This window comes from Hemicordylus capensis, chromosome 5 (assembly GCF_027244095.1).
Source record: "Hemicordylus capensis ecotype Gifberg chromosome 5, rHemCap1.1.pri, whole genome shotgun sequence".
Taxonomy (NCBI): domain Eukaryota; kingdom Metazoa; phylum Chordata; class Lepidosauria; order Squamata; family Cordylidae; genus Hemicordylus; species Hemicordylus capensis.
The window spans coordinates 43,310,343-43,371,290 of record NC_069661.1 but is presented as its reverse complement, the minus strand read 5'-3'; the positions used below and the strand labels follow the sequence as shown (position 1 = coordinate 43,371,290).

Here is a 60,948-nt window from a genome sequence, read left to right as displayed (position 1 = left end):
TGAGACTGAAAATCCTATCATTCTTCAGGACAATTTTAAAGAAAAAGTAACTTAACAGAAAGAAAGAAGAGTTCTTTGTTGCCCCCGCCCTTTCCCATTATATTGGGTTTCTCGGTTTCAAGGGGTTTCGTGAGTTAATACATATTCAACATGTGGTGGTAGAAATGCAGAATGTATTAATTTTAGTTAGCTGTTTTGAATATATGTCAATGTGATTGAAAGGTCCTTGGCAATATTGAAATTGGTTGGAGGAATATGTCGTGTGACAGGGAGAGAGGATTAAAGAGAAATGGAAACGCCACGCTTTCAGTCAACAGACGAAAGCGGCTTTGTTATGCTTAAGGAGATGGGATTTAATTAGAAATTCTATCATTTCTTCTTCTTTCTTAAGTGTAAAGGAATGTAAAAATATTTGCAATGAATGGAAATGAAGGGTGTGGGGGTTTTTTCCTCCCCTTAACTTATAAAAAACTTCCTAGCAAGCAATTGTTTGCGAAGTTCTCCTTCTTGTTGCCACTCATTCTACACACTTGGCAAACTTTGAGTTGCTCTCCAAGACCATTTTCATAAGCAGGAACTGCTTTTTGTTTCCTCCGTAGGCTATTCCTTTTAACAACATGAATATGATTAGTATATAACCTGTTATATTTTAAATTTAATTCATAGCCCTTAAAGGTAAAGGTAAAGTGTGCCATCGAGTCGGTGTCAACTCCTGGCCACCACAGAGCCCTATGGTTGTCTTTGGTAGACTACAGGAAGGGTTTTCCATTGCCATCTCCCATGCAGTATGAGATGATGCCTTTCAGCATCTTCCTATATTGCTGCTGCCTGATATACAGTAGGTGTTTCCCATAGTCTGGAAACATACCAGCAAGGATTCGAACCGGCAACCTCTGGCTTGCTAGTCAAGTCATTTCCCCGCTGAGCCTTAGAACTGTTCAAAGGAACTTGCAGATATATACTTTCCTGTTCCTGTGAAGAGCAGTAATCTGACGGCTGCTCTATATTGTGACATGCTCCCCAGTGTCCTGAGCAGTGACAAGTCCAGGCGTGGTGCTCCTAGGTTTACAGTTTATCCTCAGTTTCACAGATCGTGGTTTCATGTATCCGTGGATGGATCTTAGAGACTCAGTTTCTTTATCCATAGCATGAAATATAGTGGTCGTAAATGACTTCTGATGTCCTTTCCAGCCACCATTTTGAAGTGCAGACCAGTTTTGTGCCTCTTTATTGTTAAAAAAAGATTAAAACAAAAATTAAGAGGATTGGGGAGGGGGGTATTCCTGGAGACTTTTCAACTCTTATTTCTGCTCCTCCCTGATTTTTTTTAGCATTTTTAAAAGCCCAAGGAACCTATTCCACAATCCCTATAGGGTTAAAGTCCTTATTCATGGTTTCATTATCCGTGGAAATGGGAGGGAACGGAATCCCTGTGAATAATGAGGGCTGCTTGTAGTTTCCTTTGGATAAGAGAGAGAACTCTGGAGACTGATGGTGGCTTTGCAATAACAGTTTATTTACAATATGCAAGTGGAGCATATTGCCTGCAAACAGACTCCTAAAGCAGGCATCAGGACTGTTAATCCTGTGCTGGATTCCCAAAGCAACTGTATAAACTCCTGCAGTCCCTCACATTACATCGCTTTTCAGTCCAGTTAATTTCATTCACACACACACATCTCTCTCCAACCCACCCCATTATCTTTACCCAAATAGAAAGTGAATCTGAATGTAAGACAGCTGGGTTAAAAGGTAGAGGCTACATATAGATAATACCTGTTAACAGTCAACTTCAGGGGGCATTGTGGTGGTGAAGGGAGGCTTTTGTCTCCATTGTAGTAGGGATTGAGCTGGTCTTGTGGAAGCAAGCATGAATTGCCCCCTTTGCTAAATGGAGTTTGCCTTGTTTTGCATTTGGATTGGTGACTGCATGCAAGTGCTGTTTGCAGTAGGATATTCCCCTTAGGGAATTGGGCTGTAAGTCAGTGGTAGAGCATCTGCTCTCCATGCAGAAGGTATGTAGAAGGTACCAGATTCAGTCCCTGGGCTGGCATCTCTGTGATAGGGCTGTGAGAGACTCCTGCCTGCAACTTTGTGGAAGCCGCTGCCAGTCTGTATAGGCAATGCCTTGCTAGATGGACCAGTGGTCTGACTTGTATAAGGCAGCTTCCTATACTCCTATGGTTCTGATCTGGATCACACAAACACCCAAGTTGCTGTTTCCCCTGGAAAGAAAGCCTTTATTCCTGCCAATGAAAGCTTGCCTTCCTCAGAAACCATGGTGAGGAGCATCAGGACCACTGTTGATCCTCCATGGTTCAGTTTACATGGTGGGAAGCCTTCTCACCATTCGACCAAACACCCGGGTGAGTGTATATGTTGGTGGAATGGGAGGGGGGCAGGCAAGCAGTTGGTACATGGCAGATTTTATTTATTTATTACTTATCTTGAAAAAGAAATCAGCTATCACCAACTACAACTTTAAAAATAATAATAAAAGGGAACAACAAAATAATCCATCAGAAAAAAGCCCTTCACAATTCCGTAACAAGAAGAAAAAGTGAACCACACCCTCTCAACAACAGCAAAAGACTAATACACCAATATTCAGCCAGCTCCAAAAGTCTCCTAGAAAAATAAGCCCGTGTAGGACATTAGAAGGTGAGGTGGCCTGGTGGTCCTCCCTGGGGAGGGCATTCCATAGATTTGCCGCCACAACTGAAAAGGCTCTGTTCCTTATAGATGCTCACTGCACTTCAGTCATCAGGGGGAGACAGAGCAGGGCCTCAGGTGTTGGAGAGAATGCCCGGGGAGGTGAGGTGACCATTCATGCTTGATATGAGAGAATGCCTCCTTGTTTGTTTGTTTGTTTGTTTGTTTGTTCTCTCCCTCCCCCCCCCAGTACTTATTCAGAGACCCTCATAAGGTAGGCTAGCTTCTTCCATACAAACATTTTGTGAAGTTCTTGAAGTTGTTTGGTATAGACCAGCATTCTTGATATTTGGCTCTTAGTATTCATGGCTTATAAGCATGCTATTGTTCTTTGTTAGAATTACTTTCAATCTTTACATTCCAATTTACAAAAACATAAATCCAGCTCCTGCTACACCCTGTTAAAGGATCTGGGTCATCTAACTAGAAAACTTGCCACTTCGGGATGTTATCTGTGAGATTGCATTTTGATGAATCTGAATGTGTTAAGCTTCTATTTTTCCTTAAAACACCTCAGCAGTTCTTAGCTGTCATAAATCAGATACCTGCAATCTCCTTAAATAGCACAGATATATTAATATCTTTCCACCAACTAGTTGTTCTATAGAAACATACATAAGTAATCATTATTTTAAAATAAACTGTTTCTCCAATCCTAAACAATCAAAAAAGGAAATAAAATATACTGTATGAAAACATGACTTAAGGATAGCAATTCATATTTGGTTTTACCAGTGGGACATCCTGGAGAGACCCCCGACCCCGGGAGGCTGTTTGCAGCCTCCTGGTCAGGGGTCTACTCATGTGTCGTGTGCCACAGCTCATGTGGTGCACTCGTTCCATTAACCTCATTTAAGGGGAGGGTGTTTTAGGTGTGCTAGCTGCCTTGGGAGCACCGGCCTCGACCACGAGCCCAGTGGTTCCCACGATCAACAGAAAGGAGGCTAAGCTCCCTTAGCCCACTTTCCATTGATCGTGGGAATAGCCTCTAAGCCTATTCTCACGCATGGTGGAAACCGGGCTAAGGGAGCCCAGCCCGACTTCCACTGTGCATGTGAACCGCCAGGCGCATGCTCTGCTAACCCTGTTTGTTTGATCGTGTGTTGTGCTGCAGCGACTCATGAGTAGCCCCCTGACTGGGAGCTCCCAAGAATTCCCCACAAACTCGCACGGGGCATGCAGGGACTTCCGAGGGCTGGGAGGCCCCCAATACCCACTGCCCCAACAGGGTCCATGACGGAGCCAGTAATCGTGTGGGCGCTGATCCAGCTGCCCAGGGTGAGCTGCTTGCTGGTATGTGGGGAGAGCGGGTCAAGCCCACTCTCCCCGCAAAACCCTCTTAGGCTCTCCACACTTACTGTTCTAATCAGTTTTGGGGCATAGAATTAGTAACTGAGTAGCTTTCATGAATTAGTGAGTACAAAACAAAAAATATTTTTTTTTACCTCTAGCATATACAGAAGAAACACTTCTCATTGTTTAGTCACAGGAAAGTATAACACATATTTGAGGTGACATGGTTGTTTTCTCATTTATATAATGTTTCTAGTGTCAAGGGGCCTCAGAATGGATGAAAATATATTCATGCCTATTTTTCATACAAGAATTCTGTTAAGTATGTCAATGATTTTATGTGCACCATTATGAGAATGCAATTCTTTTGTAACCAAAGAAACACTTGTTTCAAAATTCAGAATGCTTTAGAAGCTGCTATTTATCTGTTCATATAAACTGACATGTAAATCCTGGGTGTAGAAAGCTCAGATATGAACATATATGGAGCTGCCATGTACTGAGTCAGAACATTGCACCATTTGTCTCAGTATTGTCTAGAATTCTTTAGACCAGGCGTTCCTAGTCCTGGGTTCCAAGATGATGAGAAGCTGAACTACAACTTCTGTAATTCCTACTTGCCTTCAGCTGTTGTGGCTGGGACGATGGATGTTGTAGTCATCCAACTTCTTTGGCACCTCTGCTTTAGATAACACAGTATTAACATAGGAAGCTGTCTTATATCGAGTCAGACCATTGGTCCATCTAGCTTAGTATTGTCTACACTGATTGGCAGCAATCTTTCCCAGCTGTAACTGGAGATGCCAGGGACTGAACCTGGGAGGCTCTGCATGCTGTTGCTCTGCTACTCATCTATGGCCCCAGTCCCCAGTGTGGTCTTGTATAAAGTGCAAGGCAGTAGATCACCAGGGTTTCACTGAAACAGTGCTCGAACCAATTGTTTTGATGGAACAAAACCCAAAACATTTTGAGTGTTCCGGCTATAGTGAACAAGAGGGAAATGCAAAACACCCAATTATTCCCAATGGGTAGCTCCTACAGACACCAAAGTGGGTTGGGTGGTAAGGCATGATGGGTGCTACCTACCACTCAACCCACAAAAGAAATAGGCAGGCAGGTCATTTTAAACAAAATTCTTAACCTTTTCCCCAAATCTCCATAGGATAAAAAGCAGGCAATGTTTAACAAATGTTTAACCTGTCCCCAAACCTAGAATTCCCTGCCAGCCACAATGCTGGATTCTGGGTCAGTGATTCTTTTTTGGTGAGTCTCAAGGCCAGACATGAAGCTCATCACAGCAATCACCAAGAAAAATTACACACACAGAGAGAGCACTGCCACTGTCCATTTCCTGCAACAACACTATCTTACAAACAAGCCAAACCACAATTTCAGTGGGGGCCAGTTGCCCATTACAATGCTTGATTTACATGATAAGTCAACCAAGAAGCAGGGATATAAGACAATCAGGAGCCAGGGCCAGAAAACCAGTCAGCAAGGGGAAAAACAGCCCTCCAAAATGACACTCAAAACATTGAAACACTTCAACTTGAAATGGGGTTGTTTTGAGCTGAGCTCCAAACAGGCCATTTATTTAAAGGACATTTTGTTTTGAGCTCAAAACACTCACAGCACCCCATTTTGACATTTTGTTTTGGGAAATTGGAGGAGCTTCCTCCCTCAACTCCGGCATGATTGGGTGTGAGGGCTGCCCTTCAGTAAAGAAGGAAGCCCGCACAGCCAGCTCTCCCTCCTCTCTGCAGTCTCAGTGACTGCAGAGAGATCACTCTCCAGTACATCCAAATTCGGACCGGAGAGCAGGGGGAGGGGGGCATGGAACCGCAGGTGCATTGGAACCGCTGTTCCACGTTACATGTGAATGTGGCCTCTGTGTGTCTTAACAGTACACACTTCAGGTACAAACATCATATTCATGAATCTTGGATTCATAACAGGTTCAAGTTCATTAACTGTTCCTCTTTAAACTTATTTTACTCAGAACCCACTTTGGTTCTCATTCCTTCCATCCCTCTTACTAAACTATCTGACAGCTTCACTTTATGAAGCTGCAGCTCCAGCCAACATCCTCTAACTGAATTCCAACTGTTGTAACTGCTCTCCCCACTGGGGGTTTCCCAGACTCGGCTGCAGGGCTTGTCTCTGCCAACTACACATGTGACCTATCCCCTTCATATCTAGATATCTCTAAACAGTTTATACTAAAACCTCAAGGCATTACACTGACATTTAACAGAGATCCTCCACCCGAGATCAAATCACCATAAAATGCTGTGTTAGCACAGTGCCAATAAAACCCAATGAAATCTGGGTTCTTACAATTGGAGCGTGCACACCACAGGAATCTCCCAATTTCCCTTCTGCTGGGTTTGCTGTGATCATAAAAACGTGCCCCATGCCAGAAAACACAACCAATTTGTTATCAGTTGCAACAGCAGTAATATAAAGGCCAGAAGGCGATGTGAAGCGCATAAGAGCTAACCATTGGGAAAGCTGTTCCTAGCTTCATACAACATTTATTTGTTCATTAAAATGATTGTATTACTATTTGATTTATTCTAATTTTGTGCATACTTCTTTAAAATAGTTCTTATAACATTTACCCAGTGTTTGCCATGGCATTGTTGCCATATGTGGCACCTTATTGCTCCTGTGTCTTTAGCCCCAGGCAACTTATGAAAGGGTAGTGTGAGAATAGGTGATTTGCACAGGAACTGTGTTTGATGGCTAGTTCGTTTCACAAATGGGATGACATTAATGTTAATGTGCCTAATGCAATTTTTTTTAACAGATTCACAACAGAAAGTGTGAGCAAATAAAGAACTCTTACATCTACTAACAATCTGTTAAATCAAAGCTGTTTACTGAGTTATAGCATGATTACAAAAAGACCTAGAATTAATGAAATGGGTATTTAAAAGAGTTCTCTCTTTGTTTTCAGCAAAGAATGATATACAGTTGCTTTCAGTAAAGGTTTCTTGAACCAGGTTTGAGTTCCAACAAATGTTTAGAGCCACAGTGTGAAGCCGTAAAGGAAGGTGCTTTATAATGGTGGTAATGGAGTTGCTGCTACAATCTAACTGCAGTCCTGCCAAAAGGAAACCTGTAATAACCCCAAATCTCAGCTAGTTCTTGATACTAGAAGGGCATGATTCTAAAGACAGAAGGTTGGCTGCAAAGAACTGTGAGTGGAAGAGAAACAGCTACTAGTGCTGCTCTTCCATTGACATGCCAAGCACGTGCAGAAGAGATTGTGCAGTGCTAAAATAGGTAGTTACAACAGTAGGTTTCATACTTCTGCTTGCAGAAGAGCTTGGCTTTGGATTTAGAGCTAAACTGTGAAGAGGTAGCTGCCCATGTTTGTGCCACAAGATGTGGTTATGACTGCCAGCTTCGATGGCTTTAAAAGGGGCATATACAAATTATTGGAGAGCAATTCTATCAGGCTACTAGTTTTGATGCCTTTAGGCTACCTCCAGGTTCAGAGGCAGGAGGACTCTAAAAATCTGTTGCAGGAGAGCCATGGCAGGAGAAGGAGTATGCCTTCATCTACTGCTTGTGAGCTCCCAAGAGACATCTGATGTGCCACTGTGGGAATCAGGATTCTAGATTAGATAGCAGGCCTGTGCAAGAAAGAAAAAATCAGATCAGATCCAATGGGGTCCGATTCGATACGTATCAGAATCAGATTTTTTAAAAAGGTTTTAAAGGTCTGATAAGGTGTTCTTGTGCAAAAACACCTTTTTGGTTTGACAAAATGGTGTTCTTGTGTAAGAACATCATTTTATCAAACCTAAAGAAATAATTAAAAATCAATGCACAGACCAATCTACTTAAAATTCAATACAGAAAGTCCTGTCATGCTGAGCTATATGTGTACCAAATATCAGGGCTCTGTGCCCAGCCATTCCCATTTTCTGATTATTTCTCTTGTCCCATATATGTCTATGGGGATTTTTGCCTGATTTTTTAAAAAAATGATAATGGTTTGGCAAGGTGTTCTTGCACAAGAGCACCATTTTGTTGAACCAAAATTTGTACAAAAACACCTTATCTTGTACAAAAACACATTGTCAAACCTAAAACAAAAACCAAAAATATTCAGGGATGATAATCCTAGCTGCTGCTATTTGAGAGGAGAGACTGTTCCATGCTCTGGAACAGGGGTAAATGCAGGTGCATGCAGGCAGGAAGATGGCAGAAGATTGTATCCATTTTTCAAACAGGCATTGGGGGAAAAATGCTTTAACTGCTGAAAGATGCCAACCACGTCTGAGTATCAGCAGTTTGACGAGATTTTTTGGCAATTTTTTGTGGGTTTTTTTGTTATTTTGGGGGGTCAGTGGGTGATTTGGGGGGCGGGGTCAGTGGGTGATTTGAGGGTCAGGGAGATTTTTGGAGGTCAGGGGTGCTTTTTGAGGGTTCCCCTTCACTCCTCTTACTGACGTGGTGATTTGGGGGGATTTAGAGGGATTTCCCCCAATTTTTTAACTGTGTTATGTGGTCCCTAACCTTCTGTTTTTCATTGATTTCAATGGCTTGCCAACCTTCAGAATGAGAAAGGGCACGTCTGGATTCAACCCAAAGTAATAATTTTTAAAAAGGAAATGATTGAGCTGTACTCCTATGAAAGATTTAGAGCAAAGGGACCTATAAAATGGAATTGTAGAATAAAGATTTTACAAGTTCTGGTGGACCTGAAAGATTGACCCTCTGTTTGGGATGCAATACAGTTTTTGCACTGGACAGGGGATGCAGTGTAGTAGCAGTTACTTCTTTTGCACAAAAGTCTAAGAACTGTTTTGATCCTGGTGTTGTTAATAGATAAGCATTTGTGATTGATTTACACGCTCTCATGACTTGGCAAACACATTTTGAATTTGGATGCCAAAGTCATTTTTTTTGGTAGATAAAGCCAATACATATTCTCATGTGACACATATTGGTTTTACTGTCTTATATTTCTCACCACTGGATTTTTTCTCCTAAAAGAGAACTACCTTTTATTAGACCAGGTTTTTTTCCCCTGTACAAGCCCTCAAGCTTTGTGGAACTCTATTTATTGCTTTGGTATAAGAGAGAGAGAGAGAGAGAGGCCAAGAAATCAAGAAAGTACTAGGGCTGAGTTCTCATGCTCTCAATTTCACTCTAGCTTTTTTTTTTTTAAAAATGGTCCAATTTCTTCAACTTATGTTCAGTTCAGTTGTTCAAGCTGTGTGGTTCTGTGGTGGTGCCTTTTTATTTATTTATTTCTAATCACCTCAACTACCTCTCTGCTTTGGTACTAAAGGCAGTGTGTAGTTTAAATATTTCACTTGAAATCTGAAAACACTTCAATAAAACATAAGAATGGAAAGCACCATCACTGAAAGCAGCAATGGATAGAATACTGCATTTTGTCAGGTGGAAGTTGTAAAAACTTAGGCAAGCAAAAGGGTTTTTAACCTATTGCTAAAAATTACATGGGAATGGAGGTCTGGTCTTGTGCCAAAATTGTGGCACCATCACTGAGTGCCAGAAGACCTAAGTTGGAGGTGGAATAGTACAGGATCAATAATTCACCATCTGATCTCAGCATACCTTATGGTATTTAGTGATGTCTATAATTCATATGTGATGATATATATAATGGCATTCCAGATGCATACCTGCCAACTGCCACATTTCTCCCGGGATAGCCATGGTTTTGGTTTTGGTTCCGGGCCTTACAGGGAGGCCTGCAAAAATCCAATTTTCTCCCCCGCCTCCTCCTCCCTCCTGGCCTGGCCTCCTCCTTCCCTCTCCAGCTCTGTCTCCCAAAGAAATTCTGGATTATTTCTTTATTTTATTTTAACAAATTTCTATACTGCTCCAAACGTACGTCTCTAGATGGCTTCCAGATCTCGTAAGTATTGCAAAAGTCTGAAGTCCCCTCTCATAAGACTTCTGATGAGATCCAGGATATTGGCCTGAGGCAGAGCTGGAGGAGTGAGGAGGAGGTGGTAGGAGGTGGGAGGCTCTGGGAATGGGCAGCCTAGAACCTCCTTTTGGCCCTATAAAACCTGTGCCCACAAGGTGCACTGCATTTGAGTGTGCAAAGATTCTGAGAGGGAGAGAGCGGTTACTTGATTTCTTCAGTTTTCTGGGCCCAGGTTCTTTTGAGAGAGTGCTGACCTTGCTTTTCAGTTCTATTTCTCCTATATTCCTGGCAGAATAGGGTACAATTTCATTTGAGAGCACATTTGCTTTTCAGAACTATTTCTTCTCCAATTTAGTCCATATAGGATCTGATTTCACAGACTGCTTTTCAGAGCTATCTCCAGTTTATACAGAATAGGGTCTGAGCACAGACTTTGCTTTTCAGGGCTATTTCTCCAGTTCATAGTCTCTGTGGAATAGGCTCTGATTTCATTGGAGAGAGCATTTGTTTTTCAAAACTGTTCTCAGGCTTATATTATAATCCCTACAGGGTCTGATTTCATGAGAAAGAGCAATGACTTTGCTTCGGAGCTATTTCTTCAGTTTTGCCACCTGTACCTCTGGTTTTGAGGTGCCAGCATTATATCTGGATGCTGGCACAGCAGTTTCTCCCTTCAGCAACTGGAGTTGAGGGAGGAAGCTCCTCCATCACTCTGGCTGCTGCTGGGGCTGTCCTTCAATAATGAAGGAAGCCCCAGCAGCCAGTTCCCCCTCCTCTCTGCAGTCAGCGAGACTGCAGAGAGATAGCTCTCCATTTTATCCAAATTCGGATGGGAGAGTGAGGGAAGGGGTGTGTAGAACTGTAGGTCCATTGGACCTGCAGTTCTGCGTTACATCTGAAGGCAGCCATCATGCAGACCTTTTAGGATATTTCATTAAAGCAGTGGTCATATTTGAACACAAAGGTGATGTATTGTCTCTTGATATCAGCACAAAAGACTTTCAGAGGTAAGGCCAAGTCTTGTTTATAGGCATTGCTGTATCACAGCTGATCAAAAAGCAAGATCTTTTACCTGAGGACCCCGAGAGCCAGCTCTGTGATCGGAGGGAGGAGGCACTCGTGATGGGCCAGGAGGAGGGCTTGGTGCAGGAGGCAGAGCAGAGTAACGAATCCCAGGAGGAACTCTTGCTGCCCGTGTTATCTCCTGTGGCACGCAGGTGTGAGAAGCGGCATGATCAAGTCAGGGAGTTGAGATGCAGCAGTTGCTTGCAGCATGCATGAGACTGATTGAGGGCAGCTGACTGGGCGGAGCGCTGATTGATTCCAGCTGGCAACCGGCTATAAATTCTGCAGCTTGACTTGGGATGGGCTGGTGGAGACAACTCATCCACAGCCTCGATACCTCCCTTTGTGACGCCTTGGACTTGGGACCTTGGGGATCTGGTGAGCAACCATGGTTGCAGGGAATATGGATTGGACTTGGTACTCTTCTCTTGTGCTTCTTTACAGATGCTGGATGGAACCTTTTTCCTACCTGGAGGATATCTCTTCGCCTGCCACTACAACATAAATTACAGATGGCTTATTGACTGTGGTGGGTTTACAACATTCTGTGCAGAGACTAGGAGACATTATCAGAACATACTGCTGTATATGAAGACAAAATTCCCATTTAATGATACTGAAGGCAGCAGTTGTGCTTGATCCTATAGGGAGAGAAAATCTGAGCTCCTCGCTGATAGAGATTCTTCAGGAGGAATTCCCCAATGTATTTCTTTATTATTTATTTAATTATCATATTTCTGTATCTCCTGATATGTACATCTCTAGGTGGAGTACAAAATTTTAAATATTTAGAAGTTACAGATTAAAATACATGACAATAAAAACAATAGAATAAAATAGATATTAAAACAAGTTTTTTAAATTATTAAAATTAATTCTAGTTAAAAGCCTGCGAAAAAAAGGACAGGGTTGAGGTTCTTTCTGAAAACAAGCAGAGAAGGAGATGCTCTTATTTCAGTAGGGATCATATTCCAGAGCCCTGGGGCAGCTACAGAGAAAGCCCGGTCATGGGTCACCACCAAACCGGTGGCATCTGTAACCAGACCTCTCCAGAAGATCGTAACAGGTGACAGGGTTTATGACAAAGGAGGCGCTCTCTTAAATAGCCTGGACCTAAGCCTTTAAGGGCTTTATAGGTAAGAACCAGCACTTTGTATTTTGCACAGAAACATATCAGCAGTCAGTGCAGTCCTTTCAAAACTGGTGTTATGTGGTCCCTTCGTGTTGTCTCAGAGACCAATCTGGCTGCTGCATTCTGTACCAATTGTAGTTTCTGGACTAGGTACAAAGGCAGCCCTGCATAAAGCACATTACAGTAGTCAAGCCTGGAGGTTACCAGCATATGTACCACTGTTTTAAGGTCATTCACCTCTAAAAATGGACGGAGCTGACGTATCAGCCGAAGCTGACAACAAGCGCTCCTAGCCACCGCCTCAACCTGAGAAACCAGGGAGAGCTTTGGGTCCAGTAGCACTCCCAAGCTATCTACCTGATTGTTTAGGGGGAGTGTAACCCCATCCAGAACAGGCAGCTCAAAACATCTCTTGGGTCCTGTACCCCCACAGTCAGTACCTCCAACTTGCCAGAGAACAGAGAAAATGCTCTCTGTATGGAATTCATGCAGTGCCAGTGTTTCACAGAGATATCTGCCATGGCTCCAGAGGAAGTCAGGTGTTACCAGAACTTCCCCAGAGTGCTGGATAGATGGTCTGAGTGTGCTTTTGGCTTAGTGTGGGGAATTAGTTTGGTTAGAGGGAGCAGTTTGGTTCCAGTATCAAATTTGAGCAAGTTTGATGTCTTGGAAAAGACGAGGAGGCAGAAATACAGTTCAAAAGTTTTATTAAGAGGTAGAATGGGGGCAAATGTTTAGTTCTGCAGGGCAATAAATCTTAGTTGCTATTCCAGGCAAAAGTATGGCTTAGCAGCAATTTAGCTAATCAGTTTTCTCTCTAATTTTATTCATCTCTGTGTAGAATGAGTTTTGTTCTGGGTGGTAGTATCAAGGCGGGGTGTGTGCATGTGCATTCAGAGTGGGGCCTTCCTGATTCAACTTGAGTGGAATCTAAATTTAACTGACTGGACATCAAAAATGGTGTGAGCGCAAGCACATGCACATGCCTAAGAGGGAACACTGGTCCTAATCATCGATCAATCGGCTTGACTGAGGTGCTTGACCAGAGCTTGGCTTAAGGCGTGCCATGGAAAGTGATTGAAAGCAGGGAGGCAGGGGCGGGGTGCAAGGAGGCTTAGAAGGGCAAGAGGTTAGTTTACCTAGCCTTCCCCTTTAACTTGCTGTGTTTATTGCACGCTGGCAGAACTCTCCTCATGAGGAACAGGCAGGAAAGTGGGGAAGAGAAGCGAAGAGCAAAGGGCTACCACTCACTTCTATGAGAGTCCATAGGAGAGTGATCCAAACAGATTTAGTGACCATGTGCTTTGGCTAGAAGTATATAGTTATTCAGAGTTGTGAGGAGATTGACGCAGGTTCTCTCCACTCTGAAATTAGATCTGAATTTTTCATTCTCTCGCTGTGATGCTTTTAACAACTTTTTTGCAGATAAAATCTCTAGCATTCGAGCCAACTTGGAAACCACAGTTATGGTGGGGTCATTTGTAGAGGTATACAGTAACTCCTCTGGCTTAATTTTGAATGGATCAGTTTCAATTTGTGATTCTTGAGGATATGGACAAGATCCTTAAGAACATAAGAACAGCCCTGCTGGATCAGGCCCAAGGCCCATCAAGTCCAGCATCCTGTTTCGCATAGTGGCCCACCAGATGCCGACAGAAACCTACAGGCAGGAGTTGAGGGCATGCCCTCTCTCCTGCTGTTACTCCCCTGCAACTGGTACTCAGAGGCATCCTGCCTTTTAGGCTGGAGGTGGCCCACAGCCCTCCGACTAGTAGCCGTTGATAGTCCTCTCCTCCATGAAGTTATCCAAACTCCTCTTTAAGCCATCCAGGTTGTTGGCTGTCACCACATCTTGTGGCAGAGAATTTGACAAGTTGATTATATGTTGTGTGAAAAAAATACTTCCGTTTGATGGTTCTAAATTTCCTGGCAATCAATTTCATGGGATGACCCCTGGTTCTAGTGTTATGTGAGAGGGAGAAGAATTTCTCTCTATCCACTTTCTCAACACCATGCATGATTTTATAGACTTGTATCATGTCTCCCCGCAGTTGTCTTTTTTCTCAACTAAATAGCCCCAGATATTGTAGCCTTGCCTCATAAGAAAGGTGCTCTAGGCCCCTGATCATCTTGATTGCCTTCTTCTGCACCTTTTCCAGTTCTACAATGTTCTTTTTAGATGTGGTGACCAGAATTGTACGCAGTACTCCAGCCGCACTATCGTTTTGTATAAAGGCATGATAATATTAGCAGTTTTATTTTCAATCCCCTTCCTAATGATCCCTAGCATTGGCCTTTTTGAATTGGAATTGGCCTTTTCCACAGTTGCTGCACATTGAGTCAACACTTTGAATGATCTGTCCACCACAACCCCAAGATCCTTCTCCTGGTCAGTCACCGACAGCTCAGATCCCATCAGCGTATACTTGAAGTTGGGGTTTTTCGTCCCAATGTGCTTCGCTTTACACTTGCCAACATTAAACCACATTTGCTATTTTGTTGCCCACACACCTAGTTGGGAGAGATCTTTTTGAAGCTCCTCACAATCCATTTTGGATTTCACTACCCAAAAGAGTTTGGTATCATCTGCAAATTTGGCCGCCTCGCTGCTTACCCCTGCTTCTAGATCATTTATGAATAAATTAAAAAGCACTGGTCCCAGTACAGATCCCTGGGGGACCCCATTTCTTACTTCCCTCCATTGTGAAAACTCTCCATTTATACCTACCCTCTGTTTCCTGTCTTTCAACCAGTTAGCAATCCACACATGTACTTGTCCCCTTATCCCATGACTGCTAAGTTTCCTCAGGAGTCTTTGATGAGGAACTTTGTCAAAAGGTTTTTGGAAGTCCAGGTAGACTATGTCAACTGGATCACCTTGATCCACACACTCGTTGACACTCTCAAAGAAGTCCAAAAGGTTTGTGAGGCATTATTTACCTTTGCAGAAGTCATGCTGGTTCTCTCGCAGCAGGGCATGTTCTTCTATGTGCTTTACAGTTTTGTCCTTGAGGATACTTTCCATCAATTTGCCTGGAATGGATGTTAAGCTTACTGGCCTGTAATTGCCCCGGATCCCTTTCTGAAAATTGGTGTTACATTTGCTACTCTCCAGTCCTCCGGTACAGAGCCTGATTGCAGGGATAAGTTATATATTTTAGCAAGGAGGTCAGCAATTTTTTATTTGAATTATTTGAGGACTCAGATGGATGCCATCCAGCCCAGGTGATTTGCTAGTTTTCAGTTTTTCCAGACAGTTTAGAACATAATCTCTTGTCACTTCTATCTGACTCAATTCTTTAGCCTCCATCTCCAAAAAGCCTGTTGCAGGAACAGGTATATGCTCAATATCCTCTGCCATGAAGACAGATGCAAAGAACTCACTAGTCCACTACCACTTGTCCTTTGGACCCATGTCCAACATGGATTATAACATCTAGCAGGGAGGCTGTTAGAGATGGCCTAGTTGACATCATAAATGCCTTGCTGAGGGAGGGCAGGATGCCTCCGTGTTTGAAGGAAGCAATAGTGAGACCTTTGCTTAAGAAGTCTGTCCTAGAGCCCTCAGTGATGGATAATTATAGACCGGTCTCCAACCTCCCTTGGGAGAGCAAGATAATTGAGAGGGTGGTGGCTGATGATCTCCAGGCAGTTTTGGAAGACACTGATTATCTAGATCAGGGCTGCTCAACTTCAGCCCTCCTGCAGATGTTGGCCTATAACTCCTATAATCCCTGGCTATTTGCCATTGTTGCTGGGGATTATGGGAGTTGTAGTCCAAAAACAGCTGGGGAACCTAAGTTGAGCAGACATGGTCTAAATCTATTTCAGTCTGGCTTTAGAGCAGGCTATGGGGTGGAGACAGCCTTGGTCAGCCTGATGGATGATCTCTACCAGGGAATGGGCAGAGGAAGTGTGACTCTGTTGGTTCTTTTGGACCCTTCTGCAGCTTTCAACACTATCGACCATAGTATCCTTCTGGATCATCTGGGGGATTTGGGAATGGGAGGCACTGCTTTGCAGTGGTTCCGTTCCTATCTCTCGGGTAGATTCCATATTGTGTCACTCAGAGATAGTTGCTCTCTGAAATGAGAGCCATTGTATACTGTCCCTCAGGACTTCATCTTATCTCCAATGCTTTTTAACTTTTATAGTACTGCTTGGTGAGATAATCAGGCAATTTAGAGCAGGGTGTTATCAATATGCCGATGACACCCAAATCTATTTCATCATCATCATCATCATCATCATCATCATCATCAGGAAATGGCATAACCTCCCTAAATGCCTGCATAGAGGTAGTAATGGACTGGATGAGGAAAAATAAATTGAAGCCGAATCAAAGCAAGATGTAGGTACTCATGGTAAGGGGCCATACTTCGAGGGGCGTGATAAATCTTCCTGTTCTGGATGAGGTCACACTCCCCCCAAAGGAACAGGTACATAGCTTGGAAGTGCTTCAGGACCCAGGCCTCACTCTGGTTTCTCAGGTTGAGATTATGGCCAGGAGCGCTTTCTATCAACTTTGGTTGATATAACAGCTGCGTCCATTTCTTGAAGATAGTGATCTCAGAACTGTGGTGCACTGTCTGGTAACCTCTAGACTCGACTACTGCAATGCATTCTGTGTGGGGCTGCCTTTGTATGTAGTTTAGAAACTTTCATTGGTTCAAAATGCAGTGGCTAGAGTGGTCTCCGGGGTGTCTTGGAGAGACCATATCACACCTGTTTTAAAGCAATTGCATTGGCTACCAATAGGTTTCCAGGCAAGATTCAAAGTGCTGCTGATTACCTTTAAAGCCCTAAAAGGCTTAAGGCCAGGTTACCTAGGAAAGTGCCTTCTTCTGCATGAACCCCACCGCACATTAAGATAATCACTGAGATAACTGAGAGAGGTCCATCTCAGTATGCCGCTGGCTTGTCTGGCAGTGACTTGGGAGCAGGTCTTCTCTGAAATCATTCCTAGTTTGTGGAATGTGCTCCCTATAGATATTCATGGTTTAACATATTTGCCAGCCTTCAAAAGAGCCCTTAAGATACTTTTTTTTGGGGGGGGGGCAGGCTTTTAATAATCTCTGAATGTTATAAATTTCTAAATTGCTGTTTTTAACAGATTGTTTTATTTTGTTTTTCTTGTGTTTATTTTTGTGAACTGCCTTGAGCCTTTGGATTCAAGAGATATAAATTTGGATTCAAGAGATTTTTAAATTTTAATGTGTGTTAACGTGTTTTTATCTAATTATTATCTTATGGGTTCTTAAACTGTTTTATTGTTTAATTGTTTTATGGCATTTTATATTTTAATTGTTGATTGATTTTAACTGTATTTATTTGTAAACCGCCCTGACCCAATTTTGGAAGGGTGGAATAAAAACTAACTAACTAACTAAATAAATAAAAAATATATAAAGTAATTACATAAATAAAATGAATAAATAATATATACTTTGAGACATGCCCTGAGGCAGTTTCCAAGCCATTCTGATTACCCAGTGGATGGCAGATTTCATGAAAGACAAAGAAATCTATTGCCTCTCGAACTTTATCACTCTGAGGTTAGCTTGCCCAACAAAGGCAGGAAGGAGCTATGTAAATGTGATGTAAGTGGTGAATAGGGCTGTACGTGGTTAACTATCTTGAGGCCAGGTGTGGAATGATTACAATCTATAGTTTTTATGGGCTGCTCCACTAAGTCCTTGCCAGCTGATCTGTTAATTCAAAATGGGTTTGGGAAATGTGCCATCTTATCTGCATTACTCCCAAGAGTGCTTCACTGTTATCTCTTTTTTTTAACATGAGGAGATCCCTCCTATCTGTGAGTTGCCTTTGAAGTAGGGTCTGTATAGCCTGATGGTCTTGGTCTGCCTTGATAGTTTAGATCAGAAGGCATACTACCAGCATAACCTGTGCCATCAACCTGCTTTGGGCCAAGAGTCAAGTTCTTTTGACTAGGTTAAGTAAAGTGGGTAGTAGGATCATGGGCCAATGATCCAGTGTAAATTAGATATTTGGATAGAGGGGTGATCTCTGTGCTACCCCAAATATGTCTTGCTGGCAACACAGGATCAATCATTTTTGGCAGCATCTATCCAAAGTACAAAATCCAGCTACTGGACAGCCACTGTTTCAAGCTCTCTCTCAATTTGCAAAGTATCTGCTATTCATTCCACACAGTAATGCTTTCTGTGAAGGAAACTTTAACATGCTAAATAAGAATACAACGATTGCAGGAAGCTTGAATACTCTCCTGGAGTTTGGGGTGAGTTTCAAGGAGGAAATAGGAACACAGGAAGATGCCATATACTGAGTCAGACCATTGTTCTATCTAGCTCAGTAGTGTCTTCACAGATCGGCAGCAGCTTCTTCGAGGTTGCAGGCAGTTGAGGTGTGCATGGAACCACACCTCCGTGGTCCGGCACTAGGGAGAGGGGCTCTTTAAGGGCAGGTGAGGGTGTACAGGCTTTCTGAAGCCTTTTGCCAAGGAACGAGGGAAGGAACGTTCCTTTTGCCAAGGAACGAAGTACCCTGCTGCCCCAAATGCGTTACAAAACAGGAGCGCCAGTGGGGGGGAAGTGGCAAGGGGTAAGTACACCCTCCCCTGCCCTTAAAGGTCCACCCCTTGGCACCGAACTGGCCCCAGCCTTAAGAATGGCTCCTGGACTAATCCTTGCACATCCCTAGCAGGCAGGAATCTCTCTCAGCCCTATCTTGGAGAAGCTGGGGAGGGAACTTGAAACTTTCTGCTCTTCCTGGAGTGGCTCCATCCCCTCTGAGGGGAGTATCTTACAGTGCTCACACTTCTAGTCTCCCTTTCATATGCAACCAGGGCAGACCCTGCTTTGCTACGGGGACAAGTCATGCTTGCTACCACAAGACCAGCTCTCCACTCTTGGAAAGAAGAAAGGGCTTCTGAAGGGTTTAGCGAGGGAACATTTTGTTAGCTTACTTTTGTTAGATTTCATTCTTTTTGTGCTATTGCAAATCCTTACAACTGGTTTATTGTGTTTTTATCTGTAACATAACAAGCTAAGAGCAATGCTAACCTGAGCCCTTTATCTAGGGCTCTGTAGAAGTCTCTGTACCCTGTAAAGGTGCTTTAAAAAGTTTACTGCAATTGGGGGTGCTCCTTGAATTATCTTTGCAACTGGGTAACCACGATTTTAAAGTGTACCACTCCCACTATCAACTGGAATGCTTTTTGAAGTATTCTTGCAAGACTGAGTGTTTCTGTTACCTGTAACTGAAGCTGCTAGAGCCTCAGACTGAAGCAGTCTGTAGTCTTTTGAATAAAGTTTTTTCTTTTTATTCTTTGTAATTTCACCAGCCTCTGAGTGGATTTTTAACTCAGGAAAAAGGGGTTTTACTCTGGTGCAGACACACCTCAAGGTCAATTATTCAGCAGCCTACCAAGTTTTCTCACTGCGTGTAGGCTACACGCGGGAGGTTTTTGTATTTTTCCATTTGGTAAAAGAAAGAGAGTCTCTCTGGACACTTACCCAAATCCAGGGAGGAGTTAAACTCTGCAATTAGGGTATGGTGGCAGTGATGACCAAGAAACGGTTAAGTTTTAAAGGAATAGCCTTTGTTGAGCAAACATGGAGGAAATGAATCAGCATTTTCTTTCCCCTATGCAGACTTGCTCTGAGACAAAGGCTGGGCTTAAATCTGCCATTCTCTAGTTGCTGTATTCACTACACCTGCACAACGGGGGTATGTGAAATTCTTTTGCACATCTTTGGCCCTCCAGGATGGTTTGATAAATCTCCCATCATTCCCAGTCACAGTGACCAATAGTCAGAGATTATGGGAGCTGTAGTCTACCAACCATTGGAGGGGCGAAGCTGCACCATTGGGTTACAGTGCCCCACGTGTGTGCATACAGTAATGCTGTAGTGTTTGTTTTTCCTTTGATATAAGTTGAATCCAAAGTACTTCAATCCCAGTTATATTGACTAGAAAAGGAGTAAACAAAAATGATGTATGTACATTTGACTGTATCTTGTATTATTTCGGATGAAGAAAAATGACTGTACTGAATAGGGACACGTTCTTCTGAGAAATCCATCTTGTAGACTCTGAAAACGCAGTCTCGTGTCCTCTAAAAATGTGTCTTAGCATACGGCTGCTGTTTTCTTCAACCTAATAATTCTTTCTTTTCTATGGGCTATATGATACAGGTTATATGCATGACCCTGAAGTTCCCAAATGAAAGCAGTTACACAAGTTATGCAGAATACAAAGGCAGAGTAAGATGGCAGTGTTTCTGGGCTGTACTGCTGTGGATTGCAAGTAGCAAGCTGCAATTCTGAATAATCCTCCATTTAAAAAACAAACAACTGCATGTAAAAAAAGCACACTGGGGGGAAAGGTGTAGCATCTTCTAATGACCTTATGGCCTGGCATGCTGGGAGGGTATTCAGCTCCCCCACCCCTTTCTTTCCTTTCATGGTATAGCATTGGGGGAAAATATTTAAAAATATAACCTCACTCAATTGCAGTCTAAAGTGATAAGGTCCATAAGTCTAGAAACCAAATAAAATTTCAAATATAGAAATAAATGGGAGGCAAACTTTCTCCCCCCTAGAAGGGGGAAAGCCTATGGCAAAGAGGCACCTTTTACCATGGTGATTCTCTTTATTTAGCAGGGGGAGAGTAACTGGCCCTATCCACCCCCAGCACAGTACTTCCAGTGACTGTTGCTGGTGTCTATCTTATGTTTTGTTTTAGAATGTGAGCCCTTTGGGGACAGGGAGCCATATTATTTATTTATTGTTTCTCTTTGTAAGCCGCCCTGAGCTATTTTTGGAAGGGCGGTGTAGAAATCGAAATAATAATAATAATAATAATAATAATAATAATAATAATAATAATAATAAATAGTGCCCCAGTGAGGCACTACCTTGGCGTGGTTGTGGGGCTTGTGTGCTCTGAAGAAGGTGAGAGCTATGCCAGAGGTCCAACCATACTGGACAGGTCTCACCAGAGGAGCCAGACAAAGAGTGCCTCTCCCATCAACAATATGGTGAGACATAACTTCAATAAATCTATACCGGATCGGTCGTCGCCCGGGTCAACAAGGACCGCGCCAGGTGCTATAGTCCCTGGACATCTGGTGGCAAGTGGGCAACAGGACTCAGGATCTTCAGCTGAGCAACCAGGGCTGGAGACTGCAAGGTTACTGGAAGAAACGTCGCTTAACCGAAAAAAATATACGAAAAATGCCAACAAGGAAATAATGATCTGCTATTACAAGTCTAGTCCAACTAGAAGAGGTTATTTAAAAAGAATGTACCAAATTTGGAAAGAGAAGCATCCAGACACAGAAATAACAGAACAAAGGCTAGCAGACCAGAGAAGATTCATAATAAGAAATAAAGTATTCACAGGAGTTGAGCTGGAAGAACTGCAAAGAGCAACACAGGCTCAAGATATGGAAGAACAATTACCACCAATTGAAGAAGTTGCTCAGGCGCAGGTGGAGGAGGTGTTGGAAATCGAGGATGCCACTTTTGCTGAACTGTTTCAAAATCAAAACCAGGCAACCTCCCCTTTGCCTTCACCTCAAAAACCCAAATGCCGTTTAAGAGAAAAGCAACAAGAACTAAAGCAAAAAATAACTGAGCACATGAACCAAACAACCACCAGGGTTCGACTTCCAGCTCTAAAAACAGTTGCCAAAAAACAACTTGCTCAAGCATTAAAAGATGTCAATGCTGCACTTGCAGAAATAACAACCAAGAATTTGCAAGAAACAAACCAACTAATGTACAGTGCAGCAACAGTAACAACACAAGAGCTCGGATATAAGATCAGTGGACCTGTCAAAAAAGAAAGCAGTACATCACCTAAATGGAAGATTAGATTAGAAAATAAAATCTCCAGGCTTAGATCAGATGCTAGTAAATTGAAAGATATGAAAGACAAGAAGCTGAAGAATGAAAACACCAAACAGTATCTGATCCAAAAATACCACCTAGAGTCAAGGAAAATTAGAGAAGTCCTGGAAATAATAAAGCAGCAAATAACAGCAGTGTCAAAGAAGATTAGCAGATATGAAGCCAGAATTACATAACACAGGCAGAATCTCCAATTCCAGTCAAATCAGAGACGTTTCTACCAAAGCATAGAAGGAGAAACTGCAAGAAAGGTAGAAACACCAAATAAAGAAGAAACAGTGCAATTCTGGGGAAAATTATGGGACAATCCAATAGATTATAATAAAAAAGCAGGCTGGATGAAAGTGGTCAAAAAATGTAACCAACAAATGCAAGACCTAATAATAACACCAGAATTAATAAGTGAAAGAGCAAAGAAAATTAAAAATTGGACTGCGCCAGGCGACGATGAACTGCATGGCTTTTGGCTTAAACACCCAACAAGCCTTCATAAACAACTATCAAAACAGTTCAATCACATTATGCAAGGCGGTGATATTGAACAATGGCTAAAAAACTGGGAAAACTCATCTCATAATGAAAGACCCAGCAAAACATGCATTTCTAAGTAATTATACACCGATCACCTGCCTGCCAACCATGTTCAAATTATTAACTGGAATAATAGCAGATGAAGTGATGCAACACTTATTAACTAACAAACAGCTTCCAGTTGAACAGAAAGGAAATTGCCAGAACACCAGAGGAACAAAAGACCAGCTGCTGATTGACAAAATGATTTTAGAAAATTGCAAGAGAAGAAAAACCAATCTATGTGTTGCATGGATTGACTACAAGAAAGCCTTCGATTCATTGCCTCACACATGGATACTAAAATGTTTAGAAACAACTGGTGTCAGCAAAAACATTCAGATATTTATTTAAAAAGCAATGAGCATGTGGAGTACACAGTTAACAATCAATGGCGAGACACTTGGACAGGTTAGCATTAGAAGAGGTATTTTCCAAGGGGACTCACTATCCCCTCTGTTGTTTGTAATCGCCATGACCCCACTTTCACAAATACTAAACAAAACAGGCCTTGGATACCAAACATATAAAACATCCAGTCAAATCAACCATCTGTTGTACATGGACGATCTGAAGTTGTATGGAAAGTCCCAGTCAGAAATTGAATCACTGCTAAACACTGTCCGTATATTCAGTAGCGATATAGCAATGGAGTTTGGACTAGACAAGTGTTCTGCATTAATAATGAACAGAGGAAAAATAACAAAAACAGAAGGAATAGAACTGCCCAATGGAAGCAACATCAAGAACCTGGAAGAGAAAGAACCTTTCAAATACTTGGGCATTCTCCAGGCTGATAACATCGCACACAATGAAGTTAAAAGAAAAATTGGAAGTGAATACATCAGGAGAGTTAGAAAAATCCTCAAATCCAAACTCAATGGCGGGAATACCATACAAGCCATAAACACCTGGGCTATACCTGTTATCAGATACACTGCAGGAATAATAGACTGGACCCAGGCAGAGCTAGAGACGCTAGATCGTAAGACCGGGAAAATAATGACCATCAATCATGCTCTGCACCCCCGCAGTGATATAGATAGGCTATACCTCCCTCACAGCTCAGGTGGAAGAGGAATGCTGCAAGTCCATCAAACAGTAGAGGAGGAGAAAAGAGGCCTTGAAGAATATATCAAGGACAGTGAAGAAGATGCACTTCAAATGGTCAATAACGAGAAACTATTCAACACCAATGAAAGAAAACAGGGCTACAAGAAAGAACAAGTCAAGAACCAAGCAGAAAAATGGAAAAATAAGCCACTGCATGGTCAATATTTGCACAATATAAGTGGAAAATCAGACATCACCAAGACCTGGCAATGGCTTAAGAATGGTTACTTGAAGAAAGTAACAGAGGGTTTAATACTGGCTGCGCAAGAACAGGCACTAAGAACAAATGCAATAAGAGCCAAAGTCGAAAAATCCACCACAGACAGCAAGTGCCGCCTTTGTAAAGAAGCAGATGAAACAGTGGACCACCTAATCAGCTGTTGTAAAAGGATTGCACAGACTGACTACAAGCAAAGGCATGATAAGGTAGCAGGGATGATACACTGGAACATCTGCACAAAATACAAGCTACCTGTAGCCAAAGATTGGTGGGACCACAAAATGGAAAAAGTTGAAGAAAATGAAGATGTAATAATACTATGGGACTTCCGACTACAAACAGACAAACATCTGCCACAAAATTCACCAGATATAACTGTAGTCAAGAAGAAAGAAAAACAAGTCAAAATAATCAACATAGCAATACCAGGGGATAGCAGAATAGAAGAAAAATAAATAGAAAAACCACCAAATACAAAGATCTACAAATTGAAATTGAAAGGCTGTGGCAGAAAAAGACCAAAATAATCCCAGTGGTAATTGGCGCCCTGGGTGCAAAGACCTTGAAGAGCACCTCAACACCATAGGGGCCACAGAAATCACCATCAGCCAATTACAAAAAGCAGCTTTACTGGGAACAGCCTATATTCTGCGACGATATCTATAACAACAACAACAACATTGACAATAAAATTCAGCCATCCCAGGTCTTTGGGAAGGACTCGATGTCTGGATAAAACAAACCAGTCAATAACACCTCTCTGACTGTGTAAACAAGAAATAATAATAATTAATAATATTAAAAATTACAATGAGACAAGTTAGGTATGACATACTTACGTTTCATTCATTTCAATAGGATTTGGTCATGGCTAACCTAATCTGCATCCCACCCAATATTGCATTTCCTGCTGAAATAAGAGCCTCCCCATCTCTTACAACTTTTAAAAAGGCAGTCAAGATGCATTGGTTCACCTAGGCTTTTAATTAGATGCTGTTTTAATTGTGTTTTTAATAGTTTTAACATTTTAATTTTTAATTGTTGTAATATTTTAATATTTTTATCTGTTTTGTTTTTATTGTTTTGTTGTAAACTGCCCAGAGACGTACATTTTGGGCGGTATACAAATGTGTTGAATAAATAAAAACAAAAATATGCCTAATATGTTTAGCATTTTGCCTTCTTCAGAGGCCCTGAAAGAGATAACAAAGACTGCATTTAAGCATACTAAATATTTCTTTAATAGTTTCTTGTCAGTTTGTGTGTGGCATCCACAATCTCAAAACCATAAAAACAATAACTGAATGCATAGGTTCATTTTCTTACTTGATATAGCCCTTATTAGGGGAATTGGCCCTAATTAAGGGGGTCTCTTTATACTTTGGGCAGGTGGAGAAATATTTATCCTAGGTCCTGCCCATTTATACTTTCCCTGGTCTCTATATAAATCAAGAACAATATAATATAATATAATTCAAACCAAATTGAATACAAACAATATCAAAAATAAATAAATTTTCTAGTCCAATTATATTAAAAGGAAAATATATAGGGTAACCAGAATAAATAGGTAATAATAATAAGAAGGAATAATATGGAAATTTACATCAAAATTATAAGCACTCCATAGTTTATAAACACAAATGGTGATATGATTGCTCTTATCCTTTTTAAAGTGTGCACTTTAAGATGCTTTGTTATGACTGGGCCCAGATATCCTCAGTAATAGACAGGAAAAAAGATACGCTGCTTTCTGTTACTACTTCTGTCTACTCCTTGTCTTTCCCTTTCTGTTTTGTCCTTCCTTTTCTTTTTCATTTCTTTCCTTTCCTTCTCCCTGTATCTCCCCTCCTCCTCAGAGCAACCAGCATTTGGCCTAACTGCTGCCAACCTCTCTTCTTTCAACTGGCTGCTGCCCTCTGGAGCATTTGCTTTGGAGCCTTTATTTGTTTGCAGTTCCTTCCTTCTGTCTCTCCCACCAACCCGCCCCCCCCCCCCCCGATACATTTGCTAAAGCCAAGCAAACTGGCTATATCAACAATTTTAAAAACAAAGGAACATTAAAACACCTTGATAAAAGTGAGTTGGAGGTGTGAGTCATATACAGTATAGGTGGCCCTTGTTTTTCTGTGGAGCTTCTGTTCTGGCCTACAACTGCAGATAATGAAACTGTGGATAACAAGACCTTGAGTCAATGGGAATGTGGAGGGGAGGGATAGTTTGGTTCTTTAACGTTTAAAAAGGGCTAAAAAGCAGGGAGGAGGCAGAAATAAGAGCAATAAAGGAACCAGGGATAGGTGAATTTTGCCTATTTAAAAAAGTGTAGATAATGAGTTTGGGTCTACATAGCCAGACCATGGGTTCTGGGACTGCAGATGAGGCCACTTGTACAGGATCCCCCACCTCCGCCCCCTGTAAGTTAAGCATCATCACCTAAAGGCTGTTGGAGCCCCACCCCACCCCGCTGCCGCCACCCCCAACTTGTTAGCATCTCCCAAACTATTTTTCTAATTGAGGGGAAAAACAGGGAAGGGAAAATGAGCATGTATAGAGAACTTAAGATAAAGAGATAAAGAGGAAGGAGGGAAGGGAGGATATGGAAATAAGAGGAGAAGAAAGAAGGTGCCTTGCAAAAAACAGATGAGTGTATTTTCTTTCCCAAACCATAGTTGAGGACTCAGACTTTCCACCACGTTTATTTCTGTTTCTCTATTTGATGAGGAAGGGGTTTGGCTTGAACAGAAGCAGGGAATGAGAACAATCCACTGCCACCCTCAATACAAACACACCCAGTAAATCATTTTTAATAGTTCTTGACACAAGCAACAGGTCCCTCCTTGATTCCCATCACACCTGTGTGCGCTCTCTTTCTCTCTCTCTCTCTCAACCCCCCCAGCCACTCTAAGACCCCAACCCCCAGCATAACATAAGAACTCTGTACTGCACCACCCATACCCTAATCCTTTCCTCTAAAAATGAGATGAATTTTTTTTAAAATTTTCCAAACCATAGTTGAGGACTGAGACATTTTCCCCCACATCTATTTCTGTTTCTCAATTTGATTGGGAAGAGATTTAGAAAGAAGCTGGAACTGAGTACAATTAGCCCCCTTCCCCAAGCACCCAGAAAACAGACCATAACAGAAGCAACAGATCCCTCTGGGAGTCCCAACATGCAATCTCTCTCTTGCTCCCCCCACCCCCGCCCACCACAACTCACACTCTGCTGGGGAAAGGGAGGCGAGCTGGAGAGGAAAATGAATAGGGGGAAATATTGAATTTGAATGCAATCACCTTTTAAGCCCAAGAAGGAAACCATACCTCCATTGCACAGGAAATCACAAGACAGCCAGAATCAGCAGCATGCTCAAGAAAGCAGCCCTGACCATGCACTACAGACAAAACCCCTGGTAGAGCTTGCTCTCCAGCACGCCTCCTTTTCCCCAGCAGTATCCTGCGCCCCTTCTCAAATCCCAGCCACCCTCCCCCTGCTGTCCCTTCCCCCACTTTTGCAAGCTGCAGGAGTTGTATGCAAAGGAAGAGAGCAAGAAAAACAGAGGAGGGGGCTGAAGAAGAGGAACGGTGGGGGCCGAAAGGCAGCTCCCAAAGTGCCACTCACTTTCCTACAGTTTCCTGAGTCCACATATTAAATAACAATTAATATAACTAGCTGACCTGGTGCAGAGCATCTGCGCCCTTAGTCCTCCCTGTCTCTCCTCCCCACCTTCAGCCCCAGTCCATTCTCCCCCCCCACTTCAGCCCCTGTCCATTCTCCCCCTCCCAATATGCTTTCCCGTTCCTTCCCTCCTTACCCACTGGCCAGGTACCCTGGTGCTTGTCTTCCCTGCCTGCAGGCCTGGCCAGTGCTTTCTCTTCCTGTCCGGCCGGGGGGGGGGGTGTGTGTGTGCTTTCCCTTGCCGCCACCTAGAAGCGGCATTTTCCCTCACAGCCTGTCGGTCCGGTGGTGGCATCCTCCCTCGCTGCCGCCAGCTGGTGGCAGCATACCCATGGCTAACTGGCAGCTGCTTGGGAATTCTCATGAGAGCAGCCACACATGAGATTAGCCATGGGTGTGCCTTAGAGAATTAAATATATAGATACCTCACTCTTCCTCCAAGCTCAAGCAACTAAGCAACTCCCCCAGGAGGCGCCAAAAAAAGCCACCCAATGCCCCCGGCCCCCCACAAGCCAGTGGTGTGGGCAGCATATGTCTGTTCCCTTACTGTTTTTGTGTCACTGCTGCTCTTCTGCGGCCACCTCTGCAACCCCTTTGTCTGTCTCTCACCCTCTCTCGCCTCCGGGTGGACCCCACTGGAGCCTCGGTGCTCCTAGTGCTGCTGTGCTTGGAGTCCCTTGCCTCACAGCAGCTTCTGCTCCCTCTTGCTCTCCATTCGTGTGTGCCATGCCTCGCAGTGACTGCGCAGGCATGGGGAAGCCAGAAGCAGAGAGACCCAGCCAGTTGCTGTGGAGTTATGCAGGCAGCCGCAGGCCGGTCTACATGTAGCCCTCATCACCCCACACCCGCCACACACAAGGGGAGGTTGGGTGGGCAGGCTGCTAGCGAGGCCACAGGATGGCCATAGCCAGCTGTTCTCAGCCTTGGTTGTGCACTTGGCCGCCCAGTGGCAGTACAATGCAGGCTGGCAGTGCAGCCACCACCCAGGACCCCAGTGGGATATTTGGAGTCCCCCCGCCCCGGTGGAGGACCGGACTTTGGCCTGGAAGTCCGGTCCAAAGAGTGCCTCTGGTGGCAATATTGGCACAGGGAGGAGCCACACTGTTGGCCCTTCCCACATAAAAACATACCAACATAGGAAGCTGCCATATACTGAGTCAGTCCATTGGTCCATTTTTCTCAATATTGTCTACACAGACTGGCAGCAGCTTCTCCAAGGTTGCAGGCAGGAGTCTCTCTCCGCCCTATCTTGGACTCAGATTCTGCATTCTGAGTTTAGGGTAAAATTTGTAGCTCATGCCGATGATGTCACATTACTGCTATTAGATGAAAATGAAATCTCTGTTATACTGGACCTCTTCTGGGAATATGGCAAGATCTCGGGCTCAGAATTAAATGCTGACAAAAGTGTATTTATTAAAATGTGGACCCTGAACGCCAGCAACTCTTGTGCCTACCCATCTCTGAATGTAAAAGCAAATGGGCCCCAGAGTCCAAACTCAAGTGGGTAGATAACAGAAAATATTTTGAGGGATTGAATACAGGATTAAGGAAAAAATCTGGGGGGCGAAATTGGACAGATTGGGAAGAAAAAGTAATGCTTAAAATTACCATGTGGAAAAAAATGGAGCCTTGCCATGTACCAGAAAGCAGTTTACATCCAGACTTACCTGATACCCCCGGTGCACAACCTGGCGGTATTCTACCCTCCTCTGCTTGATCTCCTTTGGAGAGTTGAAAGCCAGGTCTTCCGTCTAGTATGGCACATGGCGTCCTTCCCTTTGGCCCGTGAGGTAGCATTTAAGGAGGTTGAGCAGGGAGGCCTAGCTCTACCTGCCCTGCAACCCTACTTTGTAACTGAATTCATGTCCTACAATTTTGGAAACTGGATTTTCGTGAATGTCCATAACATGTCCAACCTCCTGCAAAAAACCTGGGTTTCGTTTTTTGCTTTCCGTTGGCGAAAGTCAGCATGGGGCATAGCATGGTGGGGGAAAGGTTCTTTCAATGGTAATATCACAAATTATTGAAAAGAGACAACCCGGACGACTTGAGAGATTTGTTATTTACACTAAAAAAATGGAAGGTTGAACCCGATCTATTTAAAGGATCCTCCTCAGTTAAGCAGCTAAGGAAAACAATTTATGGAGAGATTCTAGAAGTGGGTTTTTAAAAACCCAATTTAGAATGTAAACGCTACAAACACCACACTTCACAGTACTTGTTGCAACCCAATCACCCTATTGCTCTCTTTAAGGAGAAAAAGGTCCCTTTTCATTTATGGGAAATGAGGTGGCGTTTATACCACCAAGTACTGCTGCTTAACGCGGCTAAGCCATGGCTCCCAGAGGACAAGGAAGAGTGTCCTAAAATCACCTGCAAACAGAAAGCTAGTGAGCTAGGCAAGACATTCAGGGAAATCCACTCACATTTCTTAAAAGAGTGTGTGGTAGCCAAAAGAGTATGGCAGGGAGCAAGCAAGTTGTTAGAGTGGCCTGATTTGGAAAAACAGACTTGGGAAGAACTAACCTTGGGTTTCAGTGATAGAACCTCTTTTCAAGGTCCTAGAAAGAAACCTTCAAGGAAATGGGATGGAAGGGGTGCCCTCATACTAGGGAATTGGAACGTTCCCCTTCTCGTAATCAGGTCAGTAAACCTGTATGTCATTTATGCAATGCTCCTGCATAGAAATAGGGAGGGAAGACGCGACCAAGAGGTTCACATAGATGAGACAGTAAATTTCTTCTGGAAAAGTGTGTATGGTTATGTGCAAAAAGACAAGTGTATCTCTTCTAAACATCAATGGGAGAAATTGTGGAAATGGACATTGGATGTAACCCCCCTGCCCGATTACCTGATGTGCCTTGTAATCCCCCCCACCCGAGTTACAGTACTGCCTGCGTATACTTTATAACCCTGTGGGTTACCAAATCCTTGTTTGTAAATCTTTGTAGATATACGATGTAGAAACAACCACTTTGTATATAATTGTGCTTTGGTAACATACTGTATGCTTGGGTAGTTTGTTGGTTCAATAAAAAAAAATCTTGTCCTGAAAAAACAAATCTTGTCTTATCTTGGAGATGCCAGGGAGGGAACTTGGAACCTTCTGCATGGAAGCATGCAGGTGCTCTTTCCAGAGCTACCCCATCCCCTAAGGGGAATATCCTCCAGTGCTCTCATGTAATCTCCCATTCAGATGTAAACAGGGTGGACCCTGTTGAGGAAAGGAGACAACTCATGCTTGCTATCACAAGACCAGCTCTCTTCCCACATGATCTAAGGTTCCTCAGATTACCTTCAACATTCAGGAATAAACCATGCTTCAGCAGCAATCTTTCTTTTTTTTCTTTTTTCTTTTTTTTGGAAAATGCAGCATGTAATCCTTACAGCAGTTTTGTAATGTAGGTCAGAATTATTATGCACATATTTAGGTCCTAACCCTAAACAGCTTAAAGGTAAGGTAAAGTGTGCAATTAAGTAGATTATGTCTCCTGGTGCCCACAGAGCCCTGTAGTTTTCTATGGTAGAATACAGGACGGGTTTACCATTGCCTCCTCCTGTGCAGTATGAGACAATGCCTTTCAGCATCTTCCTATACTGCTGCTGCCCAATACCAGCGGGGATTTGAACCAGCAACCTTCTGCTTGTTAGTCATGCATTTCCCCGCTGTGCCACTTAGGACTAGGTTATTTGGGAGAGTGCTTTTTTCAGTATGATCCCCATTGCACTTTAGTGGTCCCTCTCCAGCTGCTTCCAGCTCACCTGGTGACTACTCAGGACCAGCTCTTCTCTGTAGCTGCTCCTGGGCTGTGGAATGTGCTCCCTATGGATATTAGAGGCTTAAGAGCTTTTGAAGCCTTTAAAAGAACCCTCTTTTATTTAGCAGGGGGAGAGTAACTGGCCCTATCCACCCCCAGCACAGTACCTCCAGTGACTGTTGCTGGTGTCTATCTTATGTTTATTTTTAGATTGTGAGTCCTTTGGGGACAGGGATCCATTTACTTATACTTATTTATTATTTCTCTGTGTAAACCGCCCTGAGCCATTTTTGGAAGGGTGGTATAGAAATCAAATAAATAAATAAATAAATAAATAATAAAAACTTATCTTTTTAGCTTGGTCTTTGAAATTATTTTAAACTGGTTTTAATTTTATTATTATTTAATTAGTTATTTATTTTGTTTATTTTTTAAAAAATTGTGAACCACCTGGGTGAGACAGTATAAAGATCTAATAAATAAATAAATTCAATTCAATTCAAACAATTAGATTAATGAGAGATTGAACTGAGATACAGTGCACACACACACACACACGTGTTTGTGTGTGTAGACAGACAGATGTGATGTATCTAGAATTGTGAAATTGGCAGGATACAATAATTCAAGCAGACATCTACTGGGGCTACTTCAGTTTCTTTCTACTTTCTACTTTCCATTTCAGGAATGTCCAGCACTGTCTTGGGAGCAGGGACACACACCCTGAAATCACCAGCAATTCACATAATTTAAAAAAGTGAAAGCCATTATTTCTGCCCAGGACTTTTCATTTTGACCAGTGCCTTGTGCTACTAGCTGCAGTTTCCCAGGTGTGTCTGAGTTTGTTGCTATTTGTGCTGAGCCACGATGCTAATCAACCTTGGCATTTTCTGAATTTTACAATTTGATTTGCTTTGTGAGAAGTTGTGGTGGCAAGCTCTGAATAAGTATGAAATGACTCACAATCTGATGCTCAAACGCATTCTCTGAGGCGCAGTAGATTCTCTTATAGGAATGTTCTGCTCTGCTTGGCTCAGCTTTCGTGGTATGTAACTTTTAGACTACATTGGAACTGAAATAATTTAGAAGTTAGAAAAAAGTTAATCTTCAAAGCCTGCAGTCTCCCACTCCCCAAAAGAAAACTCAATTAGACTTTCCTTTTTGTGACCAAAGAGCATGTCATAAGCTTCTATCAAATAAGAAAGAGTTATGGAATTCAAGTACAAGAAGGTGAAGTGATGCTATTGAAACTTTTCATTGGTTCTGAACCACCGAAGCAGTCATGTTGAATCTGTAGCAGGAAAGAACTTGGCAAGTTTGATTTTTAAAGGGGCTATCTCTAGGGCAAATGTTGCACTTCTGCCTCTGATGAGAAAAAATTAATTAATCAGAGACTAAGAAACCTGAGTTAAAACTATTGTTCTGTTGAGGCTATGAATTACTCTACAAAAAAAACCCCACTTCCAATCTAATTTGTTCATATTTGATCTACATTTAAAAAAAATTGTAGTATATGTACAAACTATATGGACCCCCCCCACACACACATATATGTATATATGTTTTTCATCTGTATCACTGATTGACATCCAGACTAACATTTCACATGCTAAATAATGGCCACATTCAGACATAGCATGAAACCTCGGGTAGAGGAAGCTGTGGTTAAGCTGAGAATCATGACACAGATTATTGATTGATCAACTGTGGCATGGCAACCTGTGGCTTCTGAACAGAGGAACCCCTTCCTCTTCCAAGTCTGCTTAGGCTTCATCCCAGCAAGCTCTATTCTGCTTGTGTCACCAGACTGTTGGCCAAGCATCGGCATGATAGTGAAACTGCAACCACTGGCTATGATGTTAGGTGGGGCGTGACTTTTTGGCAGTGTTGCCACACACTCGGCAGGGCAAATACATTCTAACCCTTTCCTCACACCGCTCACCCCACTATCTTGTGGCCCCTCCTTCCCTTCCTTGGTAAGAGATGATTGGGCCCCTCTATTCCCACTTGTTCTGGTTAAAGATAGACTGTACAAGTGGCCTCTCTACTTTTTCTCGTATATTTGCAGAATGAGTTTGTTAATAGCAATGGCCATTCGTGACACACCCACATCAGCCCATTCTCCAGCAAATGTGTCAGGATACACATGGAACCTCCTCCCTATTTTTCCAGGGACTTCTATTTTTTTCCTCCCACTAGACCCCCATCCCTAACCCATGTATGAGTGCTTAAATATGTATGGCTAGAAATATGTATGGCTAGACTGCTAGGAATAAGTTGAGATTACTAAGAATTTGCCCCTTCACTTTTGGGTAGCATCATGTTATTTTTTGTATAATGGAAGTGGGGAGAAGGGGGCCCCCAGCCCCTTCCCCTGATTGCAAGCATGCTTGGTTTCAGCAAAACCTCAGGAGAAGAACAATCCATCTAGAGCAGGATTTGAGCACATGAGAGATGCTCCCAGTGCAGTGAAGATGGACCCTGCTTGTGAGTGGACCACTGTTTCATGAGAGTGCCTGGCCATAGAGACATGCATGTGGGCTGGAGGATGGTTACTTTCTGGCCCGGTTGACAGTTCTACCAAATCCCCAGGAAGCGTCCCTCAGCAACATCCTTCCCAGTACTGGCGACTGCCAGGAACCAAGAATATAAGCACCCCTTAAAAGAGTCTAGCCTCCTCACAACCCTTGCTCGGTTTTGCTGCTGATGGTCACGTGGCTAGCCATGCACCATTCTAATCCATGGGTGTCCCATCCTAGAGTGCTCCACAGTGGCTGGTTTTCAATTGCTAGTGTTGGGCGCAACAGGACTGATCCCTGGTTGCTCCTTGTCTGCCCACCCAACCTGAAACTGCCCCAAGACCCGAAGCAGCCCGAACAACTTTGAAGTTGCTCATAAGAGTGCAGTCAAATGGAGAGCTGCATCACATTAGTGCTTCTGTTATCCCTGGTGGACTGGCCCTCTCATGAGAAGGCTACCCCTGGCTAGCAAGCCGGCATGAAGATGAGAGTGTGTTGGGACTTTGTCACTACTTTGCCTGGGTCTGCAAGCCTGGTGGCACCTGTGGTTACAGTGAACCAAACCCCAGGATCCTTTGCCTGCCTTAATAGACATTAGGGATGTGCACCGAACCCTTTGGAGGCCCTTTATAGGCTTCTGAACCGGTTCGAAGAACTGGTGGTTCCACCAGTTCAACAGCAGGGGGTGTCTAGCTTTAAGAGTGGGGGAGGGTGCACTTACCACTCCCACCGCTTTCTCGCTGCCGGTGTCTGTTTTTTTTAAAAAAGCCCATTGGGCCGGCAGCGTACCTCCCTGATGCCCCATTGACCCCGTTGTCTGGATATGACCAGAAGTCTTCGATGTCCCAGCACACACTGGCATGTGTGTGCACACACACGGCTCCATGCCAGTGTGCGCAGGCGCTTTGGAGACTTCCGGTCATATCCAGACAATGGGGGCAATGGGGCGGCAGGGAGGTACGCTGCCGCCCCGATGGGCTTTTTAAAAAGGACACTCGTGGGGGGAAATCAGCAGGAGGGGTAAGTGCACCCTCCCCCACTCTTAAAGCAGCACCCCCGCCGCCTTCGAGCCTCCCTGCCGTGGTTCCGTGCACTAGCCTAATATACATATCCTCTCCTAGGAAGTCAATCCCCTCCTAAAAAGTCAATATTCCTGGAGTACCTGATGAGCAGCCCCAGCCCTTTCATGGTCTGGCAACCTGTATCTTCTCCCGGGATCCTTGGGCATGTCTCTCAGTCTGGTTCTTCCCTCCTGCACCTTTGTGTACATTAAGTCCAAAGAAAGTACATTCCATTGATGAGATCTGAGAATCCCAGGAATGGGGCTAGATCCGGTGTTAGGCCAATGAAAGGGCTTCTTGCACCTATGGCTATTCTTCTTTTATTCAAGGCATGTTTTCCCCACTGCTGTTCTGTCCCTTCACATGCAGGAACAGCAGGGGCGTGGCATCCCTGTTGCCAAACAGTGGCTGGAGGAGCAAGGGGACAGCAGAGGGTGAGGCATCAGCTCTGAGCAGGGGTGTAGTAGAAGGGGGATGCACAGGGATGGATTGCTGGTACTTCTTGGCTTCTCTGGCTGTTGGGGTGGGCATGGCCATAGTGGCTGTTATGGAGAGCACCTTGCACTTCTGAGTTTGCAACTGCATCACTGGATCCAAGAGGTGGCAAGCAAGAAATGCAGTCGCCCTAAAACTGACACATTTATGGACTGCTCTTAGCTGGCCTCTCTATGGTGGTGGGAGGAGCTTGTTCATGAAACCCAGGTTATAAGAGGCAGGAGAATTTGGATGACACAATGCTGCCTTCTAATCTCAGGATTCAGCAGGGAAACTCACTACAAACCGAGGGTTCAACGTCAGGTTGGGGAGTGAAAAGAGAGCAACAGTAGGGTGATGCAACTGTAGCTTAATGTTTTCAGATTATCACAAACTCAAACTTCTGGCACTTTTTACCTCTGGTTTGGCGTTATGTCTGAATGGGACAATGTTTTTTTTGCATGCCACAGGGGAGGGGCAATTTTTGTCAATTCTCCTTAGCATTGTAAGAGAATTTCTCTTAGGAGATGGGGCTATAGCTCAATGAAAAAGCATCTGCGTGCTTACATGCAGAAGGTCCCAGCTTTGCTCCCTAGCATCTCTTGTTAGGGCTGAGAAAGAGTCTTGCTTGAAACCTTGGAGAGTCGCTGCCAGTCAGTGTAGACAATACTGAGCTAGATGGTCTGACTCAGGGCAGATCTACAATTGAGCAAATATGTGCAATGAACACAGGGCACCACTGGGGTAACTGCACTTGAATTTCCGACTTAAATAATAATTTCCTCATAATAACCAATGGGAAACTAAAAATATTAAAAACTCCCAAATGTCTGGGAAGAAAGCTCTGAAATTTCACATGGATTAAATGTGTGGACATTCAAGGAGATCAGTCCACCTGCTGGTTGTTTTTTTTAAAAAATAAATTTATATTTATTTATTTATTAAAAAATCATTAAAAATCAACAGATGGACTGATCTCCTTGAACCTCAACATATTTAATGCTACCATCATCTGCTACTCTCATATGAATTTTGAGAACTTTCTGTCCAGCCATTCTGGAACTATAATATGGGGTGCAAAAATGAGGGTGCTTCTCTTTTTAGATGAAGGCAAGGAGCAGTCTCCTGAATATGAGGCTTGAATGATGGGGGATTCAATTCCTGAATTTTTTGTAACCTTCTGCCATGAAACCAAGCAGTTATGACATTTTAAAACAGTTTTTGAAACTTTTGGAGGGGTTATTAAAAATCAACCAATATCCTTGAGAGTCCACACACTTTGCCTTCAGTGATTGGCCTGAAAAGACCAGTGGGCTTGAAATGGAACCAAGTACCTACTTCCATTAGCAATAAATGAGGTGCTTCTTAAGGGTCTATTTCCAGGTTGGTGATGTTTCACATGTCCTGCAGCGAAGCAACAATTTTGATCTTCCTTAACTCACACCAATCTTTTTGTTATGAGTTTCTTGCTTTCTTAAGCTTGTAGGAAACCATGCATTGCTTTATGCTTTTCAAACCAAGTCATTTCCTGCAAATAAAAATCTTGTAGTAGCAAGCATGAATTGTCTCCTTTGCGAAGCAGAGTCCACTCTGGTTTTTATTTGAATGGGAGACTATATGTGAACACTGTAAGATATTCCCCTTAGGGGATGGGGCCACTCTGGGAAGAGCACCTGCATGCTTGCATGCAGATGGGTCCACGTTCACTCCCTGGCATCTCCAGATAGGGTGGAGAGAGACTCCTGCCTGAAACCTTGGAGAAGCTGCTGCCAGTCTGTGTAGCCAATACTGAGCTAGAGGGATGAATAGTTTGGCTTGATTAAGGCAGCTTCCTATGTTTCTATGTTTCTGTCAAGTTCTCTGCACAAGTCTGTTTCCATGCAAGACAAAAGTGTGTTTTCTACTTACCTTGGAGAAGTATCTCTTTCTCTTGGGAGAAGAGAGACTATAGTTCCTTGTAAACTGGAAAATTACCTTCCAGTCAGCAAAACAGTAATCAAAATGGTCAGATCAACGTTCAGTTATGATAGATGTCTTCTGTGATTGGTTTGAAAGGGCCAGTTGGCAAGAAAAGAAAGCAAGTAGCCATTTGGTTTGGCAAGAAAGGACTTATCTCTTAAGGACTTACCTCCATCATGGTGGTGACCACCTGTAATCTTTTACAGTTCCTCCTTCTTGAAACAATGCAACAATGTGTGTCACTGGATTTTTGTGATGAGTTTGTTGATTTCTTTAGCTGATTGAAAACCATGCATTTCAAGCCAAGCTGCCATTTCCTGCTAATAAAGCACATTGTGATGGTATGGCTTCTCATGCTCTAGGAAAGAAACCAATGGCTGCTTTCTTTAGCAATAAAGCACTTACCTCTGTGTTGGTAATGCTAACTGAGCAAAGAGGCACTATTTAAAGTGGTGATTTTCTTATATTTAGTAGGGGGGAGAGCAACTGTAAATGTAAATGTAAAATAAAAAATGTAAAATGTAAAAAATAAAACTGGCCCTATCCAACCTCGTCACAGCATTCCTCCAGTGGCTGTTGCTGGTATTTGCCTTATGTTTCTTTATAGACTGTGAGCCCTTTGGGGACAGGGGACCATCTTATTTATGTATTATTTATTTTTCTATGGGGTAATTTCTATTTCTGTGGCTGGATGGGGTTATACTCCCCCAGAAGGAGCAGGTGCACAGCTTGGGCGTACTCCTGGACCCAGGCCTCACCCTTGTATTTCAGGTGGAGGAGGCCATGGCCAGGAGTGCTTTCTATCAAACCCCCATAGGAAATTTTGGCAAAGCCTTGGCAACGTGTATTTACAGAGCCGAAAGGAAAGGAAGCGAAAGGTTTTGGCATTTAGAGATGATGAAATACTCTCCTCAACTGCTGGGTGGCTTGGTTTCAAACTGACTCCAGCTGTTACAAATTCCTGTTCTAGAACAGAAAGATACTTCTTACCTGGCAGCCTTACCACTCATTTGTATAGTTAAAGGGAGCACAGCTGCTTAGCTATGATTATCCCATCTTTTCTTTGCCAAAAACCTTTTGAAAGTCCAAGTATACTATGTCAACTGGATCACCTTTATCTGATGACACTCTCAGAGAACTCCAAAAGGTTGGTGAGGCAAGATTTACTTTTGCAGAAGACGTGCTGGTTCTTCAGAGAAGAGATCCTTTTCTCTGTGGCCAAACCATCAGTCAGGCCAGTGAGGGACAGAATGGCTGAGAGACGCAGGCAGCGGGTGGGAGGCCTGCCACAGAGAATCCTTAAGAGACTCTTGACAGGTGCAGGAAACCTCACACTGCTGCCCTATACAATCTGGGCCACTGTGTGTTCACATGCAAGAGTGGACTGATGGAGAAAGGGGTAGTATAGTCATTTTCAAAGTGTGGGGAAAGGGAAAAGTCTCAGAATATACTCGCTATTCCACCAATCATTTGTTTGGATTCTCTAACCCCATTTCAGATGCTCTATAAAAGAACTCATGATTTTTACTGGCCACACTTGTCAGCTTCACAAAAGCATCTAGCTGATCACCACGGGGAACAGGATGATGGGTTGGTCTTTGGTGTGACCCAGCAAAATTCTTCGATGTTATTATAGTAAAGTACCCTTACTGCTGCATTAAAGAACATTCAAGTACCTTTATGTTTCTCTTATATTCAAGTGCCGTTACTTGCTGCAGTAGAGAATAATGCCCATGGTGGTAGCCAGCACTGGAGTCAATGGTAGTGTTTTCTTCCAGGACAAATAGCAGCCATAAGGGGCCTGATTGGGTCAATGAAAGACTTGACAGCCTGACAATTCTGGCATCTGGGGATGAAGGGAAGTGATTGATAGAGTGAGCAGAGGAGGAAAAGGATAGCATCAGAGGCCCCTTCTGTCCCACATTCTGAGGCCACAGGGCAATATAGCTTAGGTTGGTGACTTCGGCTGGGGGAGCAGAGATGTGAAACAAGCCTCCTTCCCTCACGCCATGACCCAATCTGAAACGGGACCCTAAACATGCTACTTACTAAGGGGGAGGGGAAAGGAACATCAGCCTTAATAATGGGCTTACCATAGCATATTGTTTGGCACTGAGATACTACAGAAGGCTACTTTATTTATCCTCAGAATAGATTAAACCAGTTGCCCCTGAAGAAGAATTAAAAGACTTAAAAGCCAGTGGCTTTTTCTGAATCATTTTCAGAGTAGTTTCGAGGTCTTCTCTCTGTTTATCTTTGCACTGATGTCCTTCTTTGCTAGGCAGCATCAAGCACCAGGGCTATGCTGCCAGGGCAAGATCATTACTTACATAGATAAAGCATCACAAATGTTTGGGATGAAGGTGATACATACGATATATCACAATTTGTACCCTGAAAACATGATAGGATTAATAAATAAGGCTATCACAAACCCAAATGCTCATATTGAGCAAACTGAAGCCTGCTGGTTTAAAGAGCTTGTTCATTTGCCTCAGGACATTATAAATATCCTGAATCATAGAAATGGTTTTCTTAATTGTTTTTCTTTCTTGATTTGATCTGACCAGCGGTAGCTCTGCAATTCAGTTGGGAGTAATGTCTCATTGTCCTTTGCTCCTTCCTAGACAAAGAAGTATGGTGGTTTAATTCAATCTGATCCTGCTGTGGATAGTTGAGTGGAAAAAGCTAATTTCCAATTCCAAATTAACTGCTCCTATAAAGCTCCTATAAATATTACGCAGCTTTCATTTTAACACAGCAAGAGAACTAGCCCAATGAGAATAAAAGCAATAAATAAGTGTCACTCCATGTCAGTGTTAAGGCTTCTATGACAAACTCATTTCTCACAACCGATTTGTATATTTCTCTTCCATATAATTAGTTATTGGAATACATGTATAATAACTCACATGAGATGTGTGATGTTGTAGAAATGAACACCCTAATGAAACTAATAGTTACATGCATAGGATACCTGAAATGAATACCAATGGAAGCTTAGTTGTATCTTAATACACAATACAATTTTTTTTTTTTGTTTTGCAGTGCATGAAGGGGTACATTCCTAATTTGAGGGCTTGTTTATTTACCTGGGGCTTTTTAGTTTAGAAAAAAGATTACTGTGTGGAGACAAGATAGAGCTCTATAAAATCATGCATGGTGTGGAGAAAGTTGATAGAATTTTTTCTACCTCTCGCACAATACTAGAACCAGGGATCATCCCATGAAAATGATTGCCAAGAAATTTAGGACTGACAAAAGGAAGTACTTTTTCACACAATGCATAATTAACTTATGGAATTCTCTGCCACAAGATGTGGTGACAGCCACCAGCCTGGATGGCTTTCAGGACTTAGATAAATTCATGGAGGACAAGTCTATCAAGGGCTACTAGTGGGTCTATAAGCCCACTTCGGAGGTGAGATTCCTCTAAATACCAGTTTCAGGGGAGCAACAGCAGGAGAGCGGACATTCCCTCAGCTCTTGCCTGTGGTCTTCCCAGAGGCATCTGGCTGGCCCCGTACAAAGCAGGATGCTGGACTAGATAGGCCTAGGGCCTGATTCAGCAGGGCTGTTATTATATTCTTATTCTCTGAAGGCCAAACTCCCTGCTCCTCACATGTGAAATCCAATTATTTCCCCTCTTTTTCTTCTTCTCCTTGCCTCCTCTCCAACTGCCTTCAGCTGTCCTCATCCCAGCATTCTACAACCCTTGGAAACTGTTGCCTAGCACCCGTTACCTGGACTCTCCCTCTGACATCAGACACACAAGCAGGGCATGCAAACTGCAGACTATTGGATTCTATCTAGTAATCTTTTATGTTGTGTTGCTGAGAGGTTTGTCCCAGTGGGGATCCTGTAGGGAGTGTGAAGGTGGAGTCAGAAAGGAAAAGGGAGGGAAAGGAGAAGGAGAAAAATGGAGTTGTTGCTGAATAAATCTTTAGTCAAATCTACTTAGATTTTCTTTGTATGAGGAAAGCAGTTATAAAACACAGACCGTTTTTGCCCTCACAATCCATATTTGGACATACAGTATATTGCCTTTGAAGCTCCATGTAGCAGTAATGGCTAATCACAATTGACAGATCTATTCCCCCTGAATGTGTTTTTTAAAAGTCGTCTGAGCCAGTGGCCATCACCACATCTTGTGGCAGCTAATTCCAAATAAGAAAAGCATACATTTTCTGGATGTGGCATGGATGAAACAGACCACTGTTGCAATGGGATGTTTGGTGCAGAGGAGCCGTTGGTGTACAATACCTGGTATGCATTGAGTGGAGATATATAAAACGAATAAAGATTGACTAAAGTCCTATTCCCAGAAGTCGCTGCCTCTGATGGGGAAGGCCGATGGTGTGTTTAACTTCCTTGTGTGTTTAGTAGGGGAATACCGTATGGCCCTAGAAGTGAACAACTCATTTTGCTGATTCCACCAGTGGCAAGAGAGAGCAGGTGTGGAAGCGAGGCCAAAATTAAGATGAGAAATGCAGTACAGAGAGACAGCTGCAGAAAAAGCAGACCGTGCAGAAAGGCATGAAGATGTGGGGATACATTCTGCTGCAGACTTGGCATCCCTGGAGGTTTCATTTTTTCACAGGGAGAAGTGTATTCCAGCTTAAGGCAGACACAGTGCCTGATTTAGGGACAAGCTAAGTAAGCTGCAGCTTGGAGCCCCTCATTAAGAGGGGCCTCTCCGTTCAAAATATGAGTCAATTTCAAGTTTTACATCCTGTATTTTCATTTAAAGGTACACGAGTACCTGATTATCTGTGGGGGTTCCATTCCTGCAGATTACCTCGGTTAATGAAACCGCGGATAATGAGTCATTGAGTCTATGGAAACGTGGGGGTTAGGTTTCCAGACTTTTAAAAAACACCCCCAAATTGCGAAAACAGGCCAAGTGCCCTACCATGCTCCAGGAGTACTTCTTGGACTTCTGTCCAAGGATGAGCCCTGCAAATGAAAAACTCCCCCAAATTTAACTGAAAATTGTGGTATTTTTATTTTTATTTTTAACACAAATGAGCCATAGAATGGCTCTCACACTCAAAATGGTGGCCAGAAATGACCTCTGGGGTCATTTCCAGGCACCCATGAACTGCGGATATGCAGATTTAAACCCCTTTTAGCTGGATTTTTTTAAATGTTTAAAAACATTTTAAAAATGCTTAATTTTTTTAAAAAACAGAGCCAGCATGGTGTAGTGGTTAGAGTGCTGGACTAGGACTGGGGAGACCCATGTTCAAATCTCCATTCAGCCATTATACTTGCTGGGTGACTTTGGACCAGTCACTTCTCTCTCAGCTTAACCTACTTCACAGGGTTGTTGTGAGGAGAAACTTAAGTATGTAGTACACTGCTCTGGGCTCCTTGGAGGAAGAGTGGGATATATATATATATATATATATATATATATATATATATATATATATATATATATATACACACACACACACACACTGTATATATGAAATGAAAATGAAATAATGTACACTGAAGTCGGGTGACCATTACCTGACCGCAGATATGCAAAACCATGGATGGTGAGTCCAAGGATAGTGAGGTAAGCCTGTATTTCTAATGCAAATAGGCTATTGCAAGATAATGGGTTTTTTGGTTAGATTATTAGTTTTTCATTGTTTTCCAAACAAAACTTTATTATTTCAATTGCCATTAGCCTTATCATTAGAATCATAAGGTTTTTTGTAATACTATGGAGCCTTTTAAGCTTGACATAGCTTAGGGCCTCAGCATGGCATAATCCAGCCCTGGGCAGACACAATAACCTTGGACAGCTCTTATGGTTGAGTTCAAGCACATCAGAGCTGCTTGAAAGGCTCATAGCATTAGGATCAGGGACATCTATTAAAAATACAGTTTGGTCATGATACAAGTTCTAACCCAAGTGCATGATATTCAGGCACAGTGAGCGAATTAGTACTGCTCAGCCTCCCAGCTTCCCATAGCCTAGGAGAAAATGCTGCAGCACAGCAGTACAAGGCTTGCATTACCCTGCAATACAAAGCTTGTATTAGAAGCCTTGTTGTTGATGAAACTGCCTCGGGGATTATTATTGGTCAACACCCCGAGTTCGGGCAAATGTGGGGAATTTAGCTCAAAAAGGGTGAGACCGTTCCAAGCAGCTTTAATTTGTGCAAGCACCTGAACTCCAGAAAACTGGCTTGAGAGAGAGGTTCTAATTAATAAAAGGAGTTTATTGTAAGGAAAACAAATAACAGCAATAAGACTAGGTTCCTAGGCAGTCCTAGCATAAAAGCACTACAAATATATTTTAAAAGAGATTATTGTAAGGCACGCTTATTTAAAGATTCAAATTATGCGTAAATTCCCAGGTGGGCTAGAGAGAATTACATTAAGATAGGGGGATAAGGTTTCAGAAATTAGAGAGAGGGATAGATTCAGCCCTGAAGGAGCTGGGCAAGAGGCTATATTACCTGTCCTTACAAAGATCTGACTTGGGCAGCTGGAGAGTAGCGTCTGTCCGGGGAGGCAAAGCAGAAAGCAGGAAAGTTGTAGGAATTAGTGTTGAGGAATCAGAGGCGTATCTAGGGAAAATAGCACCTAGGACAAGCACTGAAATTGTGCCCCCTGTCCAAACATCTGACACCCATCTTTCAGATAACTTTACCATAATATCAGCTGAAAAATACAAGTCAAGCTCATTAATCTTTTAATATTTCAAAAACTATTTAGCAGTGGACATAGCCAGACCAAGAAAATGCTGGAAAACTACAAATTTCAGTATGCTGGGGCTCATGAAATACCTAAATATTAAGCAGAGGTATACTTGGAAAAACTAAATAGAAGTGCCTGTCTAATTCTCTGCTATACATTGTAGCATCATGATTACATAAGTTTTAAAAATAAATGGAGAATCTGACTTTTCCCAGATATTCTGAAAATAATTAAAGGACATACAGAGTAAACTGTGTCACTGCTTGGAATATATTCTAGTATTTCAGAAAGACAGTTAAAATGAGAGAAAGAGCAAGAAACTCCCAGTGGGCCTTAATACTAAGGATTTTACACTGATTCAAAGACAAACTCACCATTAATAGCCATATTATTAAGACATCACATTTAACTCACTTATCACAAGAAGCAAAGTAAGAGCAAATGAATACCATCTTAGCTCATAAACTTCAGCGCAGTATTTACAAGCCCTGATTCTCTGTACATAGTGCCAATCTGAATATGTGTACAGTGATCTATATTATATAATTTTTTTTTAAAAAAAAATTACCTGTAGCCCCTTCGGGGGGTCTGCTGTGGGGGGGTCTGCAAAGTTTCCCCCTCCTCCCACTGGCCTCTAGGGCCTCACAGGCACCATTTGAGCATGTGCGGTGGTCATTAAAAAAAATATATATATATTTTTAAAAATGGCTGCTGAAAACAAAATGGCCACCACGCTTGCTCAAATGGCCTCTGCAAGGCCTGGCATAGTCTAGGGCCTCACAGAGGCTATTGGAGCATGTCCAGTGGCCATTTTGCTTTTGGTGGCCATTTAATTTTTTTTTAATTTTAAGAAATGGCGCCCCGTTCAAGTGGCACCCGGGGCACGTGCCCTGCCTGACCCACCCTAGATATGCCCCTGTGAGGGATGCCCATGAGAATGGCTTCTTGGTGGACCCAGCTTCCTGCACCTGCGAGGTAAGCTGGCTGGATTGGTACACAGACCAATCCAGATAGTGATTTCAGCTCAGGTGGCCCCAATAGAGAGGGGCACACCAAGGTGGTCTGCTGGAGTTCTTGTTGCAGTGGAGTCCCAAGCATAAAATACAGGAAGAAGCACACTGAATCATGGGCTTAGCGATACTTATCCCAAGCTGTGCCTTGGGGGCACTTTGCTGTTGTCATGCTCTGCTGACTAGGGGAGTCCAGACAGGCTATTTTGGAATGCATTGTGTCTGATCATCCTTCCTGGGTGGGAAGGTATGTGAATCGTCTATTGTATTCAAGGCTGATTGTGAGGACAATTGGAGTGTGCAGGTGTGTCCAAGAGTATCCTGTGCTGGGAAGGGCTTCCCAACAGCGCTATCAAAAGTTTCGATGTGCACATCCTTATGTGATAAAGGATTGAAACAATGTAATTACATATGGTATGTATGTATTTATGTATGTGTGTGTGTGTGTGTGTGTGTATATATATATATATATATATATATATATATATATATATATATATATATAAATAAAAATATGCAAGCCCCCTACTCCTTCAATAAGCATTGGTCTAGTGAGTTTAGAAAAATATTTCCTCCCCCTATAACAGAGGCTATAGACTGTCAGCATTCACCCCTCTTTACCTTTTTTCTCCCAACACTGTCCTAACCCTTGAGACATGGAATATATGTTAGGGACTTGGCTAGTCTTGATGCAGCTCTCTCAAAATATTAAAAATATGTTGGCAGATGGATGACATGTACTTGTTTTTGACTGTTCACCTTCTTTAAAGTATTCTTAAGAATCCGTGAACAAAAATGAAAAAGAAAAAGAGAGAACACAATGTGCTATTATTATTTATTATGCAATATTGAGACCATGCCTTTAAATATATTTTTCAATTGCCATCTTTTGTGCAGCTCTCTTTTGTGATTTTTAACTTCAATTGCGAAAGACATGAAACAATAATGGGACATCTCACTTGGATATGCACAATATCAAGGAAATAGATGAGGGAAATGTCTTTACAAGACAATAAAATTTTATTAAAGCTGCCATGCAATAAAACATATGCTGCATATGAATCTAGGAAAAGAATATTCATAAACCAGTGGTACCTTATTAAAGCAAATAGAAAAGGAAATATTGTAGCCGCAATGGCAATTTTCAATAGCTTTCACTGTTGCACTGGATTTCTGACCTGTGCATAAGCTTTACATAAGCTTTAATTCTGTACACCTTCAGGAACCATTTTATAAGCCCTGAGGAAACAGTACTTTATTTCTAGCCAGGCTATGCAGAAATTGTAAATAAATCCTCAACTCAGCTTTAGGATGCATCCTGCCAATGCTTATGTATGCATCGCTCATGGTCCATCCCACTGACTTTAGCTGGTTTGCTCATGTGAGCAAATTTAGATATGGATGAATGTATGTTGATTTCTGGCCTAATTAGAACTAGGCTTCCAGAATCACGGCATCCAACACAGTCTTCATGGAATTTAAGGAGACTGTGCCGAGCTCCATTTGGCCTTAGATCAAGACCACGTTCATCCTGAGTCAGTTAAGCAGCTTAACATAGGTTATTAGCAGAGTAACTCCCATATAACAAGCTGATCCACCAAGGTATTAACAGTAAGGATTAATAGGTAAAGCTAATGAGGTTTATTTGTTAGAGGTGAAATGGTTTAATCTGGGAGATTATTTCATAATTGTGTGCTGGCCTTTGAACAAAGCTGTAAATTTACCCATGCAAAAGTGCTAAGAAATAATTGGAGAATGTTGGATGGTTTAAAAAACGCTACACATGAAGTGCCATGAAAAGGTAGTGGGAATGGAATCTTGAGTACTTTGATAAGGTTTTGACAAAGGTGAACACTTGTATATGCTTACTGCATCCTCCCATGCCCAACAGCAACAGAGTCAAGGTCTTCAAGGGATAATTCCAAGGGCGGAAGCCAGGCGATTTAAATAGAACACACAGGGAAGAAATTCTGATTCCAAAATATTTTCCCTAGGGTACCAGCTGTATTGTAATTTTTATAGGGACATTCAAGATTATTATTTGTTACCCTCATAAAAATATTTCCGGGGTATTCAGATAATTTTTATCTTAATTTGCTTTTAGCTTTTACATCTGATTAAACTTCTTTTTAAATGTTTCCAAGTTTTGTTCAATAGCTGGAAAAGTTTGCCGGAAGCTGTTAGCTTCATCAGTTTAATGTACCGTTTGAGTGGTGGTGTTATTATTAGTTAAACTGTTAGTTAATATGGAGTTAATTATGTTAATTATGGATTAAAATTGATTTTTTTCCTTTGTTTTTCTTTATTGGGATTTTGTATAATTTTGTTTTATTTTTGATTTTCTGTATTCTGATCAACGATTAAAATAAACCATCCATTCATTCATTCTCCTTGAATAGTGTCTCCATTGCCCCAATGTCGGTTTCTGTTTCTTTAGAGAGGAGGTTTTAATTCATTTTAATGGTACAATAGTACTATTTTGCTATATAAAAACCAAACAAAAATTAAAGCCGCACCATTACAGGACAAGAAACCAACTGGAACAAATAAGAGGGGCTCTCAGAGGGTCGTTTGTTTGTTTAACACACTTGTATACAGCCCAAAACTTACATGTCTGGGTAGTTCACAGTAAAATACAGATAAAAAAAAAGAATTAAAATATTAAAACATTAAAATTTAAAAATTTAACACAATGTTAAAACTACTTTAAACTGAATCTAATTAAAAGCCTGGGTGAAAAAATGTGTCTTAACTGCCTTCTTAAAAGTTGTCAGAGATGGGGAGGCTCTTATTTCAGCATGGAGCACATTCCAAAGCCATGGGGAAACAATGGAGAAGGCCTGTCCCCGAGAAGCCATCAAAAGACTTGGTGGCAACTACAGACAATGGGTGGTGGGGCTCATGGTGAAGAAGATCTTTAGATCCAGGGTCTAAGCTGTTTAGGGCTTTATACAGGGGCGTAACTACAATTAGGCAGGGGAGGCCATTGTCTCAGGGCCCCCTGCCTTGGGGGGCCCCCTCAGAGGCTCTCCCCCACCCGATCTTCCTTTTGACGTCATTAAAAAAAATTCTCCTCCTTGTTCTGGCGCTATTTCCTTGTTGTTTGTCTCCACGAGTCCACCCTTGGAGGGGCCCCTCAGAGGCTCTCCCCAAGGTGTTATCTATACCTTGCAACTAGTTGGGATAGTTAGCAGAGACATCGGGCCAGAGGAAGGAGAAGTAAGCGGTGATGGGGGGGGCATTTAAGAATCTTGTCTCAGGGCCCACTCCAACCTAGTTACGCCCCTGGCTTTATAGGTTCTCACCAGCACCTCATGGTGAAGAAGATCTTAGATCCAGGGTCTAAGCTGTTTAGGGCTTTATAGCTTCTCACCAGCACCTTGTAGTTTGCCTGGAAACTTAGCAGCAGCCAGTGTAGCTCTTTCAAAACTGGAGTAAGATGGTCTCTCTGAGATGACCCAGAGACCAACCAGGCTGCCACATTCTGTAGCAACTGTGGTTTCTGGACTGCATACAAAGGCAACCCTACACAGAGTGCATTGCAGTAGTAAAGTCTGGAGGTAACCAGCATATATACCACCATTTTGATTAAGAAGTTACCCATCACTAATCCCCCAGCTGCAGTAAACAGGAAGCAATAAAATGGGTAGAACATGCAAACAAGACAGTTTCAATTAACCTTGGAAAGGACCTTTGATGAATGGGGCTTAATTTTTGAGTAGGCATTATAGAAACATTTTGAGCTTGGTATATAGTTGGATAATATAGCACTAAAGTGCTGTGTGGAACCCCTGTTTTAATTTCACTTCCAGCTAATTACAGAAAAACTATGCTTCAAAAAGCACTAAGGGGCTATAAAATGAACACATATCCAATATAGCCCTACTTGCTCTGCCTTAAAATTATTGTTCATTTGTTCTCTCAAAACCAATTTTTATGTTCTTTAAATACCACTGCATGTATGTAAACTTCATGGCTTGAACCATTAGAAAATCTACTTTAGCTTGATACTAATCCCACATTTCTTCTCCCATCAAGGTTTCTACAGAACTGAAGTGCATAGGAAATGCCAGCCTCAACAGGAAGATAGAATGAAGATAGAAGATAGAAAAGCTGAATTTTGCTTTTGGGGCCAATTTTGTATGTGTCTGTGTTTTTCTTTGAAACATAGAATCGCTTCATTTCAGCTAGTGTTAAGCAGAGTTTCTCCCTATCAGCTGGGTGAAGCATTCTGAAAGTCACATCTATCAAAATAAATGTGGTGTGTGTGTGTGTGTGTGTGTGTGTGTGTGTGTGAAAGAGGGGGGAGGGGTAGTTGCGGCGGTGGCGGCCGCGGAATGAAGCAAGGTAATAAAACCGCATTGATTTCAGTGGCTTTACTCTAGATTTATACTCTGCAGTCTGGGATCAAAATTTGATTCAGTCTCTTTTGGGGCACATGAGAAGAAAATTAGTTGGACAACTTAATGTCTCCCACAGTCTGTTATCCAGGACATAAGATTAACTGGATCAAAGGCAGTGAAAGGCGTACATACATCTAATGGCTTGGTAAGGCCTAGTGGTTCAAGACAGTACTTAAATAATTGTTTCCGGCCTCCTTGGTTCACTTACTTGGAAAACTCTCCAAGGCAGCTACTTTGGGGTGAGAATTGGGCTGTCTTGACTGAAGAAATTAGAAAGCTAAAATGAACTGCACTTGGAAAGGTTTTCCAAGATAAAGTAAAATCATATTGATTTATGTCTGCATTAGCTATTTTTATTAGGCAGCTTGTTCCCACCAATGAGTTTCTGCTGTTGCAGTGAAAACAGGAGGCATCCTGTTTCCCTTGCTGGATTTCCCCCCTTATGCAGAGAAACCACTTCAGAGCAGTTTAGTAGCCCATCTGCTGCCCTTCCTCACATTGAATCATTCTGTTGTGTGGCACAGCTAGGTGGAGGGAAAGGAGAAGTAAACAGGGGCAGCAGTGCCAGTGGATACTGCTACATCAGCACGTGGCTGGAGTTTTCCTTGCACTATCAGAAAGCAAATCACTCTCTTATACTAGTACTGGGGTATGCACATTTGGTTCTGTGATGTATCAGATCAAGCCATTAAACTGTATGGCGCTCTACACGAGTGTAGTAGCTTAACATGAGAACAGCCATGCTGGAAGCCTACAGCAGGAGTTAAGGGCATGCCCTCTCTCCTGCTGTTACTCCCCTGCAACTGGTACTCAGAGGCATCCTGCCTTTGAGGCTGGAGGTGGCCTATAGCCCTCCAACTAGTAGCCATTGATAGACCTAGATGGAGGAGACTCCATGAGGCTATCCAAACCCCTCTTAAAGCCATCCAGGTTGTTGGCTGTCACCACCTCTTGTGGCAGAGAATTCCACAAGTTGATTATGCATTGTATGAAAAAAAAACTTCCATTTGTTGGTCCAAAATTTCCTGGCAATCAATTTCATGGGATGACCCCTGGTTCTAGTGTTATGTGAGAGGGAGAAGTATTTCTTGTGCGATGGAGGCCCATGCCTCTCTCCAACGCATTCACAAGGGAGGGACAAAATAGCATTTATGACCAGATCAAGCAACCACAACTGTCTGGCTCAGGTTGTGATGCCCCTCCATCTTTCACCCAAAGACCTGCTTTGACAGAGGGCACATTTTCCATGAAAGATGTAGCTGGCCCAGTGCCTACAATTATGCATTAACATGACACTCTTTCCCCAATTTGATCCATTCAGAGTCTCCTAGGTAGCAACACAATGAAGAAAAGAAAAACAGCCATCACCTTCTTTATTCCGTGGGAAATCATTCTATACTAGCTTTCAATATAAGGATTTCCATACATGGTTCATAGAAAGCAATGCAAATGATAAAATCACAAAGATGCAATGAACCTGCAGCAATCAATAAAACAGCAGATAAAAGAGCAGTATCAAAACAATCTCAAATTTTAAAAGGCCTGGGAAAATAAAAAGGTCTTTGCCTGGATCTGAAAAGTCATCATCATGGGTGCCAGATGTAGCATCCCACCAATATAATCCCCACCCCCCGGGATGCTCAACTGAGAAGGCTCTCGCTCCAGTTGCCACCCACCTCACCTCAGACAATGGGGGCATCCAGAGGAAGACTTCTGAGGATAATTTAGTTCAAAAGCTAGTCAACGTGAAAGTAGACATTCCTTCAGGTCTCAAGGTCCCAAAGCAGGCAGGGCTTTTGGTGACCACCAAACACAATTCACTATCAGGTTGTATATTATTATTATTTATTTATTTACACAGTCAGACAGGTGTTATTGACTGGTTTGTTTTATCCAGACATTGAGTCCTTCCCATCCCAAGACCTGGGATGGCTGAATTTTATTATCAATGTTGTTGCTGTTATTATAGATATCGCCACAGAATATAGGCTTTTCCTAGTAAAGTTGCTTTTTGTAATTGGCTGGTGGTGATTTCTGTGGCCCCTATGGTGTTGAGGTGCTCTTCAAGTTGTTTTGGAACTGCACCTAGGGCACCAATTACCACTGGGATTATTTTGGTCTTTTTCTGCCACAGCCTTTCAATTTCAATTTGTAGATCTTTGTATTTTGTGATTTTTTTCTATTTCTTTTTCTTCTATTCTGCTATCCTCTGGTATTGCTATGTCGATTACTTCAACTTGTTTTTCTTTCTTCTAGACTATAATTGTTGTTGTTGTTGTTGTTATTGCAAAATTACTTTGTTGAATAGAAAGGGGCTTTTGAGTGTACCTTCAGTTCACCTTTTCATTCAGTTTTGTTTTCTTTGGGAGGTCAGGCTTGTATGCAAAACAATATCCTGCATTCCTCACACAGGCAATCCATTCTACACCCTTTAGCACATGTCCCAATGTGGAGTATGCTATATGATAACATCTGCATCTGACTTACATTAATGCAGAGATGACTTCTAGATTATCATTGGGGGAAAAAAAATCTGTTCTATCAATGGAAAAGGAGGGTGGGAGAAAAGCTTTGTCAGAGTACAAAAAGAAATGATTGCTCATCTCTAAGTTGGGAGTAGAAAATGAATACATTTATAAGCAGTGCTGCTGCTTGAGGCCACTATTATTCTTAATTATTTCTCTATTCATCTAAAAAAATCACAATGGGTGAACTCAAAGCAATAATTAGGAAACTCACTCCTGCCTACCTCAACAGAAGAAATTAATCTCTTTTCCCATCAATCATTCAGAGTAAAATTGAAGTTCTCTGCTGAAAATGTATGTGTGGTTTCTCATTATTTTAATGTGGTCATTAACTCAAATATACTTTTTTATGCCATTGAGTTGGTTCCAAAGATGCCCTTCCATGGACTGTTTTACACTTTGCCCTAGACCAGAAGTCCCCAAGTTTGGGTTCCGAGATGCTCTTGGACTACAACTCCCATCACCCCCAAGCACAATGATCAAAGGCCATTGTGGCTGGAGAAGATGGGATAATAAAGGAAAGTGGACAGGGCAGGGGAAGCGATGCTAAACTATACAAAATCTCTAAGTCTCTGCCCCCCAATCCCTGACTTCCTTGATCACAGAGGTGGTGGAACAGGAAGGCTTGATCAGTCTGCCCTGCTGAACATTCTCTATGCTGTTTTGATGCTACTAAGATATCAGGAAGAAACGACTGACCTACGAAGTGTGGGTTTGTCTTCTGATCCAGCATGTCAAAGAATCCACTGAACATTTTTTCCTTTCAAGGAAGTAGCACTGGAACTTCAGATTCTCATGCAATTCAGCCTTTAGCCTGAACTGCTGACTGGCAAAATAAAAGTACCATGATCTAAAGCTGCTCCCAGCCTTGTGATGAAGCCATGCATATCTGGTCATGATGACTCAGTGACTGTGGTATCAAGTGATGACTACTTGGATGTATGAAGAAGTCATCACCAATGCAACAGCCCACACAGAGCTTGCATGCTATTTGTCATCGCTTTGGCACAATACAAAATATGAGGCAGAGGAAGGTTGGAGGTGCCCCCCTGCTGCTCCCTTCACAGCTCTGCCACCAACTACCTGTTCAGGCTCAGCCCTAACCCTAACTATGCAAAACCCAGAAGCATACCAATGCAGGGGATGTGGCCGGCATTGAGGCATTGATATGGACATTGAGGCATGGAGCCCATGACCCCTTTCCCTGCTGGTGCTTTGTTTGCTGGTTGTGTGCTTCCTGCTTCCTTTCTCTCCCTCGCTTGAGGGCAAGCATGCCAAATGCCCTCTAAATATTCAGTACAGTACAGTCAGGGGCGTAACTATAATAGGGCAAGGGGAGACAGTTGTCTGGGGGCCCACTGCCTTGTGGAGGCCCCCAGAGGCTAGTCACATGACTGACTCCCCCAGCTGCGCACCCACCTGGGCTTCCTTCATTTGTATTCATCCTCCAAAACTGATGTGAGTGTTAAGACCTGGAGCTACCAGAACAGCATGTCTTTCTCTAGTACCATTAAATGACTTGCATAATCCACAATTTACAAAACCTTTTAAAAAATAATTTAGGATGATGTTCTATTGTGGCACATAGATTAGATAGATAGATAGATAGATAGATAGATAGATAGATAGATAGATAGATAGATAGATAGATAGATGTGTGTGTGTGTGTGTGTGTGTGTGTGTGTACAGATATATATGTATATAAAAATTTGACTATGCTTTTTGTTACCACTATTCAGCCTCATTTAAGATTTCTTTACTTCATGGGCTGAGCTTCAATGTGTGTGTGGAGGCATTTTAAAAGCTTGTCTCTGGGCCCACTCCAACCTTGCAACGCCCCTGAGTACAGCTCTTCCAACTTAAGAATACATTCTCTCTCTGAGATGACCCAGAGACCAACCTGGCTGCTGCATTCTGTACTGACTGCAGTTTCTGGACTATGTACAAAGGGAGCCCCACAGAGAGCACATTGCAGTAGTCGTCTGGAGGTTAACAGCATATGTATCACTGTTCTGATGTCATTTATCTCAAGAAATGGATGCAACAGGCATATCCGGAAGCTGATAAAAAGCACCTCTGGCCACCACCTCAACTTGGGACACCAGGGAGAGGTTTGGATCTACTAGGACCCCCAGACTGCATACCTAGTTCCTCCTGGAGAAGTACCTGTTCCTTCTGGGGAAGTGTGACCCCATCCAGAATCACCACATCAAGATCATCTCCTGAGTTCCAAGCCCATACAATAAGTTCATCTGTATTATCATGTTGGATGTCAGGAGAACAGGTGGTAGGCCACACTGCTCCAAGCAGCTTGCTTATCTCCTCAGGAGTCACAAACTGAAACTGATCCAGCCTAACCACATAAGAGGAGTTCCTAATCAACAGGATCACCGGCAGAGCTAACACTAAATCCTTCCAAGGCTTCTTGGAATTCTATTGGATTCAATAACCTTCTCCGGCAGACTATCTTAATAGGTCCCTCACCCCTGAGGAAGTGGGATGTGGTTGTAAGTCCAGCCTTAACCGGATGGTGAGCTGTCCATGACAATAGGGAAATCACAGGAGTCCCCATCCACAGAGCGCCTCCCTGATCAAAATAAAAGACTAGATGTGTGACCAGCATGTGACCAGCATGGGCGGTATCTAGGGTGGGGCAGGCAGGGCATGTGCCCTGGATGCCACTTGAAGGGGGGCGCCATTTCTTAAAATTAAAAAAATTTTTAAAGCCTGCCGAAAACAAAATGGCCACTGCGCATGCTCAAATGGCCTCTGTGAGGCCCTAGGCCACACCAGGCCTCACAGAGGCCATTTGAGCATGCGTGGTGGCCATTTTGTTTTCAGCTGCCTTTAAAAAATATATATTTTTCAAAATGGCCACCACACATGCTCAAATGGTCCCTGTGAGGCCCTAGAGGCCAGCATGGGGGAGGGGGGAAACTTTGCAGACCCCCCCCCCCACGGCCTTTAGGAAGCCCCCTGAAGGGGCTACAGGTAATTTTTTTTAAAAAAATAATATAAGTCACTGTACACATATTCCGATATGTGACTTGTATGTGACCTTCAGACTTGTATTTTTCAGCTGATATTATGGTAAAGTTATCTGAAAGATGGGTGTCAGATGTTTGGACAGGGGGTGCAATTTCAATGCTTGCCCTAGGCGCTATTTTCCCTAGATACACCTCCGGTGACCAGCAACACGTGTCGGTCCTGAGACTGCTTGGGATAGTCCCATAGTCATTATGGCCACTATGAACTCCTGAGCCACCCTGGACAAATTGGTCCTGAAGTGAACATCGAAGTCCCCCACCACTACAAGCCTGGGGGACACCAATGCCAAGCCTGAAACCAAGTCTAACAGCTCAGTAAGGGACTCCTCTGGGCAGCAGGGTGATTGGTACAACAAAAGAAGACCCACTTTATCCCTGGTCCCCAAACTTAAGTACACATATGCAATATGGTCAGACACTTTGACAGGGATCCTGGTATGGGAGATGTTCTTATAGACCACAGTCACTCCACCTCCCTGCCCTGGAGGGGGAAACTGGGACCAGACTTGGCCACCAGCCTCCCCCAAACCAAGTCTCTGTGATACATACCATGTCCACAATCAAATCATGGATGATTTCTAATTTATTCTGGACCAACCTGGCATTACAAAGGAGCAAGGTGAGGCTCTGTGAGTGGTTGGCACTGCTCCCCAAGGTAAAAGACCTGGCAGGACAGCTGGAAATGCAACAGCGATTACATTTCGGATTTCCCTTCCCTTGTAATAGCAAGCTGACTTGCCAATGTTTCTTCTTCTATTCCCCACCACCACCTGAATGGCTGCCCCCTGTCAGTGGCTAGGGAGACAGTGGATATGCCCCCTGTCTCCCTATCTCCAAACAAACCTGTCTCCAAACAACCCACTCTCACCCAAGATGCAAAACAATAAGTTAAAATACAAAATACCCGCCTACCACTATCAGACAACCAGAACACACATGTAAGTTCCTGGGCTGGGGGGACTGGCACCTGCCCTTGTTGTCCCCCAAAGTGGGGTGACCTCTCCCACAGGTCATCCCTGAGACAGGCAGCAAGCAGAGGGCATCAAGCAGGCAGGTAGCAGCAGTAGACAGATGGCAACACAGGTTCTCACCCTGGGCTGTCTGGGAAGCAGATGTTCTTTTTTTTTCTTGCAGGGACAAAGTGCTTGGGAAATAGTGAAGATCTCTGGCTTGGAAGGTCTGTGTCACCCCAGCAAAGTATCCAACAGTGTCCTTCAATGCCATGAATAAGACAGTAGAACATAGTTCTACAGCATCATGTAGTGGATCCTGAAAATCATTAGCAAGAAACTGGATGAAATGTCCTTGCATAAGGTGCACTTTGGTATATTATATGGTCTGGAAACCAACCAGGCAAGTTAAAGGTCAGTTTATCACTGCACATATTGGCCAGAGGTTACAGTGGTAACTGTAGTGTCTATTTCATTGAACCCATTTGTACAAAGTGTGAAACCTTGGGTAGATGATGTTGTGGTTAATCTATGAAGCTGAGATTCATGCCACAGATGATTGACTAACTGTGGTTTAGAAACCTCTGGCTTGTGGGCAGAGGATCCTGTCCCTCTTCCTAGTCCATCTAGGCTGCATCTCAGCAAGCTCCTTTCTGCATGCATTGCCAGACTGTTGGGAAAGCATATGTAATCCCCACCATTACTACCAGTACTATTGGTAGGTTTCCTGAACGGGCAACTAAAGGGTGTATGATCTCCCGTCCCCCTTCTTAATGGATTGTGGAGCATGCTCAGAAGGTCCTTAGAATTTTCTAGAGTTTTCAAACCCAGCAGAAAGCTCCTGAGCAGAGAAGGAAAGAGAAAGTTGGAGATTTATGAACTTGCTTATATATTGCTGTTCTTCTTTGGGCAAGATTTGCATGCTGGTTTGATATTCTGGATGGGCCCACCATTGCACCAGATCTTTGTCATTTCGGCTGCTCACCCATGGGACTATGGACTATGCAGGAGTACTGTTGGGGTAGTTTCCTTTAGAAGAAAGAGACTGGGGTTCAGTTTGGGTTTTATTTAGTGGCCCTATGATAATATTGTATGTATGTATGTTTATGATTTTCTATTAATTTGTAAAAGGTCGTTTTAAGTTTACCTCTATGCATGCTTGGCAAATTTGGCTCTATAAAGAAAACAAATGTAAGTGTTTATAAACCCTTGAGTTTGGCATAAGAAATTATTTGTTGTTCTCTTTCTCTTTCTTGCAACCACTGGGAAATGCACTGTCTCAAAATATACAGATATATAAATAGAGAGAGAGACTTGAACCCCAAAACCCCATTTCCTGAGTAGGAGGGGTTACACATAGGCATGCAAATGAAGCTGCAATCATTGGCCACAATGTTAGAGGGTGCATGCTCAGCCTTTTTGGCAGGGTTCACCTGACCTCAGCAGGGTAAAGACTTTTTAACCCTTTCCTCACACTGCTTGCACCACTGTGAGGTCCTCTCTCTTCCCACTTGTAGCAGGAACAAGCGACCCCTGTTTTCTCAAATGTTCGCAGAATGAGTTTGTTACTGGCAATTGCCATTCATGACACACCCACACCAGCCCATTCCCAAGCAGATATGTCAGAAGACATAAGGACCCACCTCCCCATTTTTCCAGGGACTTATATTTTTCCACCTCTTAGACCCCTATCCCTGTCCCATGTATGAGTGCTAATATATGTATGGATAGGATGAGACTGCTAGAAATAGGTTGAGAGTACTTAGGATTTGCCTCTTCGAATTTTGGTAGTATTGTTCTATTTTTTGTACAAGGGGAAGGGGGTAGGGGTGTACACAAAACCGGTATGCCTATTTTAGTTTGAGTCTGAAACGGACTCGAACTGGATGAGGCATGTTCGGTTTTGAGCTCACCTGAACACCCCCAAACAGGCAGGCATGCTCAGTCTTGGTGAAACCTCATGAGAAGAATCATCCATCTAGAGCAGGATTAAATAACACAAGAGATTCTTCTTGTGCAATGAAGATGAATCCTGCTCCGGAGCGGACCACTCTCTCATAAGAGTGGCTGGCCATAGTGACACACATGTAGGCTGGAAGGCTTTTACCACCTGGCCCAGTTGACAATTCCACCAAATCCCAGGAACAGTTCCTCAGCAACATCCCTCCTGGTCCCAGTGACTGCTGGGAACCAAGAATGCCTTAATATATGTATCCCCTCCTAGGAAGTCAATAGGACCTGTTCCTGGAGTACCAGATGAGGAGCCCTGGCCCTTCCATGGCCCAGCAACTGGTGTCTTCCCTCAGTATGGTCCTCCCCACACCTTTGTGTACATTAAGACCAAAGAAAACATGCCACTGATAAGTTCTGAGAGCCCAGGGATGGGACTAGATTGGGTGTTAATTCAATGAAAACATTCTTTGCACGTATGTCTATTCTTTTATTTAAAGTGTGCTTTCCCCAGTGTGGTTCCCTTTTAATGCAAAGAATTTCAGGGGCATGACATCCCTGTTGACAAGCAGCAGCAGGAGCAGTAACGAGTCAGCAGAGGGCAGGGCATCAGCTCTGAGAGGCGACCAGAGAAAAACACGGCCATCCTAGAATGGTGGCATTTATGTGCTGATCTGAGTCAACCTCTCTATGGTGGTGGAAGGGACTTGCTCATGGAACCCAGGTTATAGTGGCAGTAGAATTCAGTTGACACAATACTGCCTTCTAAGCTCAGGTTTCAGCAGCAGAGAAACTCACTACAAACTGAGGGTTCAAATTCGGGAGCAAAAATGGAGCCACATCAGGGTGATGAAACTGCAGCTTCTCACTTGCAGACGATCAGAAACTCAAACCTGTGGCACGTTTGTCTCTGGTTTGCCATTATGTCCGAATTGGGCCAATGAGTCTGTATCCTTTTGATAAGCTTCTGCAAAAGAGAACTGCAGCAATCAAATGCTGTTGACTAGCATCTATGCATTGCTTTTGCAAAGTCAAAGAGGATGCTCAAAAATACCAGATCAGTTGAAGTATAACTATTAAAAAAGATAATGAGCTAACTAGGCTGCCCTAGCCTGGACTAGGCTGCTTGCATGGAGTGTCAGGATTTGCTTGATTCCCGGTGCTCCTGCCAGGGGTGTAGCTAGGGGACAGGGAGCCTGTGTTCATCCCTCTCACCAGTGGCCCCTCGGAGTGAGGGAGATAATGAAGAAAATAGGGAGCGGTGGCGCTAGGGGGCCCTCAGGAGCTGGGTGGCCTGGGTTCTTTGAACCCATCCACTCAGTTATAGCTACACCCCTGGCTCCTGCCCAGCCAAACCTTCCCTTTAAGCCTGGCTCTTCGCTGGGGTTAAAGGGAGTGAGTGCTCGCTTAACCCAGCTGTTGGGACTGTGTTTCTGCTAGGCTTGCATGCTGCCCCAGGAGAGACAGAAATGGGAGCCTAGAGTGCCTGTCTGATGGGGATATTCCACAAGGCACCGTGCTCAGCACATGGTGCATTTTGGTTTCCCGGAGGCCAGGACATGTCATCCCAGCCCCCAGAAATTATCTGTGAACACAGTCTGTGCTTCCAACATTTTCACTTTTGTCTGGGGGGAAGGTACATAGGAACATAAGAAGCTGCCATATACTGAGTCAGACCATTGGTCTGTCTAGCTCAGTATTGTCTTCACAGACTGGCAGCAGCTTCTCCATGCTTGCAGGCAGGAATCTCTCTCAGCCCTATCTTGGATAAGCCAGGGAGGGAACTTGGAACCTTCTGCCCTTCCCAGAGTGTCTCCATCCCCTGAGGGGAATAACTTTCAGTGCTCAAACTTCTAGTCTCCCATTCAGATGCAACCAGGGTGGACCCTGCTTAGCTAAGGGGACAAGTCATGCTTGCTACTACAAGACCAGCTCTCCTCCTGGTAAGTTTGGAAAAGTCTCTCCTGCCCCCGGCGTGCGCACCTGCCCACAAGCCCACCCACACAGTTATGTGAATACCTTTAATGTGATACATGGTTAGAAACGTTTGAGTATGGTGACAAGTTTTAGTAGACAATGACTGTTTTATCTTGTCTGTTATTCAGTTCCTCTACCCTATACATTTTTATTCCCTTGGTGTAACAAGGACCCTTCATCTTTCAGTTAATGAACTGAAGTGAAACATTTCTTATCTAATGAAGGTAAAAGGGAAACCAATTACCCCATACCTCCTTCTCACATTATGCAATGAAGAATGCTATAGATTGTGTAAAACCTTCTAATAATGCTTAGCAATTTTATAGCATTGCCCAGTCCAAAGCACTGAGAAAACAACCAATCCCCCTTAATCCTCTTTTAACAACTAAGGAAATATTGTTGCCATTTCAAAAGGGAGAACCTGAAAAACAGAAACATCGGGGTTATTCTGACAATTGGGAAAAATTGGGCTAGGAAAGCCTAGCCCGATTTTTCCTGATCGTCAGAACCACCGGGCTCAGCTGCAAGCCTGGTGGTTCTAGAGTGGGTAACCTGCTCAAGAACCCCTGCCTTAAAACCAAGTTTGCGGAGCAAGCGCTCCGCAAACCTGGTTTTAATTATCGTGAGTAGCCGCGGCGCGGCTTCTCGCCATGCCTACTCATGAGGAGACCCCTGGAAGGGAGGTGAAAAGCCGCCTCCCGGCTCCGGGGGCCTCACCAGCATGCTATCAGCCGCATCCATGCTCATGCAGGGCATGCTGGAGCTTGTGGGCCCCAGCCCCCACTGGCTCCATCTCAGAGCCGGCAATCATGTGGGCAGACGATCCGGCTGCCCAGGGCTCCCTCCCCATGTGTGAGCAGAGAGAGCAGGCTTAGCCCGCTCTTCCTGCTCACTGCAACAAACCGGGTCTCATGGATTGTGAGACCTGGTCCATCATCTTCTTACTGAGCATGCCCCCCCCCCCCGAATCTAAGCTCTATACACTGGGGAACATTTGGCCATGCTATTGGGACTGGGAAA

General features: G+C 43.2%; 1 long non-coding RNA gene across 2 annotated transcripts; it reads right to left on the bottom strand.

Annotated features, from left to right (window-relative positions):
- Positions 1–810: 810 nt before the first annotated feature.
- LOC128326005 (uncharacterized) lies at positions 811–41,072 on the bottom strand. Of its 2 annotated transcripts, none has more exons than XR_008307794.1 (4): positions 40,990–41,072; positions 39,044–39,213; positions 37,537–37,687; positions 811–1,225 (listed from the first exon to the last, which is right to left on the bottom strand). It is a non-coding gene; the product is annotated as an uncharacterized LOC128326005 (long non-coding RNA). The 2 variants fall into 2 exon arrangements; XR_008307795.1 differs by lacking the exon at positions 811–1,225 and adding an exon at positions 32,347–32,426.
- Positions 41,073–60,948: the final 19,876 nt, after the last annotated feature.